Source organism: Lactuca sativa, chromosome 5 (assembly GCF_002870075.4).
Source record: "Lactuca sativa cultivar Salinas chromosome 5, Lsat_Salinas_v11, whole genome shotgun sequence".
Taxonomy (NCBI): Eukaryota; Viridiplantae; Streptophyta; class Magnoliopsida; order Asterales; family Asteraceae; genus Lactuca; species Lactuca sativa.
In genome coordinates this window covers 56218570-56290658 of record NC_056627.2, presented here as the reverse complement: position 1 = coordinate 56290658, position 72089 = coordinate 56218570, and the positions used below count along the sequence as shown (strand labels likewise).

The 72089-nt window shown below is 38.8% G+C and overlaps 4 protein-coding genes across 4 annotated transcripts; 2 read left to right on the top strand and 2 right to left on the bottom strand.

The window, feature by feature from the left end:
* Positions 1-21050: 21050 nt before the first annotated feature.
* Positions 21051-23121, bottom strand: LOC111915640 (uncharacterized). Its single transcript, XM_023911280.3, has 6 exons — positions 22602-23121; positions 22356-22498; positions 22074-22217; positions 21702-21887; positions 21495-21619; positions 21051-21420 (listed from the first exon to the last, which is right to left on the bottom strand). The coding sequence occupies exons 1-6, from the start codon at positions 22804-22806 to the stop codon at positions 21174-21176; spliced, it is 1050 nt and encodes a 349-aa protein (XP_023767048.1). The 5' UTR covers positions 22807-23121; the 3' UTR covers positions 21051-21173.
* A 1923-nt stretch (positions 23122-25044) lies between these two features.
* On the top strand, positions 25045-28903 carry LOC111915639 (serine protease SPPA, chloroplastic). The gene is made up of 13 exons (XM_023911279.3): positions 25045-25620; positions 25927-26110; positions 26204-26341; positions 26435-26605; positions 26685-26788; positions 27058-27125; positions 27222-27388; positions 27471-27540; positions 27622-27776; positions 27867-27972; positions 28105-28192; positions 28346-28489; positions 28567-28903. Exons 1-13 carry the CDS (start codon positions 25216-25218, stop codon positions 28795-28797), a joined length of 2031 nt encoding a protein of 676 aa, XP_023767047.1. The 5' UTR covers positions 25045-25215; the 3' UTR covers positions 28798-28903.
* Positions 28904-31498: 2595 nt separating this feature from the next.
* On the top strand, positions 31499-35935 carry LOC111915637 (pentatricopeptide repeat-containing protein At1g18485). The gene has a single exon (XM_023911277.3). It carries the CDS (start codon positions 31759-31761, stop codon positions 34303-34305), a length of 2547 nt encoding a protein of 848 aa, XP_023767045.1. The 5' UTR covers positions 31499-31758; the 3' UTR covers positions 34306-35935.
* LOC111915638 (uncharacterized) lies at positions 34315-35822 on the bottom strand. Its single transcript, XM_023911278.2, has one exon. The coding sequence runs from the start codon at positions 35820-35822 to the stop codon at positions 34458-34460; it is 1365 nt and encodes a 454-aa protein (XP_023767046.1). The 3' UTR covers positions 34315-34457.
* Positions 35936-72089: the final 36154 nt, after the last annotated feature.

The following is a 72089-nucleotide window of genomic DNA, read 5'->3' as shown; positions in this document are numbered from 1 at the left end:
CCTACTGTAAAAACCTCCTAGCCCTCGCGGATGAACAGAGGGTCAGGCCCTACGAGGCCCTCTCGCCTTTAATAACCCGCTCCCCCCCCCTCCTTGGGGTTCGAACCCGGACCAACTGTCGCTCGCAATCGATCATGGCCCCATTGGCCCCCAGCCAGTCCATCCTAATGATCACCTTCAATCCTCGCAACGGTATGGGAACTAAATCCACGCGAAACCTCCCGCCATGCACATTTAGGACACAACCCTGAAATACCCTCACAGCATTCACAGTGCGATCATTTGCAATCTCCACCTCGAGTGGGGTATCCAGAGTCCCCGACGTGTCTCGGAACTTCTTGCTAAGCGTAAGAGACATGAACGATCGGGTAGCACCCGAATCAAACAAAACATGAGCCGACATACCATTGACCAAAAAGGTCCCTATGCAAAACATAATACATACATATAAGCAATTATCAAACACAAGATAGAGGAGAATAAACACATACCAGCCACGACGTTTGGTGTTGCCCAAGCCTCCTCGGTAGTCAGCTGAAAAGCGCGGCTTTTCACCGTTGGAGCTTTCGCCTTGACAGGGCGGTCGTCAGTAATCCTCATAGTGGTGGGCGTGGGTGCCGCCACTGATCCTCCTCCTCCTCCCTGCAACCTCAGACAATCGTCCTTTTTATGGCCTGTCTGGTTGCAATGGAAACATATCAAGCCCTTTTTGGGGCAATCCTTACTCATGTGGCCCTGCTGGCCACAAGAGTAACATCCTGATATTCGGTTGTCCAACAAGCCCACTATGAAACCTCCCATACTTGGCACACCTGCCCCGTCCTTGCTGGCCTCTACCTGAAGAATCAGAGGTCTTAGGCTTCTTAGCATGAGCCCCTGCTGCCTGTACCTGCTCAGTCTTCCGCTTCGTGCAGGACTCCAACTCCATCTCCCTCTCACAGGCCTTCTCTACCATCTCGTTTAGGGTTTTACACCCTGTAAAGCTCACAAACTCCCGAATATCATCCCTCAACATAGCATGATATCGGGTTCGCCTCATCTCATCATCCGTAGCATACCGAGGAATCAACAAAGCTCGCTCTCGAAACTTGGCGGTGATCTCCGCCACAGTCTCGGTGGTCTGCTACAACCTATGAAACTCCCTCACAAACTGTTGCACCTCAATAGGTGGTGCAAACTCCACATCGAAACGTCGAACAAACTCAGCTCAAGACATCTCAGCCACACCGGCTACTCCCACTTAGCTAGTAACCTCACCCTATCAATCTCGAGCCCTGTCCCTCAGCATACAGGAAGCAAATCCAACCTTTGCCTCATCTGGGCAAGAACTCATGCGCTGGGCATTCTCAATGTCTGCTACCCAGCTTCTGCTCACAATGGGGTCCCTGACCCCGGAGAACTCTAGAGCTCCACATGCCTTGAACTCCCGAAATGAGGGAGCTCGGGCTCCACCTTGACCCGCAGCAACATCAGCCCTGAATGCCCTAAGTCTCTCCTCCATGATCTCTATCATACCCTCCTTGATCATCCCAAAGATGACTGGGGTAGCATCAAGGATTCCCCTCGCAACCTCAGCCGCAATCAACACGCACAGTGTCACACCCCAAAACCGGAACGGCGGAAACGTTCTAGGGTGGATGACGTCATGTCAAGTATCACAACACATGCATTATAGTAATCAAAGTACAACAAAACATTGCATTAACAGTAATAATTCTACATGGTTTACTTTACAAGGTATCAAAGTAATACATGTAAATATAATAAGTACAGCAAGGTACTAAGCTATCTTCATCAACAGCTCCGAGATGTACCTGTCTAATGCTGACCTGAGAATACAAGTTATTTGAAAAGCGAGTATCAACATTTTTACAAATGCCGGTGACTTCATAAGTATTTAGTGACATTTCATTCAAATAACTTTATAATGTAGTAGATTAAGTGTTTACTGTGTATTAGAGTTCTTTCCAGAAAATCCTATATTTTCTTTAATAAAAGCAGTCTTCTACCAAGACTGGTCTGTGTTATGTGGTAGAAAGTAGTTTTCCCTTAATCGCTATCATTATCAAAATACTGAATTTTATTATTAAAGAAAGCAAGAGACAACAGGGAAATAACATATGCCTCAGCAGTGAGGACTGCTGACTAAGGAAAAGGAATCATAGACTCTAGGAGAGTATCGAACGAACGACACACCTGGTTCAGTCTAACAAGTAGAGACTCAGACCCCAGAAGGTACCAAATGAAAGGCACAGCTGGTAAGGTCTAAAACAATGAATTCAGACCGCAGACAGTATCAAATGAAAGATGCGTCTTGCAAGGTCAAAACAGAGAAAAACAGACCCCAGACAGTATCAAATGAAAGATACGTCTTGTAAGGTCAAAACAGAGAAAAACAGACCCCAGACAGTATCAAATGAAAGATACGTCTTGTAAGGTCAAAACAGTGTGACTCTGAAAATGAATTACCAGCATACAGTGTAAACTGCTGGGGAAATACCATTACCTTAAGGCCATGAATTATAAGGTAACCCGGGATACTCGTAACCATACTGACTAGAGTACCAGACGCCCTACAAGCGTCTAAACTATGACATTTGTCACCTGTTGGCTAGGTAGGCCGGGACTGTAGCTAGCAGTCTGGGTGCGGGGGTGTCAATCCCGTATAGATCTATACACACAATGTCCGCTCTCCCTACAGGAGATTCTGGTTACCAACGAGACGACGGAGAAGGCCATGTCCTGAAGATGCATCCCAAATAGTGGGTAGAGACTTCCAAATAGTGGGTAGTGTGTTTCTAATGTAAGTGTTGAACTAGAGGTAGAGACTTCCAAATAGTGGGTAATGTGTTTCTAATGTAAGTGCTGAAATAGAGGTAGAGACTCTTAACTGAACTGACTAGAGCATTCCTGTATGTCCATACTCATATACATAATATATAACTAATGAATCAAACGACCTTCGGACGGCCATCCGATCCCACCAGACCACATCTCAACGAAGAAAAGGAAATAGGGCGAACGAGCCTTCCTAAGTCTTTCAATCATTACTTATATGTACCTATATAAGCACAGACATACGTCTAACTACGACTGAGTGTGTATCAAGTAGAAGTGATTCTTGTGAAGTAGGAGTGTCTAACGAGTGAAGTAAAAGCAATCAACAAGTATAGCATGAGTGTCTAACAAGTGAAGTAAGAGCGTTCAACAAGTGAAGTAGGAGTGTCTAACAAGTGTAAGCGTATCTCGAAGTAGACGCGACTTTGAGTGAAGTAGGAGCGTATTGAGTATAAGTGAAGTAGAAGCGATATCAAGTATAAGTGAAGTAGAAACGTATCACTAAGTAAGAGTGTGAACGAGTATAAGCGTCCATCAGGTATAAGTGTATTACGAAGTGGAAACGTTATCTAAATAGAAATAACGCAGTGGTATCTTAACCAAGTAGAAGTATAAGAACATAGACGTAAACTTTGGAAAAACCTTTATATAAGAAAATCACGATTTGGTATTCCTTTGTGAAAGAAGTTTGATTTAAAAACCTTTAGAAATTCTTTGGAAACCTTTCATAAATCAGTTTTGAAAATGAAACTTTGATAAAGCAGTATAAGTAAGAACTTGACAAGTGAAAACCTTTTAGAAAACCATTCATAGTGTCCTACTTGGTAAAACAGTATATAGTATGGTAAATCATTGTGCATGCGGGTTATCAATCACATGTGATTGATATAATAACTGGCATGTTTAACTTGTATTCCCCCCCTATAAAACATGTAAAAACATTTAAAAGGTTCATTCAGGGGTATGAACTCACCTGGTGTAAGTAGGTCCGACGAGGGTGCCGGTTGGGCGTTCGGTGTCACATAAAGAATCGAACACACTCAATGACCTATTTAACATATGATAACATATGTTCACATACAATTAGTATATTTAATACTATCTAAACACGGATACGCACTCAAAGGAGCGGAAAACACTTTGGTTAAGTGTTTGGGTGTCCCAGGTAGCGTCTAAAGGTGTGTATGGCTTAGGAATGGAGTTTACTATCCGAGAGTAAACCCTTAATATGTTGTTTACGGCCCAGGGACTATTCACCATGAGTTTACGGCCGTAAACTCATGGTGAAGGGTTCTAGTGTGTTTTAAGGCTTCAATCTTGATAGTGGGATTTTTCTAGGTCCAATTCCAAAAGGCATGAGTGGGTTTAAGGTCTTTAAGGGCATCTTAATGGAGTTTACGGCCCAGGGACAACTCCTAAGGGAGTTTACGTCCGTAAACTCTCATTCCTTGAGTTTATTGAAGTTTCAAGCCCCTAATACCTTGCTAGTAATTTATAATGAAGTGTGAGGCCATTTGGGGGGATTAAAACTATCATTTGGGTATGTTTAAGGGTGTTTACGGCCTTGGTACATACCTGGGCCGTAAACTCCTTTTGTCCCTCCATTTTGATGTGTTTAAATGGTTTAAACCCGAAATGATAAGCGCCTAATTTATGTATTAAGTCCAAGGGTGGTCTGGGAGTGTCTTTGAGGCATTTTGACTTGTTTAAGAGGTGTTTACGGCCTTGGCATATGCATGGGCCATAAACTCTCTTTTATGCCTCAAAATGATTGTTTTAATTGATCAAACACTCCTAGGCTAAATGCTCAATTTATTTCCAAGCCTTTAGGGACATTTTGGGGTCAATTTGGCCTCATTTTAGGTGTTTACGGCCTAAGGAGGAGCTTAGGCCATGAACTCCTTTTCAACAGCTTAAATGGTCCAATTCTAAACTATAAACACAAATCATAATGTTTAGAGTCAGCTAGGTAAGTGGACTTACGATTTGGAAGCGTTTGGTTGTGGATTTGGGTCGAAAACGAGTCTAGAGAGAGAGTATAGAGAGAGAGGGTAAAAAGTCTCCAAATGGAGTTTACTCCCCTTTATATATGGGTGGATTTGGAGCTCAGTGGAATTTTACCCAATACTGTCGTTAGACAGAGCTTTTGGTCGCACCCGACTTAGTGGTAATAATAATAAAAACTAACTATTTCCAACTAAATGGAAATGTGTTTTATTTGTTTTTATTCATTTTTATCACGACTTTAACGGCATATTAAATGTAAACAATGAAATGTTTATTTACTTGACGGCCTCTAATTAACGGAACTTTTAGAAACTGGAATATTCCGTTAACGGTAACGGGGAAATGTAACGGAACAACTTGGGTTGTCACATCATCCCTCCGTTAGAGGGAATTTCGTCTCGAAATTCAGGTCTAGGCAAGGAAGTAGGTATGAATGGTCAAGTAGAGGTAAGAGGGTACTTCCTATACGGTTTGTCCTCGCATTCTCAAGTGAACTCTAGTCTGTGTTTGTCATTCCAACAGACCTTCACGTACGGGATGCGGATTCCGTCTCGTGTAGCTAGTGGGTTCCGACTGGTGTATCTACGAGATTGGGGTTCTCAATGGATTCTATCAATATAAGTGAGGCACGAAGAGTGATGTCGGGAGATCACATATCAAGTCTAAGAAGTGGATCGATCGGGTGTGAATCTTGTGGCATATCCGAGGGTAGTAGTGGTCTGGTGAAGGTTGGACCAAATCCCTAAGGACTTTCAGATGGTCCTAAGCTCTCGGAAAGGTAGAGCTTTTCAGCACTTAGAACATAGTGTACTTCTATGGCAGATCGTTACTGGCGCGATCGCCATTCCGAAGTTCCTAACATTCTCTCCCGTACTGGTAGTGTAGTCCTTCAGGTTGGTTCTTAGAAAGCTCGGGTGGTCTTTCGGTTTCGCGTTTCCTGTCAACTGGCTGATAGAGACTTTCTAAGTCATCGGATGGGTTGTGTATCTACGGTTATCTGTCTGCTGTAGAGTGTCTATCTCAAGCTTGTGCAGAATGGACCTGCATTAACGAATCTTGAGACACGGAAACCCTGAGGGTCGGGGGGATAGGGTTTCACCAGACGAGTGTTGGACTATCTCAGGAGGTGGTTCTATTATTTCTGCGTGAGATAGTATCCGTGGAACACCTAATAGTCCAATTAACCTCTAAGACTTTGGTTTATTCTAGTACGGAAAGTGCATGCTCCTGCATAACCCCTCGACTAACACCAAGGCTGGTGGCAAGTCTATAATCTCTTCGGGATCTGGTTCACAAGGCTTAACGCAATTACTTTCGCACTTGATCAAGTATTCTTGGCCGCGAAGGTTATCCTGGGGTTCTCGGTATCCTAGTGTTCACTTCGGAGAATGTAGTCTATCATCTACAAGGCGACGATGACTTCCTCCATGCGAGAGGGTGGAGGATGATACGCACTACCTGTCTATAACAGGGTGGGCAAAGTGCCTGAGTAGTAAGAGCATCTATTGTAACTACTCTTCCGAAGGTTCTGGGTTTCCTCGGTCTAGGTCAACTCTAGTGAGTATAGGGTCTCATCACTCGGAACTTTACTAGCTCAACCCGCAGTGATTCTCTTGACTCTGGCTCCTATGTTATGGAATAGGGTGAAAGGTTTTTCTAAGAGGTCCGTGGTAGAGCTCATGCTTAGTCTAACCACAAATACCGGGTGTATGCAGGCAGTATACAATTGAGGTCGGCAGGATGTTCAGTTGTGCGACTCCACCCCAAACCCACAACCCAAAATAGGAACAGGGAATAGGGAGGAAACACACACCTTAAATATTTTTTATCTCAATTGTATGCCACCTTTACGCATATACCTAGTTATAGTGGTCGGTCTCATGAGTTCTGTCCTCTAGGTTCACGATCCTGATGTGCGAGGTACGAAGGGTCTTTCTGGGGAATCTACGAAGTATGCTTCGGATGGTTGTCGTCTTCTGGAGTATCTGTAGTGTCTTTCGCTTCGATGTCCATCTGACTATGAGGGGTCGGTCAATGGCGCGTGCTACCCTCTCTTGGGTACTTCGGAAGGTTTGAGATAAGAGGGACGATTGACAGATCATATTAGGTTTGATTATTTGTGTTAGGTTTAGGTTCAGGAGAACCTTTGTTTGCCGATATGGCTACGGAGAAAGTTCTTTTTACACAGCACTAAGGATGTACACATGGTTGCACGAAGTCAAACCATGATCAATAGAGTCTTCGAAGTTGGCACACTCCGACATGATATAAAGTGAGGGTCGATAGAGTCATGCGCCGAACAAGCACACAAGTTCTAGGCGTCTTGGGTTTCATCCTGTGTATCATTGTCGCGGATACTTGGACCGATAGAGTTGACGTGGAACTATAGGGTGTTTTAAGTGTTTCTGAGTGGAGTACCTTCTCATGAATGGATTCTCACGAGGCATTTCTATAATCGCGTAACATATACTAGTCATGTATAATTAAGGTAGGGAGGACTGTTGACTGAGCGACTCCGCCCTAAATCCACAACCAAACGAGGAACAGGAAATGAGGCGGCCTTCACTCACTCTAGGTCTTTCCATCTTAACTATACATGGTCGTAACGTATATGTTTAGCCATTATAGTTTTACCTGATAAAATTTTAAATTTTATAACAGTGCTGCGACTTTCGCCTTAATGGGGAAGAAAGTTACATTTGAATTAGCCTTTTAATGTTCTCGGTTAGTTATCTGGGATCGAGAGACGTACCAAAAGTCTATCAGGTTCCTTGATGCTTCTCCCTAAGCGGTAGAGTTAGGCTCCTCCTGTGTCCTTGTCTTTCCCTTCAGTTGGACAGTCCTTCTTGAAGTGTCCCATTTCACCACATAGGTGGCAAACTGTACGGGTTGCCACATTGGTGGTTGATGTAATGAACTCAACCGGGGTTCTACAGATGCGAGCAGTATGCCCCAACATGTGGCACCGAGCACAATAGAGCTCCCGGCAGACACCATGATGATGGTAGATGCACTTGTTGTAGTGGGGAAGGTCTCCTAGGTACGGTCTTCTTGGAGTCGGGAGGGAAGGATTTACAGGAGCATTGGCCGTCTCAGCTCGTTGCCCTTCGGAAGGTCCTTGAGCCGAGGTACTTCCCTCCTCAATCTTGAGTTTTCTCTTTAGTGGGTTCGGTGGAGGTTCTTGGGTGGCTGAGTATGTGTAACGACCCGTCTCCGGTATGATAATTCCTTGGTATTTATTTTTTTAACTTTTATAAGAGGGACTCGACGAGTTCATAGCCTGACTCGCTGAGTAGGGTCGGGTTTTCGAGCACGTGTTAGCTGGAGACTCGGCGAGTCCATATTCTGGACTCAGCGAGTCTGTCCGTCTGGGAGAAACCCTAAATCCCCGGGTTGCCCACTATTTAAGCCACCTTATAGCCCCCAATCTCGCCTCCTTCACCCTCAAAAGCTGTGAGAAAACCCTAATTCATTCTTGAGTGATTCTAAGTGATTTTTGTGTGCTATTGTGAAGGCTTGAAGAAGGAGAAGAAGAAAGGAACAAGGAGAAGGATTGGAGAGCAGAGATTCAAGGGAAAGCAAGAGCTCTTAGAGGTATTTTCGGATTTCCTTCTCTTTTATGCCTTAAACCCCTTTCTAGATCTTGTTAATGCCTTCTTAAAGCCTTATGTTGGTATGGAATCTCTCTTATGCCGAGATAACCTTAGATCTGTTCATTTAGGAGTTGTAGAGCCCAGATATATTGCCTTTATGGAGCTATTTTGCATATTAACCCTAGATCTACCCCTTTTAAGCATCTTTTAGCCTTTATTCCCTTGTTCATGTGTTTGTACACGTAAAGTTGGAAACTTTACGTGGTAAATCAGCTTATTGGACTCAGATCTATCATTTGTATGTATTGGATTCGAGCAGAATCGAGTGTAGAATAGTTGCATGGCGGTGACTCGGCGAGTCGAGTCGCGAGTCCCCGATTTCTTCCTTTTGAGCGGTGTCGAGTGGGCCCAGTGAGTAGTGGAGTGGACTCAGCGAGTTTGAGGGTAGACTCAGTAATGGAGGGACTCGGCGAGTTGTTCATACAACTCGGCGAGTCCAAGGCAATCTTCTTAAGCTCAAGAACAACTCGTCGAGTTGTTCATATGACTCGGCGAGTCGGATGAAGATTGTCTGAGTTCTTGGATCGAATGAGTACTCGTCGAGTCGATGCCATACTCGACAAGTAGCAGCGAGTAGGGTCGAGGAGTGAGAATAGGGACTCGGCGAGTTGGCGGCCCAACTCGGCGAGTCAGGTCAACTGTGAGTTGACTTTGACCGAGAGTTGACTTTGACCGAGAGTTGACTTTGGCCAAGGGTAAAAGAGTCATTTTACCCAGTGCAGTGTTTAGTATTTGATTGAGTGTGTTTATGGACTTGTAGCCGGGGAGATACCGGAGCAGCAGCAGTTAGCCCTCAGAGCTATTCACTCAGCAGCCAGTTCACGAGGTGAGTTCCCTTTCAGTAGGAACGGGTCTAAGGCCACAATGCCGGCCCGTTTAGCTAGCAGTAGTATCCGGATTTTTATCCGATGCAGTAGTTAGCATGTTTGATGCCTTCGTGGCACAGACAGGGTTATGTGTGTTCATGTTAAGTGATACGTTTATGTTATGATCAGTCAGCTTCGGACTTCGGTCCGATGTCAGCTTCGGACTTCGGTTCGATGTAGGGGACAAGGTCCCAGTCAGCTTCGGACTTCGGTCCGATGTCAGCTTCGGACTCCGGTTCGATGTAGGGGACAAGGTCCCAGTCAGCTTCGGACTTCGGTCTGATGTGAGCTTCGGACTCCGGTCCGATGTAGGGGACAAGGTCCCAGTCAGTTAGCTTCGGACTTCGGTCCGATGGAGGGGGCAAGGCCCCAGTATGTGCTTGATATATTATTGTATGGTATGTGGTAATTTGGGGGAGCTCACTAAGCTTCGTGCTTACAGTTTCAGTTTTGGTTTCAGGTACTTCCGCTAGCAGAGGGAAGAGCTCGGGTTGATAGCATCGCACACACCACAGCTTCAGCTTTTATCCTGGGAGTTGATTTAGTTCTTGATTTTTATATGACATGGATATGATACAGTTTTCCGCACAGTGTTTTATTATTATTTTGAGATATAGCATGCATGGTTTTACGATATGACACTCAGATTATGGTTTTTGGGTATGTTGAAAAACGAAATTTTTGGGTTGTATTTTTGGGTCGTTTCAGTATGGAAGTGTTGATTGCTGCTGTCCATTGCCAGGATCGAGAATCCCAACAGGGCCCTTGCTAACATTGGCGGTGTTAGCATTCAGGTGAGCCATGACAGCTGCTACGGCTGCGGAGACTGCAGCTTGAAACGTAGCTTCATCGAATAAGAGAGTAGGTTTCTTGCTTGTGGACTAGTTACGCTTCCTCGGAGGAATGGTTTTTCCTACACGGAAAGGAACACAAGGTAATGAGAGACGATGGCTGACCCTGGACATATCTGTCCTGACTGTATTAGGCATAAACTTTTCTCGTGCCTCGGGTACTGGTTGTCTGAGTGTCGACCTACATCCCTATGATGTAGTCCTGGTAATCGAGGTTGGTGTATGAGTGTCGGAAAAAGGCTATAAGATGCAAGTCGTTCCTACTAAGTTACCTTTATACTAGGGAAAGGTTTCACTCTCCGGCCTGGAGAGATTTGAGAACGGTTCGGAACGAAACTGCGGAAAGAGAGGCTCATGAAAGCTCATGGCTAAACACTCTCAATAAAGGTGCGGGGATCCGCTCTAAACGTGTAACTGGCAACGGGAAACGACGATTTACCTAACACATAGCGTGAGTAGTGTAACCACTAACTCACTAAATTGTATTATTTTAAGGGTGTATTATCGTGACGAACATGAGGAAAAGAAACTTCTCGGGTTCCATGTACTGGCTCCCGCTGTCTGCCTCGTATCCTTGACTGGAATCGGTGTTGGTTTCCTTCAGGTAGTTTACCTAGGGTTCTTTCCTCGTATGGACATATTGAATCTCTACTCCGCCTTGCCTCTGAATCTGACTCTGGGTGTCATCGCTTCGTGACGGATGACTAGAATCTCGGAAACTTAGGCGAATCTCTCACCACTGTCCCTAAAAGATATAGGCACTTGGTGAATTCAATAGTCCCAACCCAGTTCATTTATTTCCGAGCTGGAAATCTTCTCAATGAACTTCTTCGGGGTCGGAATCAACTCTTCTGTCAAGCACTGAAGAGGGTAGGGTTTTCTACAGGGTTCGTGCGAGAATGGAAATGTCTAAAGATTCCTATGAGATCATTAACATTTCACTGGATGATCCATATCGAGTCCTGCTACGATTACACAGGGTATACAATTCATATATAGCTTAGCTCCGATAGGCCTTCGAATATGTGATACTACTCTAGATCCACATCCAAACAAGGAAAAGGAAATAGGGCGAAACCACACATTCTTAGCCTATGGGATCCTTATTATATATAACCTTGGGAGTATACTCTCTGTAATTGTAGGTATATCAATAAGGATCTTTTTAGTTCTTCACACAAGGTTAGTTATGGATTCTAAAATACCCCTATGGTAGTTTAATTCTTGTTTGTTTCCTTATCCTCTGAATATGAATTCTAGGATTAGTGTGAATCTTTTAGCATTCTAAAATACTCCTATAGTATTTTAACTTTATGTTTGGCTCTAGCAATCCTAGTTGGTAAGTTCCAGACCTGTTGTACACCACTATCACTCCCAAGCACATGTTCATCGCATCTCGATAAATGTAGTTGATCAAGTTACATTTATCCCAGCTTACGATTACATAACTGCCCAGGTTTGACGGTAGTGCTCAACATCCGAAGACTTTTATTCTTGTTGTTCTAGTGATACTTGTGTTCGAATGTTTAGATTCTGGATGTTCCTATACTTTGGTAAAATATGGTTATATTTTAAAGTATAATTCTTGGTCAGAGTGTTTTATCCCTTTGTGTTTATAGGTTGTATATCTTTTATGAATTGATATACTTAGCTCACTATAAACAATGCTCTGATACCAATCTGTCACACCCCAAAACCGAAACGGCGAAAACGTTCTGGGGTGGATGACGTCATGTCAAGTATCACAACACATGCATTATAGTAATCAAAGTACAACAAAACATTGCATTAATAGTAACAATTTTACATGGTTTACATTACAAGGTATCAAAGTAAAACAGGTAAATATAATAAGTACAGCAAGGTACTAAGCTATCTTCATCAACAGCTCCGGGATGTACCTATCTAATGCTGATCTGAGAATACAAGTTATTTGAAAAGCGAGTATCAGCATTTTTACAAATGCTGGTGAGTTCATAAGTAATTAGTGACATTTCATTCAAATAACTTTATAATGTAGTAGATTAAGTGTTTACTGTGTATTAGAGTTCTTTCCAGAAAATCCTATATTTTCTTTAATAAAGGCAGTCTTCTACCAAGACTAGTCAGTGTTATGTGGTAGAAAGTAGTTTTCCCTTAATCTCTATCATTATCAAAATACTGAATTTTATTATTAAAGAAAGCAAGAGACAACAGGGAAATAACATATGCCTCAGCAGTGAGGACTGCTGACTAAGGCAAAGGAATCATAGACTCCAGGAGAGTATCGAACGAACGACACACCTGGTTCAGTCTAACAAGTAGAGACTCAGACCCCAGAAGATACCAAATGAAAGGCACAGCTGGTAAGGTCTAAAACAATGAATACAGACCGCAGACAGTATCAAATGAAAGATGCGTCTTGCAAGGTCAAAACAGAGAAAAACAGACCCCAGACAGTAACAAATTAAAGATACGTCTTGTAAGGTCAAAACAGAGAAAAACAAACCCCAGACAGTATCAAATGAAAGATACGTCTTGTAAGGTCAAAACAGTGTGACTCTGAAAATGAATTACCAGCATACAGTGTAAACTGCTGGTGAAATACCGTTACCTTAAGGCCATGAATTATAAGGTAACCCGGGATACTCGTAACCATACTGACTAGAGTACCAGACGCCCTACAAGCGTCTAAACTATGACATTTGTCACCCGTTGGCTTGGTAGGCTGGGACTGTAGCTAGCAGTCTGGGTGCGGGGGTGTCAATCCCGTATAGATCTATACACACAATGTCCGCTCTCCCTACAGGAGATTCTGGTTACCAACTAGACGACGGAGAAGGCCGTGTCCTGAAGATGCATCCCAAATAGTGGGTAGAGACTTCCAAATAGTGGGTAGTGTGTTTCTAATGTAAGTGTTGAACTAGAGGTAGAGACTTCCAAATAGTGGGTAATGTGTTTCTAATGTAAGTGCTGAAATAGAGGTAGAGACTCTTAACTGAACTGACTAGAGCATTCCTGTATGTCCATACTCATATACATAATATATAACTAATGAATCAAACGACCTTCGGACGGCCATCCGATCCCACCAGACCACATCTCAACGAAGAAAAGGAAATAGGGCGGACGAGCCTTCCTAAGTCTTTCAATCATTACTTATATGTACCTATATAAGCACAAACATACGTCTAACTACGACTGAGTGTGTATCAAGTAGAAGTGATTCTTGTGAAGTAGGAGTGTCTAACGAGTGAAGTAAAAGCAATCAACAAGTGTAGCATGAGTGTCTAACAAGTGAAGTAAGAGCATTTAACAAGTGAAGTAGGAGTGTCTAACAAGTGTAAGCGTATCTCGAAGTAGACGCGACATCGAGTGAAGTAGGAGCGTATCGAGTATAAGTGAAGTAGAAGCGATATCAAGTATAAGTGAAGTAGAAACGTATCACTAAGTAAGAGTGTGAACGAGTATAAGTGTCCATCAGGTATAAGTGTATTACGAAGTGGAAACGTTATCTAAATAGAAATAACGCAGTGGTATCTTAACCAAGTAGAAGTATAAGAACATAGACGTAAACTTTGGAAAAACCTTTATATAAGAAAATCATGATTTGGTATTCCTTTCTTAAAGAAGTTTGATTTAAAAACCTTTAGAAATTCTTTGGAAACCTTTCATAAATCAGTTTTGAAAATGGAACTTTGATAAAGCAGTATAAGTAAGAACTTGACAAGTGAAAACCTTTTAGAAAACCATTCATAGTGTCCTACTTGGTAAAACAGTATATAGTGTGGTAAATCATTGTGCATGCGGGTTATCAATCACATGTGATTGATATGATAACTGGCATGTTTAACTTGTATTCCCCCCTATAAAACATGTAAAAACATTTAAAAGGTTCATTCAGGGGTATGAACTCACTTGGTGTAAGTAGGTCCGACGAGGGTGTCGGTTGGGCGTTCGGTGTCACGTAAAGACTCGAACACACTCAATGACCTATTTAACATATGATAACATATGTTCACATACAATTAGTATATTTAATACTAATTAAACACGGATACGCACTCAAAGGAGCAAAAAACACTTTGGTTAAGTGTTTGGGTGTCCCGGGTAGCGTCTAAAGGTGTGTATGGCTTAGGAATGGAGTTTACTATCCGAGAGTAAGCCCTTAATATGTTGTTTACAGCCCAGAGACTATTCACCATGAGTTTACGGCCGTAAACTCATGGTGAAGGGTTCTAGTGTGTTTTAAGGCTTCAATCTTGATAGTGGGATTTTTCTAGGTCCAATTCCAAAAAGCATGAGTGGGTTTAAGGTCTTTAAGGGAATCTTAATGGATTTTACGGCCCAGGGACAACTCCTAAGGGAGTTTACGGCCGTAAACTCTCATTCCTTGAGTTTATTGAAGTTTCAAGCCCCTAATACCTTGCTAGTAATTTATAATGAAGTGTGAGGCCATTTGGGGGGATTAAAACTATCATTTGGGTATGTTTAGGGGTGTTTACGGCCTTGGTACATACCTGGGTCGTAAACTCCTTTTGTCCCTCCATTTTGATGTGTTTAAATGGTTTAAACCCGAAATGATAAGCCCCTAATTTATGTATTAAGTCCAAGGGTGGTTTGGGAGTGTCTTTGAGGCATTTTGACATGTTTAAGAGGTGTTTGGCCTTGGCATATGCCTGGGCCATAAACTCTCTTTTATGCCTCAAAATGATTGTTTTAATTGATCAAACACTCCTAGGCTAAATCCTCAATTTATTTCCAAGCCTTTAGGGACATTTTGGGGTCAATTTGGCCTCATTTTAGGTGTTTACGGCCTAAGGAGGAGCTTAGGATAATGAACTCCTTTTCAACAGCTTAAATGGTCCAATTCTAAACTATAAACACGAATCATAATATTTAGAGTAAGCTAGGTAAGTGGACTTACGATTTGGAAGCGTTTGGTTGCGGATTTGGGTCGAAAACGAGTCTAGAGAGAGAGAGAGTATAGAGAGAGAGAGAGGGTAAAAAGTCTCCAAATGGAGTTTACTCCCCTTTATATATGGGTGGGAGTTGGAGCTCAGTGGAATTTTACCCAATACTGTCGTTAGACAGAGCTTTTGGTCGCACCCGATTTAGTGGTAATAATAATAAAAACTAACTATTTCCAACTAAATGGAAATGTGTTTTATATGTTTTTATTCCCTTTTATCACGACTTTAACGGCATATTAAATGTAAACAATGAAATGTTTATTTACTTGACGGCCTCTAATTAACGAAACTTTTAGAAACTGGAATATTCCGTTAACGGTAACGGGGAAATGTAACGAAACAACTTTGGTTGTCACACGCAGCCTCCCATCAATACAATCAGTAGTGCTGCCTGACCCAGCCCCGGATCCAGATCCCGATCTTGATCCCCCTGCTCCCAACCGTGTCATCACCATGCTGAACTGAAATATCATAAATTAAAATGATCAAGATTTCTATATAAGGGATCTCCCCATACTGGTCCTCCTCGAGGTCGTCATATCTAGCAATGCTTCGGGTACATGTCTTGTGCTTCCAGTAGTACGGGCCCAATACTACCTTCCACACCTACTTGTACCTTTCCCCACTGCTCTACCAGATAACTTAAATTCATCCCACGACCCAACCATACCCCACAATTACCGAATACATCAGCCTCAGGATGTCCTAAGACTCGCTCTATTCATATCAACCAAACCAATCATGACAGACTGCTTTTATGCATGCAAATTATACATAGAAAGGATCAAATAGACTTTCGAATAATAGATTCTACCCTAAGACTATATCTAAACGAGGAAAAGAAAATAAAGCCAAATCAATCATTATGAGGCTATATGCTCCTAACCGTATACAATTCTAAAAACATACACTTAGCAAGTTTCATATAATCAACAAAGCTCAATATCAGTATCACATGGTTTTTCAAATTGGGAAACTACTTACTTGGATCGGCTGATCATGTGCGTCGCACTCTCATCTTTTAGGTTTCTTTTAAATTCCTTTTAGGTTACTTTTGAAAACATTTTATCACCTCCTTAGTTTGAGTCCTGACACACTCGAGAATGTATCAAAATCCCTCAAACCAAGGCTCTGATACGAACTTGTAACGACCCAATTTTACCGGATAAATTTTTCATTTTTGAGTTAATCAAAACCAATCTCATAAACCATAGATTCCCAAACATATGTTTTCAAAATAACATTCACTACATCATTGTTTTCCTTTTTAAAACATCAGAGGGTCCCAAATACATTAAAAAGAGAGATATAGTGCACACCACGTCATCACGCCTTGCCCTTGCCCTTGGGCTCAGAAATACTTGAAACAAATCAACAACCTGTAAGTGAAATGCTTAGTAAGTTTCCCAGAGCATACCACAAACATTCACATATACATATCTTGTTAGCTAATAAAGCTATAAACATGCCACAGAAACCATGCAATACGATTCAACAAGAATGTCATGGGCTACCCCACATGGTCTTTACCTAGGACTGCCATGGGCTACCCCACATGGCCTTACATCCAATGTCATGGGCTAACCCACATGGTCTTTACCTAGGAATGCCATAGGCTACCCCACAAGGTCTTATATCCAATGCCACGGGCTCCCCCTGGGGTCTTCCGTACCAACATAATATCACATAACTTATCAATTCATAAATGAATAGCACACACATAACATGATCACATAATGGGCGGGCCTTGGTGTCGTAGACCCATAGGTATGGTGAGAAGACTCACCTCCGTCCGATGAATACGAATATTGTCCTCCTAATAATCCGCAACCTCCCGAGCTGAATAATAACAATAATAATATAATCAATGATAAGACCTTAAATTATTCCAGGAAAGTCCCAACCTTCCAATTCTACCCCCAAGGCCCAATTACCCTTTCCTTGCAAATGGGCCCCAAATTCCAAGTCCAACATCCTTAATGGGCCCCTTGGCCCAATAAGGCCCAACCGATAAATCCACGGCCCAAACGGATGAAAAGGCCTCTAACTCACAGAATCCAATCAAGCTCAATCAACCAAACGGGGCCCAAAGGCCCAAAATAGCTTAGGGCCCAACTGAGTTGCGTACGCCCAGCGTACCACCCTGGTATGTGCAACGTAATGAAGGCTTAGGGACTACGCGCTGCGTATAGCCAGTTACGCCCAACGTACAACCATTTTAAGAACTTTTTCCACTAAGTGCTTAATGCTCGAGTCTTTCACATCCAAAAGCTAGATCTAAGTTAACAAGATGTCCTAAGGCATAAAGTTGGCAACTTTATGCCCTTGCATGTCTCATACACACCCAACTACTCCATTAAGACCTTTCCAAGGTCTTTTACCCATTCATGAATTCAAATCTCTCATCAAGCTTCCATTTTTATACTTTTAAATGACTAGGAGACCTCAGATCTGCCTCTCATATCGAAAAGGGAGGCTTAGCTCAACAACAGAGGTCCAAAGTTCACAAAAGGGACAAACCACCAAAACCCTAGCTAGATCTAAAGATTAGAAAGGAAAGATGCAAGCTTTTTACCTCCAGAAGCTTTGCAAGATGATTTTGGTGCAGGATCTTGAAGCACACACTTGATCCAAGCTTGCTTGACCACCCCTTCTTCTTGAAATACACACTAAAAAGGCCACAAATGCACTCTTTAAGGCTTAAGAATGATCTCACAAGGTTTCCAGGAGTATATGAACATTCTATAGCTGGGGAGGCTCTCTAAGGTTTAGTCCAATGGACTTAAAGAAGTTTAAATAGGCCTCAAGTTCGGAATTTAGGGTTTTGCGTCCTTGGCGCGTACGCCCCGCGTAACTCAAAGTACGCCCAGCGGACCCTGATTCCTCCGCGGCCACAACCATGAATTGCGCTAAGCGTACACTTAAGTACGCCCAGTGTACTTAAGGGACCAATTATGCAAAAATTATCATTCCTTAGGGTTTCAAGACATACCAAAATTTTGGATGTTACAGATATAGGCATTAAATCATCGATACCAAGCCCTAGGGGTTTGTTTGAGACCATAGAGAGCTTTTCTGAGACAACATACATGATCAGGATATTTGAGGTGAATATAACATAGGGATTGTTTCATGTAGACTTCCTTAATGAGGTCACCATGCAAGAAACCTTTTCTGACAGCAAGTTGATGGATAAGCCAATTTCTAGAGACAACAATGTTGAGGACGGTGTAGATGGATGCCGTTTTGGCTTTCAGGCTGAAAGTATCATTGAAGTCAAGACCAGGATATTATGAAAAGTCTTGGTAAAAAAGGTTGGCAGATAGAGTAAACATATCCTTATCTTGCTTTAGTGAGAATCATACAGAGCCTAAGTAATAGACCTAAGAATAAGATATACATATACATAATATATATATATATATATATATATATATATATATATATATATATATATATATATATATATATATATATATATATATATATGATATTATAGAGAGATTTAGAAATTTAAAAGGGTTTAAGTTACCACTTCGTGATCAGGTGGTCATAGAGTGACCTCCCATGAAGACCGTAAAGATAGTGATTGTGGGAATGGAAGCTTCCTCGATGATGTCTAGGAAGGGGGTGGGGGGCTCGGTTTGGACCAACGAAGGGGGAAGGAGCACCTACATGGGTAGATGTGGAAGATGAGCTCATGAGAGATGAGTTACATAAGCGCAGAATGATGGAGGGTGTTGTTGATTCATCAACAAATGAATCATAAAAAGAAAGATTAGGAGACGTGTGAAATTGAGGAAATAGGAAGTGTTTCTTATAAAAAAAACGACATGTCTTGATATAATAACCTTTTGTGTGTTAAGGTCAAGACAATGAGAGACACGATGATATTGAGAGGGGACAAGATAGACACATGCATAAGATTGTGGCTTAAGTTTGTGAAGAGTGGTTGAAACAGTGTTGGAAAATGACCCGAAGATGAATAGATGATCATAGGTGGGAAACATACCAAAGAGGATCTCGAATTGGGTTTTAAAGGATAAGGTGGTGGTGTGAAGAAGATTCAAGGTGTGAATTGTTGTAAGAAGAGCTTCCACCCAGAACTTCAAAGGGAGAGAGGCTTTAAACAAGAAGGTGCTTATGATATGTTATTGTGTGTATGGTACCTTCAACTTTCTCATTTTGTTATATGACGTGTATAGACAAGAAAAACAAACGTTTATATCGTGTTGTTGAAAGAAAGTGAGTAAAGGTTGATTGTTGAACTCGTGGCCATTGTCATATTGGAAAAGTTGAATATCTACTTTAAATTGGTTGAAAACTTAGGCACGGAAATTATGGAAAACATGAAACACATCAGATTTGGCGCGTAAGGGAAAAAACCCACAAAAAAAAAAAGAATAATCATCTAAAAAAGAACATAATATTTATGACCACTTAGACTAGTAACATGAGAAGTCCATGTGTCAGAATAAAATACTTCAAAAACACTAGATGTTTTAGTAGTTAACCTAAACGACGTTTTAGTAGTTGACTTAAACGACGGTGTTTTCCAACTTGAAAAGCATGACAATTTGGAAATTTGTTGTAGAACTAATAAAAACGACATGAATGTAAAAAAACTAAGGACGGAGGAGCCAAGATAACCAAGTCGTCAATGCCAAGTAGGAAGAGACACATCAGCCAGGGCAGTGACATGGAAAGAAGCAGGCATTAGATGGGAAGTAGATGGGAGAACTGGATGTAGGACATCAATACTGTCACAACGCTACAAAATTGTACATGTTTCAAGATCCTTAGCAAAAAAAAATAGAATGATCAAATTCAATGAAAACGGAATTATCAAGTAGTAAACCTAAGAACCGACACTAAAATTTTGACCATTTTATTGGAAACGATGACATTTCTAAGAAGAAATCGGTTGTTTGAGTGGAGAAAAAAGTCAGGGACAACAAAGCTAACTAGTAGTAAAGCACCATTTCCAACCATAATGGATTTTAAGTTATTACATTTTGCTAATGAAAGCATGTTATCTTGATTGAAAGTCATGTGAGAGCTTGCACCTAAATCCATGTAATAGTTATTGTGATGCAAGTTGGCCCGACTATTGTAGTGGCATATCGGGCTGATGGTAGGGCCTGGTTGAAGTGGAAAAACATCCACAGTTGTTCCATATAATGGTTGCCTAAAGTTATTTGTTATGAGTAGTATGCCTGGTTGTTTCCAAGGATTCCCTCTTGTTGATTTGATCCGGATTGATTATTGCCTGAAAATGATTAGCAAATGTGGAAGCACTTTCGTTATTGTTTTAATTTTTATTTCATTTATTTTTCGATATCCCAGAGCTATTGGAAGATGAAAAAATAGTGGAATTGGAAGACAAAAACAGATCGACAGGAGTATATATGAGTTCTTCATGAGATCCATGAAGTTTTAGCATGTTTTCGGCTTCAAGAAATTCCGAGAAAGGCTTTGCATTTGTGATGACATCAACAATACTATGATATAAAGTAGGTATTTGACGTAAAATTTGCATAACTAATTTGATTTCAATAATTGTAGAATCAACACCGAATAATGTATCAACAAGGCTTTGAAGTCTGAAAAAATTCAGTGATTGACACGGAACCTTATTTGGTGTTGCGAAACTGGTCTTGTAATTCAAACATACATTCATTCAAGTCAACCAAACATGAGAATGAAAGGTGTTACAACTAAAAAAAGTCAAGACCATAGTTGAAGGGTCAAAACAGGAACATAAAGATTCATATTTTCAATGAACAGTGGATAAAATTGTTTCTCCAGCCAATTTGAATAAAAATGGACCAAAAGGGCTGCCAAAGAAAAAAAAAAAGGAAAATGATACAGAACGAGGGTCACTTAGAAAGAAACCTCATATCATTTATTTATGTCCATAACAATCACAAACTTAATCATTCATGTTCTAACAACCAATAACAATATATGGCAACTCCAAAAACTAAAAATCCAAGTATAAAAAGTCTAAATAGAGTAGTTAGAGATTAACTTGTCGACATGAATGATGATGTCATCTATCAATGGTCGAACAGTGGGTTGAGGCTGTAGCATCCATGATACAAACTGATGAAGAGCATCTGGATATGGTGGTTTTGGAACTCCCCCTCCTCCTCCTGTTACACTCGGCCACTTTATCTGTCCATTCATAATAGCCAATTGCAAGCTCCCTCCTGATTCCCCTAACGCATACTCAAATGGAGACACGCCATACCTGTTTTAAACATATCATTCATTTATCTTTATACAGACAGACAACACTTTATACAGACAGACAACACGACTTACATTATGGCAAACAAAGTGCAACCGAGTGACCATATATCAGTTCGTTCATCGATGTCTGTTTGACTTGGGCAATCCCATAGCTCTGGAGCTCGGAAGGGTGCTGAAACATGCTCTGATGCCCATTCCTAAACATTATTCAAACAATCTTTTTAATTATCTGCCATTGGCATTGGATGGATGGAGGTAAGACTGTCTACATCTATCTACCTGCAACTGCAGTGCCTCTGAGCGAGACCGGATTTGCCTTTTAGCAGGACGCGCGCTTCCAAAATCCATCAATACAGCGAGAGGTGGTTGACCTTTACGATGTGTTAAAAGGACATTTCCTGGTTTCACATCGTTATGCGCGTATGGAGGGTCAAGAGAATGCAAATGCTTCAGTCCTGCACACAACTGCAACCCAAATCCTACAATTAGACCCCTTAGACCCTGACAGGACAGAACAGGTTGTACTGACAGGATAGGACAGGACAGAACAGATTGTACTGTATTTGCATTGCAATGGACAAAAATTACAGTTTTTTATATTTACAAAAAACAGAGAGTGAGAATTCTAGATGCATAACGGTTGCTGGTTACCTGTCGGAAAATATGAAGAACATCAGATGTAGAAAAAAATTGTTTTTTAGATTTCATTGTTGTTGAATTGTCCAACAAAGTCCCATCCAGATGAACTGGAAACAACAGGTATGCTTCATGTGTCCAAGGTTGTTCCGGTGTGGCCTGTCCAACAAAACAGAATCATGTTAATGGATAACATTTTATTTGTTCGATCACACTCAACAGATTTTCATAAAGTGAATGAAAAAAGTCGATGATTTTATATGATCATAGATCTGATTGCGTATAGAAGTAAGCTACCTTTACTGGAATAATGGCATGATCCAACAATGGCAGCAGATTTGGGTGGCTAAACAAGGCGGATACACGGATCTCTTCCTTCACCAACTCCAGCTGATCATTATTCTGAATCAAAACTTTCTTCATCGCATACGTTCCATCCTCTGGGGATCAAATTAATTCGTAACTATAACGAAATCAACGAATGCAATGCGGATACTTTGAAACCCTAGAAATGGAATCTCAGATTGTGGGATTTGTATTTACCGGCGATGTGAGAGGGGTCTTTGAACTTCTTAGAGACGCCACCGCCGGAAGCGTCGGTGAAGGCCTCCCTAACAAGGAAGACGTAGGCAAAACCACCCTCGCCGAGCTGGCGGACGATCTTGAAGCGGTTGTCGTTGATCCAAACATCAGCGCCTCCGTTAACGGCGTCGTATAGGGCGTTTAATCCTGAAAAAGAACACCCCATTTCCTAGCTCAGTTATTGGTAAATGGCGATGCTCTCCCGTAAAGAGCAAACCCCTCTCCCTCTGTCTGTACTCCCCGAAAAGATTGCCGGAAGGAATGAATCTTCGATATTAAGGAGTTCGTGGGTTTCTGTGTGTTGACATAAGAACAGATCATGGGATATCTGGAGCTGATTGTAAATCGAGTAGAATTCACACAATCATGGCGATTGATCAATTCTTGTTGAATGGGAAGGGTTAACTAGGTGAAAAACTAAAAAAGAAAATTGATGTGAAAAACTAATAAAGATGATTAGGGTGTTCTTTCAGATTATCACAAATATTCGACAAGATTTTTCACCTAATAAAATAATTGGATTAGGGTGTTTTTTAGATAATCTTTTTCACGTTATTTAAGTTTAAAGGTTGTTTTAGATTATTTTTTTTATCAAAATATGTTATTGATTTATTAGATTTTTAAAAAGTCCAATTATAGCTCGACATGCTCTTAAATGCTTTTTAAATGACATTTTAACATACTTGAAGATAGAGGTTTTTAATCTTATCTTTTTTAATGAATTTGGCTTTTTAAATTGAAAATGATAATATTACTGTAATGAACACTCTAACCTTATCTTTTCCTTCTCTCTATTCTTTCCATGAATTTTTTAGTCATTTTACAATTAAAATGTTTTTGCAATCATAAAAACTAATTTAAACATTAAAAAAAAAAAACTAATTTTATCAAAACCATAATGTCAATAAATATTTATTTTCCAAAATCATTTTTAGACTTCAAAATGCAATCTCAAACACCCCCTAAATGTTTTTACCATTATTTAGATAAATGAACAGTGATGGTTACCGGTTAGTTGTGGCGGATTTATTCATTCTATATGTATGTTTTAAAACTTTCACCGAATACAAAAAAACTGAAAAACTAAAAACTTCCAGCTTTGATATCTCGACTTTGGAGGACTGTAAGTCAATGAATATAAAACTAAAAATGAAAAATTTATAGTCTAGAATCATGTACAAACTCTAAACTACATGTTAGAAAAAACCGTATGTCAATTGAAGTTGAAACGAATAAAATATGCATTTTTTAAACGTTTCATAAAAACCGGTTTCGGCCCTAAAAGTGGTTCCGGTTCCAAAAACCGGTTCCGATTTCTAGACCCGGTTTACCCGGACCCGATGGACCCAAACCCGGATTACCCGGAACCCGGATAAAACTAATTTTTAAACCCGGAACCGGACCCGATTCTATATATTCCGGTTCTAACGGTTCCGATTCCGGTCCGGTTTTCCGGTTCTAAATCTCATCCCTAGTGGTGACTCATATCATATTTTCATTGTCATTGCTGATGAGGAGGTAAACCCGTAGGATTTTTTTTTTTTTACTAGCATTGTACATTATTTTTTTGGAAAATCTACCAAAATATATTATTTCTGCATAAATTTAGAGTTGGTTACTAAGTTGGATTAGTGTAAAAGCCATCCTTTTAATTGTTATTGTCTTGATGGTCTATTTGTGATGTTTATGTTGAATTTTAGTTTTATGAAATCATTCTATTGTGATCATAGTATATGTTTACTACTTTAGTTGTTTAGTTGAAAAAAAAATCCAGAATCTCATGTTACACAAATTAGACCACAATAAATTAAAGATCAAAGCATACACAAAAAAATTCATGTTAATGTCATCTTTAGTGGTTTAGTTGTTTAAATCCAAAATGAAAGATTATCATCATAACATGTTTAAGATCAAAAACTATAGAGAACTGGTCGTTAACTTGAAAGTGTATCTTGGTTACTCTCAACATGTGGCAAAAACAAAATTGATCCCTACATAAAACCGCAACAAAGAAACCAGCTTATCAGTAAATACAAATATGGTTCAAAATCGTTTATTGGAACAATGGAACGAAGTGTCCAACCCGGTTTGAATCGGCCCTTAGATCCAGTGATTAGAGGAGAGAAATAGTCAAAGCAGAGAATAACAATGTATTTACATCTCTTTATCAAAAGGTGAAGCACATTAATAGTCACACAAAAAAAAAACACTATCCGTCCCACGCAACGTACAAAAAAAACCTCTAGTTAAAATAAATATCGGTAAAACATGTGCATGCAACACATATTAATGGTATTTTTTGTTTAAAAAAAATACCAAATTCTCAAATATTTACCCTTACAAGTTATTTCCCAAAAATTAGTATAGATATTTTCGAAGGATACGAGACTCAAATCTCAGTCCTAGTAAAGGTCGTGGTCGACATTGTAAATTTGTAATCGAAGAACGTATGAGCGAGTTTTAGGAATAAATTTGACGACGTGGTGGATTTCCAATCCATGCTTCCTCCGTCGGCTCCCCACTGTCTTCTATCTATTCTCTCGGCCTCTGTTTCCGTCTCTGAGAACGCCACCTGATGTCTAGGCTTCTCACCACCACCGTCCACATTTCCGCTGTTATCCTCACCAAATCCCGGCCGCCGCGTTACCTTTCCCCTTCTCAGTTCTCCCTTCCACATGTCACTTCAACTCGCTATTATCTGAAACCTCATCGGAGCGTCTCCATTCGAGCTATCAATTCCTCATCTGACACCAAAAGTGAAGATGTTTCCTCAGAGAATCAGGAGGATAAAATCGAGATCAAGTCTGAGTTGGATAATAATGGCAGTTTAAGAGGCGATGATGCGTATCCTACTGGAGAATTTGAGTTTGAAAGTCCAGGTGCGTGGAAGAGCTTCGTGGTGAAGCTACGCATGCTAATTGCTTATCCATGGCAACGTGTTCGCAAGGGCAGTGTTTTGAATTTGAAATTGCGTGGCCAGGTCCGTTGTTTTCATCTACTTTTTCACATATCAAATCCTGGTTGTGCATCTATATTTTAGTTATTCGATTGGTGATTCTTACATCGAAGACCGCTTTTCTAGTTCATTACTTCATTTGTTTGTATATAATATATATTGTTCATTTTCTATATGGATCAGTCAAAATATCAAATTCAGTATATTTCTATAGATTCCTCCTAAAGAAATTCTCTTGAGTTGTTATATAACAGCAAATGATGAAACTGTTTCGGCTCATTTTGATCTACATGGAAGAACAATAAACTCTACTACTGTTGCCAATTTCAGATATCTGATCAGGTGAAGACTCGTTTCTCTTCAGGGTTATCCCTGCCTCAAATATGTGAAAACCTAATTAAGGCAGCATATGATCCTCGCATATCCGGTGTTTATCTCCACATTGAAACCCTAAATTGTGGATGGGGTAAAATTGAAGAAATTCGAAGGCACATATTGGATTTTAGGAAGTCAGGTTGTTCTATGATCACTATCTTATACAGAATCTGATTAAAGTTTCAACTACCATAAATCTGATAAGTCTACTAACATTGACAATGTAATTCAGGAAAGTTCATTGTTGCTTATGCACCTGCATGGGGTGAAAAAGAGTATTACCTTGGCTGTGCTTGTGAAGAGCTGTATGCCCCTCCAAGTGCTTATTTTTCCTTGTATGGTTTATCTGCTCAAGCATCATTTCTTGGAGGTAGGTTTACATTTTCCATTGATCAAAAGCTCCAGATTAAACCCTTAAACCCTGAACTTAACCAAAATGATGTATGTAAATGTATATATATAGGTGTACTTGAGAAAATAGGTGTGGAACCACAAGTTCAGAGGATTGGTAAATATAAAAGTGCTGGTGATCAACTAATTCGCAAGAATATATCTGAAGAAAATCGCGAGGTGCTTACAACATTAGTAGATAATATCTATGGGAATTGGGTTGATAAGATTTCTCAAGCCAAAGGTGAAGTTACTTTGTGGTTTGACTGGTTTCCCTAATCTTGATGTATTAAATTAAACAAGTTGGATTGTTTGTGTTACAGGAAAGAAAAAGGAAGACATTGAAAGTTTTATAAATGAAGGAGTTTACCAAATAAAGAAGTTGAAAGAAGATGGATGGATAACAGATATAAAATATGATGATGAGGTATACACACAAGAAGAACACATAGGAATAAAACATATTTCTTCAAGAAATTACTTCCTAACTTTTGTCATTTATTAGATTTTGGAGTTCAAAAATGTTAAAAAGCTTGATTATTGATGATTTTGGTTTGCACTTTCATCTACTACAAAGGTAGTTCTAGTGCAACATAGACCTCACTATTGTTTTTTCCTTTATACTATTAATTATTTACAAATATACCATTTCAGTTTTCAGATATTTTGTGGTAATATAATGTGTAACCTTTTCAGGTTACATCGATGCTAAAAACAAAATTGGGCATTGCAGAAGAGAAAAAACTCCCGCTTGTTGATTACAAGTAAGATCCCTCACATTCAACATATTTTTTCACATGTTACACTTTCTACCCTTACTTAACATTTCTATTTCAATTTGGTTATTTCACTTGCTACAGGAAATACTCAAGAGTTAGGAAATGGACTTTGGGGTTATCAGGTGGAAAAGATCAAATAGCAGTAATTAGAGCTTCCGGAAGCATCAGCCGTGTACGTGGGCCCTTTAGTTCACCCAATTCTGGCATCATTGCTGAGCAATTCATTGAGAAGATTCGCACTGTTAGAGGTATTATGCAAAATGTTATATAGTTTAATTTTTATTTTCCAAATGCATAACAAAATAAAATAAGTATATATTTTTTTTTCAGAGTCGAAAAGGTATAAAGCTGTTATAATCCGAATCGATAGCCCTGGAGGTGATGCTCTGGCTTCTGACTTGTAAGTGCTTTGAAAAGTATAAATCTTTTTAACCTTTAATTTATATATGCACTCATTTAAAAATTTACAAATTTTTATTAGAATGTGGAGGGAAATCAGATTATTGGCTGAATCTAAGCCTGTGGTTGCATCAATGGTTGATGTGGCAGCTAGTGGAGGATATTACATGGCCATGGCTGCGCAAACTATACTCTCGGAGAACCTTACTTTGACCGGGTCAATTGGTGTTGTCACAGGTCGATTATTATTATTATTTTTTTTTTATTAAATATTTTTGTGGATGTCTTTTTTTTTTATTTTATTAACCATATTAATTTTGGTTGTAGGTAAGTTCAATTTGGGGAAATTATATGAAAGAATCGGTTTCAACAAGGAAGTAATATCAAAGGGACGATTTTCTGAGTTGACTGCTGCTGACCAGCGACCATTCAGGTGAGAAGATTTATTGTCTTCTATAAAATATTAAAATTACATTTTGTTGTTTGATAATTGATGCTTATTTTTATATTATGATTATTAATTGATTATAAATTATAAATGCTTTGCACACGTATGTATGTTCAGACCAGATGAAGAGAAACTGTTTGCAGAGTCTGCTCAGAATGCTTATCAACAATTTCGTAACAAGGCAGCATTTTCAAGATCAATGAGTGTATGTAGGAGAAATTTATGAAATTTTAGAATATTTAAGCTAATCATTTATTAATTGGTTACATAATTTAATAACAAGTAATTGATGATTATATATATATATATATATATATATATATATATATATATATATATATATATATATTGATTACAGGTGGATAAGATGGAGGAGATTGCTCAAGGGAGAGTGTGGAGTGGAAATGATGCTGCTTCACGGGGTTTAGTTGATGCAATTGGAGGCTTTTCACGTGCTGTTGCTATTGCTAAACACAAGGCCAACATACCTCACGATAAACAAGTTGGTTTTTTTACAAATTTGCCCTTGTTTTGTTTTTTCTTACGGATTTTTTTTTAAACATGATTAATTGTGTCCAGGTTAGTTTGGTTGAGCTGTCAAAGTCATCACCATCTTTACCAGAAATCCTAAGTGGAATAGGGAGCAGTGTAATTGGAATGGACATGGCATTAAAGCAACTGATGGATGGGTTGACATTTAGTGATGGAGTGCAAGCGCGTATGGATGGAATCATGTTTGAGAGATCCGAAGGATCTCCATTTGCAAATCCTATTTTCAATTTGCTCAAAGACTACTTGAGTTCTCTTTAATTTATATCCACATTCACAAGTCATCGAATGAGTTAAGTAGATCATATTGGATGTAATATTGTTGTACATTTCATGAACGAAAGGTTATCCAAGAGATTCAAACCAACCAATCTCATTAAAACTATAAATGTAGTGTTGTTTTATTGTTAAAAGAGATGTAAAGATAAAAAACGAAAAATGTTAAAAGAAAAAATAAAATGTAAGGAAAAAAAACATAAATGTAATATTGTTTGATGGAATTTGCATGTAGTATTATTATGTATATAGTAATAATATGAAAAGAAACCTTATCTTTATCAATATACCAGGCAAAAGAACAATCATTTACATTGTGTGATGACAATTATAAGTGACGATCACTCGTAAGGTCATACCGTATGTAACATTTTTCTTATAAATAGACGTCTTCTTCAATTTCTTTTTCATAGTATCCAATTTTGAAAAACAATTTGTTTAATTAACAAATTGAGTTGTCCATAATATTTGTTATGGTTTGATGAATTAAATGATAATGTATGTTTATTTATTACTATTAAGATATTTATGTTTATATAAATGACAAATTCATATTTATATGTATTGATTAGACCTCAAGATGCCGATAATAAATGTAGTTACTTCACTAGTGAGTAGTGACGCATCAAAATTTGAAACCGACATGCTAAAAACTTTAGGTTATTTAGTATGGTTAAATTTATTAGTTTCTGATTAAAAAAATGCATTTTTAGGTATTCAATTTTTGTCATCAATTAATAGACTTGGTTCAAAAGATAGGTTGCAGACTTGTTTATGTTATTGTAATAAAAAGATATACTACTAACATAAATATTTTTCCAATGTGATCATGGTGGTATTTACAAAAGTAAAAAAATATCCACAAAAAATATTGGTAGCAAAAGAATAAATTTTTCATTCAAATTGAAATGAAAGTATGTAGATGTTTGTTGGTCCTTAAAATCATGTATAATGATTGAGTGAATGCATAGATTTCACTAAATGGACTACACAATAAGTTTAATAAGGAACCATTGAGACATCTGATGATACGTTTCCGGATACGGTAAAACTTTTTAAGAGAGTACAACGGATCATGCATAGTAATGTCATATCATGTAGATATATATGTGTAGTCTTCAAATGACTTGGCTTTACCACACAAAAAGACTTAGCGCCACAGCTTGTTGCTCGTTTGTCATCTCACTCGTTGTATAATTATAACTAAATTTTATTGAGGTCTAATGATTAATATAAATAAATTTATGTAGGGGCATTAACATTTTACAACTTATTTTCGATCTTCAACATTTCTATTTTTAAAAAGTTAATTTTACATCATGACATATGTAATTTAGATAAGCTTCTTGTTTAATTATTTTTGTGTATTTGCAAGAACCTTCGACAAAAGTTTTGTGTTTTTCATATGGGTTGATCCACCACTGTGAAATAAATAAATTGAAGATGCCAAATTTGAGTCACGTATGTACTTAAAGAACAATAGTGAATGCCAAGAGCAAATTGACTCAAGAAGAAGAAAATGGTCAATTTATTAATGTTTATTGTTGTTTTGCTCATAGCTATTGTATTGATCCGGAATGTAGTGGTAATTAAATTATATTAGATAATGTCATGTAATGGTAATTAAGTTGTCTTAGGTAATGGCCTTTGTAGTTTTGGAGAGGACCTGGTTACTAACCTCCAGTCCTCTACTTCCTTATAAACATTACCATCCTTATTTTTGTTAACACCCTCATTTATATCTTCATCACCTCCAATGCTTCGACCTCCATTTCCTCATCATTGTTAGCACCTTCATGAACATCATCCATACTTATACCTTCATAAGAATTTACACCATCATCAACATTTAGTCATTTATCATCATGGACATCATGTATAAATTATAATGTCTATCCATTGGCACCAACTACCTCAAATTTCCCACCTCCTTTCACATAAATTTTCCTTCAACCAATTAGTTGCATTTTCTAGTTTTTCCATCATGATTGACAATAACTTGAACCTTACATTCTTTTCAAAAAAAAAAACTTGAACCTTACATGTACTACCATGGTTTGATCTAAGCATTTCATGGGCATAGTTCCACACTTTGGCGTGGTGATGGCTTAATTTACCTTTTATGGTTTTCCTACCTATTTTTTTAGCCATATGACATTGACTTCTAGACACTTCATAGTTGACCTTATGCTTGATGTTATCTATCATCTCCTTTAAGGTAACTTTGGACCCACTAATAAACATTTTCTAGCTATATAGCATTGACCTCTAGACACTTCGTAGTTGACCTTATGCTTGATGTTAGCCATCATCTCCTTTAAGGTAACTTTAGACCCAATAACAAGCCGTCTTATGTAACATTTATCTATCAAAGTTGGTGTAACAAGAGAATCGAATAAGAAGTTTCTTGCAGTTGATGAGTTTCATTCAAACATTTTATTTGCTTCTTTAACCATTCTCTGCTTCTTAAACCCTTTTCTTGTAATGATGAGTTTTCTTTAACCATAAAAATGATGTTTTAGAATGCACTAACAAACATATCACCCCCGCGTCATTACGGGTAACCGACTCTTGGACTTAACACGCTTTGAAGGCAAAAATAAAAAGTTTTGGACAGATTGTCAATTAATAAGAAAAGAAAAAGGCAACAAAAAATAATAAATTTAAACGTTTTCTTATAAATAACTCTAAAAGTATACATCGTTTTAAAAGAAGAAAAAAAACTCTTAAAAGTATCCAATATCCAATAAACGATTTTATTGTATTTTTATTGAACACTGTAAATTGATTATTATAAGTTATTTGCAAGAATTTGAGAAATTATTTATTTTCATTAATATATGCAAAATTTTATTGTTTTTATTAAAAAAGGCCTATTTTTTAATTGAGGAAATATCGTCAACTAGAAAGAGCAGGAAAAAAAAAAAAAGAGGCGAGCCTTTCACCATGGCTATGATGTCATCGTCACCACCACTACACGTCGGAGACCGCCATCCACCTCCGCCTCTACTTCACTCGACCAGCACCAACGTTCAACTCGTCGCAAATTGTGAGCTTCCTCGCCGACAACACTCCAACCGTTTGTCTCAAAAGATCGATCGTCTCTGCCAATTGAAAAACCTCACCGGAGCTCTGACTTTGCTCCACGACTCGCCTTCTGAACTTACAGAAACCGCCAAAGCAACCGGTATTCTACTGCAGGCATGCGGTGGCGACAAAGACATCGAAACCGGCCGGAAAGTCCACCAACTGGTTTGGTCATCGCCGCACTTGAGAAACAACTCAATCCTCAACACTCAAATTATCACGATGTACTCCGTTTGTGGATCTCCCTCCGATTTACGAATCGTTTTCGAACAACTAGAGAACAAGAACTTATATCAATGGAACGCAATCATCAACGGATACTCTAGAAACGATCTCTGTGATGATGCGATTCTTGTCTTTTCCCAGTTTTTGCAAACAGAGCATATACCTGATAATTTCACCTTGCCTTGCGTGATTAAAGCTTGTGTCGGAGCTCCGAATTTGATATGTGGTCAGGTGGTTCACGGTATGGCCGTGAAGACAGGTTTGATCTCAGATGTCTTTGTGGGTAATGCGTTGGTTGCAATGTATGACAAGTTTGGATTTGTAGATGATGCAGTCAAGGTGTTCGACTTTATGCCTGAAAGAAACTTGGTCACATGGAATTCATTGATTTCAGTGTTCTCAAATAACGGATTTTCTCAAAAAAGTATCCATCTGTTCATGGAGTTTCTGGTTGCCGGAGAAAGTTTGACACCTGACGTTGCTACATTAGTAACTTTGCTACCAGTTTGTGCTTCTGAAAGAGACATCTTGTTAGGAAAAACCATCCACTCTTTGGCTGTGAAATTGGGCTTGTATCATGATTTGATGATTCAAAATGCATTGATGGACATGTATTTGAAAAACGGATACATGTTAGAAGCCCATATCATTCTTGATAAAATAAAAAACAAGAATGTGGTTTCTTGGAATTCGATTATTTGGGGTTGTTCAAAAGAAGGTGAAGTTGGACATACATTTGAACTTCTTCGCAAGATGCAAATGGAAAAAATAAAACCCGATCAGGTAACCATTCTAAACGTCTTAAAAGTTTGCTTACATCATTCACATCTCTTAAAGGTAAAGGAACTTCATGGATATTCAATTCGACATGGCATTGAATCTAACGAATTGGTGGCAAATGCTTTCATTACAGCTTACACAAAACATAGGTCATCATATTGTTTGGGTGAAAATACTTTTAACCTCATGAAAAACACAACAGTAAGTTCTTGGAATACACTTATCAGTGGCTCTGTGCGAAATGGTGATCCTTTAAAAGCGATAGATTTATATGTTAAAATGACATCTTTTGGGATTCAGCCTGATTTGCACAACATCAGTAGCTTGCTTTTAGCTTTTCAAGACCTCAAGTTGCTTAACTATGGTAAACAAACTCATGGGTTTGTGGTTAGAAAGGGGTTAGAAACCGATTCACATATCGGTAATTCATTAATTTCTTTTTACATTCAATGTGAGAAACCAATGTCTGCAAGGTTCGTGTTTGATAGATTGGTGAATAAAAATTTGGTGTCATGGAATTCAATTATCACTGGTTACTCACAGAATAAACAACCAAACGAAGCATTAAATATCTTCCGAAAAATGGTGTTTAGTGGGACCCAACCGTATGAGATTGCAACCACAGGTGTGTTAAGCGCTTGTTCACAGTTGTCAGCTCTAAAGCTAGGAAAATCGATCCATTCTTTTGCTTTAAAGAAAAACCTCACGAGGGACGTTTTCGTAATATCTTCAATCATAGACATGTATGCGAAAACGGGCAGCATAAAAGCTGCCCGGAATGTTTTCAACCGGTCAGATAAAAACCATGTTGGGCTCTGGACAGTTCTGATTGCAGGCTATGCGATTCACGGGCAGGGAAACGAATCCATAAAGCTGTTCATAGAAATGAAAAGGTTTGGAATGAAACCTGATCATTTCACCTTCATTGCCATTTTAATGGCATGTAACCATGGTGGATTAGTCAAAGAAGGTCTTGAATTCTACAATGAGATGGATACTGTTCATGGAGTCGAGCCAAAAATCGAGCATTATGCATGTTTAATCGACATGCTTGGTCGTGCAGGACGTTTTGATGATGCTATGATTGTTATTGCTAAAATGCCTGAAGAACCTGATGCTAGAATTTGGAGTTCATTGCTTAGTTCATGTAGAATTCATGGTAATATGGAGTTGGGAAAAGAAGTTTCTGAAAAGTTGTTAAAACTTGAGCCAAGTAAACCAGAAAACTATGTGTTGTCATCGAACCTTTTTGCAAGTTTAGAGAAGTGGGATGATGTTAGAATGATTAGGGAAAAGATGAAGAAGATTGGGGTGAAGAAAGAAGTTGGTTGTAGTTGGATTGAAGTTGAAGGGAAAGTATATAACTTCCTTGCTGGAGATAATGGAGCTGAAGAAATGTAAACTCAAAAGTAACAAACTTTTCATATTTTATTGGAGAAAAGAAATCATATATAGATAGATTTAAACATTGAGGAATCACTTAAATCATCATCCTAAATGTATCGATGCTAAAACTTCAAAACCATACTAACCTTGTCATGTTTCAGAGTTAACTAACTAGCAACCCTTTCTGCTTTCCTGCTTTCATAATCAGGATCATCAGTTGGCAACTCATGGCGACAAACTGGACATGTATTTCGTATACATAACCAAGGAATGATGCAATCTTCATGGTAATGATGAATACAAGGAAGCTGTTTTGCCTTTTCCCCAACACCAATTTCATCCTTGCAAACAGCACAAAGTGTGTTGTTTTTTTCAACATGTTCAAGAGTCATAACCACAGATGGAAGATTCTCAACTGCCTTTTTGGAAGCAGGTGGTTGAACTAAACCTGAGTCACCGTTATCTGCAAACTGCCCGAATAACATCTCGTGTTCTGCATCATTGTAGTCTTCAAACTGACCTTCTAGATCTGGATTTGCTTCAAGATTGTGAACATTCAAGAAAACCTCCCACTCATTGTAGTTATTGGCCTCTGTGGTAGTGGGATTTGCTTCGTGATTATGAGAATTCAGGAATAATTCCCACTCGAGATCATCTACTGTGGTGTTGTTGTCAGCCTCTGCGTCCAGAAACATGGTCAACACTTCCCTTTCGTTGACTCCACCGTCTACTTCCTCCCACTCAAAATGTTGTTGTGCAGGTATGTCCCATCTTGAATGATCATCGTCTTCTAGCTGAAAAGCATCCCAACATAGCCTAAGACTTGCTTCATCATCACCGAAATCATCGTCCACACCAATAATCTCGTTTACATGATCCTCATCGGAATCAGTCACGCTTAATCCACTCATGAAATATGTTGGATCTCTCGATTCAGATCGAGCACCACTGCTGCTGGTCCTCCTCGACACGAAGAACTCATCACCACAATCAGCAACCATAAATCCAGAATTGTCATCACCTTCGTCGTTACAATTACGAACTTCTACCGGAAACCCTAACCCTAATCCTGACTCAAAATCCATCTCCAAATTGTGTGAATTGATATCCTCGTTCCAATCACTAACTCTAACAATACGATCAGAATCACCCAAATCGGTGTCTAACATTACACGCGACGAAGAATGCGATCGCTCAACTCGATGATGGAACATATCGATTACGAAGTTTACCTCGTTTTCGAGATCGAATGGAGTAGAAGCATTGTTTCCGTTTAAAACGCGGATCGGATTCCGATCGGAGCGGCGCCTTTGTCGGCAAATGAAATATTCCGAGGAAGGAAAGTCGAGATCTGAAGGCGAAACGTCGAAGCCGTCGAGATCTTGAGACCAGTCATGGCTGCGAGGAGAAAGGGAGTTTAGAAGGTCGTCATTTTCGTTATCTTCATCATCTTCATGGAGATGAAGGTTGGAAATCTCCGCCATCATTGAAAAAGGGGTGTGGTTTTTGTTTAACGGTGAAGGCTTCTGCATTGTGTGTGAGCGTAGGATATTCACTATTCAGGTAAGCAAAAAAAGTTTTTCTCCGGCCCCTTTAAAAAGAAATCCGTTTCAATAATTTTTCTTTCAGAGACTGGTTTTTGATATGGAACTTGTGTCTTAAAAAGAAATTTTAAAGAATACAGGAACAATCAAATAATGATTTTTTTTTCCGTAGAGATGTTTCATAATTCTTCAAATGCCACATCACGAAATATATTCACGTTAAAACGGTAAATACAATGTATGAATTAGGTTGACTAGAAAGATTTTGTGTAAATATTTCTTTAAAAAAATAGTTATATAAATATTATTGAAAATTATATCATAATATAATAATACAAGTTGCTGAATAAAACAAACTTAAAAGTTTGAGCCGCTAAAAAGTGGTCCAGTCCAAATTAATCTATAATCAATATATACACTATCGAAATTTCCAACCCGTCGACTTAAATTTAAAGGATCGGCTAAAGTAGGGAAGAGCGTGGGACGGAACCGATACCGACCCGTCTCGTTCCTGATTTTCCGAATACCGAATTTGATCGAAAGTTAATCCCGAGTACCAAACCGAATTAACATCACCGGTACTCGGTACTAGTACCGGTACCGGCGGTACCGATTCCCGAATTTCATGTATTTGAAGTACCAAGTATTGTCCCGTATTTTTAAATTCGGTACGGTTCGGTACCGATTCTGGTACGGTATCGGTACGGGATCAGGATCGGGATCGGGATTTGGGACAAACTGCTCATCCTTAGGCTAAAGGACATTTCATTTGGCTATTTAAAAAAACTCTTATTAATTAGACAATCCAATAATCTCTAATTATATATAAGTTTAATTTTGACTTCCCTTTGTGAACAGGACTCTGTTATTATTGGTGGATATTTTTTTTTATTTTTTTTCTTTGCTTTTTGATAATTATATATTTTATCTGTATATTATAGTGGATAGTGGATTACACGCACAACATCTTTCTTTATTGTCTACGAGGATACGTGGTGTCTGTTCTGTGTTTTTCGAGGCAGTGGGACTGACAAGGGTTTTCACCGCCACCGCTTCATCTATTTATTCTTATACTCTAGATTGATCTTCTCACTTCTTCTAAGCCGGTTTTTTAGTTGAACCGGTATGGCCATCGGCTTCCGGTTCAACCAGTTGAACCGGTTCGACCGCCGGGTCAACCGGTTTCTATAATTTTCATTTTTTTTCTTATTTTTCTACACATACATACATACATAAGTCATGAATTTGACGTCTACAAGTTCAAACATTAAAAATACACATAAAAATAAGTTGTAGATCAATATAAATACATTAAAACAACACATAACTGTAAGTTTTGTATCAATTCACATATGTCCAAAAGAAAATAAAGTATAATCCGAACACAATATAATTTTAAATGAACATAAATGCATCAAAAAATATCATAACATTTACCATATGTTTTTATTTAGAGAAATCTAAATAAATATGAAAAAATCTACCTTTATTATTGAAAATATTTTTTCCATGTATTTTTATTTAGTTTAACTGATTCAACCGGTTTTTTTCTAAAAAACGGCCGGTTCAATCGGGTTCAGAAATTGGTGTAAAACCGGAGATAGTTGAACCGCTCTCTTCTCCGGTTCCCGGTCCAACCGGTTCGACCGGCCGGTTTAAACCGGTTTTTAAAACACTAGGTCACCGCCTTTTTCTCACTTCCTCTCGGTTATACTTGGTGTTGGCTCTATGTTTCACACTCAACACTCAAGCCTTTCTTCCCTCCCTCCACCGCCAACTTTCTCTCAACCGTCGTCTTCCAGGCCAACAATATTTGCCCCTCCGACTCTCTCGACGTATCGCATCGGTTCATTGTCTCCACTGCTGCTGCATCTTCATTCCATACCCGGGGTATGTGGAACCAATTTTATAGGGTATGTGGAACCAATTTTATAGGGTATGTCGAACCCTCCACCGCCATTCACCTCTTCCGTTCGAAGAAGTTTCTAAACGGATTGGAGGTCGTACCAGGAATCCAAAGTATTATTGTTTTTTTTTATCTAATTCATGCCCTAATCCTCTTCACTCCCATCTTTGTCTGTAATCGATTTTGGCTCCACCCAGTTGGCCCATAATTACAAATTTCTTTGGAGGCATCGATTGTACCACAAAGGCTCAAAATCAAGTCTAATTAGACGAAATAGGAGGACGACCACAGTAGAGAAGTAGTACTCACATCATCTGTGTGTCTCTACTATAAATTGAAGTCATTGTCTGCTATTGTCGCATGTAGCCTTTCCATACTCCAATTTTCCTCATTCAAGTGTGTCTTATGTTTCGTCTTTTTGTGTTATTATTGCGATTCAAAGCAAGAAAACGAGACTGATGACATTTGGCTGAAAGAAGTCGAAAGATTGAGGGCATAAATCGAAAGCACAGGGTCAATTCATTATCCAGACAGCCAACCAAGTCATCCTTGGTTCCCTGATCGAAAACAAGTAAGTAATTCACTTTATTAAAGATTTTCATAAATGGATTTGGTACGAATTAATTTTTTTTAGATTTGGTAGGTTATGTATCCTATGTTACTTACTCCAGATAAGAAGCAAATGGCAAGTGAAGTCTGCGTTGCATTAATACAAAGGGGTACAATTCTTATATATATATATATATATATATATATATATATATATATATATATATATATATATATATATATATATATATATATATATATATATACTAGGTGTGAGACCCGTGTATTACACGGGTTGATTAAAAAAGTTAAATATAATGTATAGACATTAAGTATTTTCTAAATTAAAATTTTGAAATAAATATAAATAAAATGATGAATAAGTAATTCAATCTATAATAATAAAAAATCATTATCATGTTTTAAATAATCATGTTGAATATGAATGTGTAAAAATTAAGTATTTTTTAAAGTAAACTACAAGGACCATTTATATATTTCGTCTTAATTAATCTAAACTAATAAAACTAATTAATATAAATTCATAAATGGAATTTATTGATATATTAATAGAAATAAGAATTCACAAATGGAAGGTTTACTATATATATATTAATTCACATTAATTAGTATGAGGTGACATTTAATAGGTGGAAATTAAATAAAAATAAAAAAATATAAAAATGACAAGTGGAAAATAAATAATTCAAAAACTCTTAGAAAATGACATGTGTCAATTTCAGTGAGAACATGACATTTGTCAAAATTATCTTTATTTATTAGGGTATATATATATATATATATATATATATATATATATATATATATATATATATATATATATATAGTAGCCGTTACCCGCGCAATGCGGCGGGCGCCCATATGGGTGGGGGGGGGGGGGGTTGTATAGTTCGTTTTTTTTGGAAAATAATTTATTTTTAGTGAAGGAATCCGCAAATATCTTTACAATTAAGGCGGACACACATTGTTATATAAATGGTGAATGTGAATACTTTTTTCAATAAACATTTTATATTCCATGTTAGATAATAAAAAATACAGATTTGACCACAAATTGAGGATTTTATTGTCGGAAACCTTTAGTGAATTTTAATTGCAAAGATGTTTTGACATGTATTTGTGCTTATGGTTAAAGGTTTGGGGTTTAAAGTTTGAGATTTAGAGTTTGGAGTTAGAAAATTTTAGGTTTTGGATTTTGATTTTGATTTTAGTAAGATCATTCACATACAAAGCATTACATTGTCTCCACTGCTGCTGCATCTTCATTCCATACTCGGGGTATGTGGAACCAATTTTATAGGGTATGTGGAACCAATTTTATAGGGTATGTCGAACCCTCCACCGCCATTCACCTCTTCCGTTCGAAGAAGTTTCTAAACGGATTGGAGGTCGTACCAGGAATCCAAAGTATTATTGTTTTTTTTATCTAATTCATGCCCTAATCCTCTTCACTCCCATCTTTGTCTGTAATCGATTTTGGCTCCACCCAGTTGGCCCATAATTACAAATTTCTTTGGAGGCATCGATTGTACCACAAAGGCTCAAAATCAGGTCTAATTAGACGAAATAGGAGGACGACCACAGTAGAGAAGTAGTACTCACATCATCTGTGTGTCTCTACTATAAATTGAAGTCATTGTCTGCTATTGTCGCATGTAGCCTTTCCATACTCCAATTTTCCTCATTCAAGTGTGTCTTATGTTTCGTCTTTTTGTGTTATTATTGCGATTCAAAGCAAGAAAACGAGACTGATGACATTTGGCTGAAAGAAGTCGAAAGATTGAGGGCATAAATCGAAAGCACAGGGTTAATTCATTATCCAGACAGCCAACCAAGTCATCCTTGGTTCCCTGATCGAAAACAAGTAATTCACTTTATTAAAGATTTTCATAAATGGATTTGGTACGAATTAATTTTTTTTAGATTTGGTAGGTTATGTATCCTATGTTACTTACTCCAGATAAGAAGCAAATGGCAAGTGAAGTCTGCGTTGCATTAATACAAAGGGGTACAATTCTTATATATATATATATATATATATATATATATATATATATATATACATACTAGGTGTGAGACCCGTGTATTACACGGGTTGATTAAAAAAGTTAAATATAATGTATAGACATTAAGTATTTTCTAAATTAAAATTTTGAAATAAATATAAATAAAATGATGAATAAGTAATTCAATCTATAATAATAAAAAATCATTATCATGTTTTAAATAATCATGTTGAATATGAATGTGTAAAAATTAAGTATTTTTTAAAGTAAACTACAAGGACCATTTATATATTTCGTCTTAATTAATCTAAACTAATAAAACTAATTAATATAAATTCATAAATGGAATTTATTGATATATTAATAGAAATAAGAATTCACAAATGGAAGGTTTACTATATATATATTAATTCACATTAATTAGTATGAGGTGACATTTAATAGGTGGAAATTAAATAAAAATAAAAAAATATAAAAATGACAAGTGGAAAATAAATAATTCAAAAACTCTTAGAAAATGACATGTGTCAATTTCAGTGAGAACATGACATTTGTCAAAATTATCTTTATTTATTAGGGTATATATATATATATATATATATATATATATATATATATATATATATATATATATATATATATATATAGTAGCCGTTACCCGCGCAATGCGGCGGGCACCCATATGGGTGGGGGGGGGGGGGGGTTGTATAGTTCGTTTTTTTTGGAAAATAAATTATTTTTAGTGAAGGAATCCGCAAATATCTTTACAATTAAGGCGGACACACATTGTTATATAAATGGTGAATGTGAATACTTTCTTCAATAAACATTTTATATTCCATGTTAGATAATAAAAAATACAGATTTGACCACAAATTGAGGATTTTATTGTCGGAAACCTTTAGTGAATTTTAATTGCAAAGATGTTTTGACATGTATTTGTGCTTATGGTTAAAGGTTTGGGGTTTAAAGTTTGAGATTTAGAGTTTGGAGTTAGAAAATTTTAGGTTTTGGATTTTGATTTTGATTTTAGTAAGATCATTCACATACAAAGCATTACATTTGTTGAATGTAAGGTACAAAATATATTTATTCTTTTAAATTTATTTAAAATGATTTTTCCAATCTATATAATCAAAACTCATATCACCTATTTGCTTTTGTTTATATATATGATAAAACAAAACTAATGTCTTATATATAATGGAATTTTTAATAAATTTTATAATACTATTCATACCATAATTTCAAATTTAAATAATCTAACTATAAACAATAAATAGTTTAACATTTTTTGCTAACTGCATCCTTCAAACAAGGATGAAGTTTCAAATACGGTAAACTTATATAAAGAGCACACATATGTAAAATGAGAAACATAATGCACTAATGGTACCTTATAATACCCTATATGATTTGTTGTCCCCTGGCTTTCATAATTCCCTTTGAAATAAAATAAGTGTGAAAGCCAATAATTTGAATTAGGCCTGTCGAAAAAACCCAAAACCCGTTCTACCCACCCGACCTGTTTCGAATTTGGGTAGAATGGGTCGGGTAGAACGGGTAATGGGTATGAACGTTTGGGTAATAGGTTAACCCGATAATAATATAGGTCGGGTTTTAGGTATTAATATTTATTTTCGGGTATACCCGAATACCCGAATTCGTTTTTTAAATAATACCAAATATATAATGCAGTCACGTATGCACGCTTGAAATAAAACAAAACCCTTCGTTTCCTTCTTATGAACGACGACACGACAGTCGACGCAAACTTGCAAAGGGAATACGACGTTGAAGCTGAAGTCTTGAACCGTCATCACAATTCTCAGTTTCTCACTATCGCACGGAATGGAATTAAAAAAGTACATAACATATTATAATGATTTGTATTATTATTATATATGTACTTGTTAATTGTATGAAGTATTTTTCTACCTGATTCTTTATTAAACCAACCAACATGTAAAAAAAAAATTATCAATAAGTGTCATTTAAGATTTGGAAATATCCCAAACAACAACAAATAATAACAAAGTTATCAAAAATGTCCACTTCATCTTCAACACACAATATTTTTTCTCTAAAATGACAAAAACACCCTCAATTTCAAAGGCACCATAACTATGTCCACTTATCTTTCTCCACCTGAATTTTACCTCCATAGTGATTGCATTTAAAACTTGTCCTCTTTGAAACTTGAAGTATCCAATGCTTTGTCTAGATTGATATTGCTTCTAGCACTCCAAGCTATCCCTGAAGATTACATCCATAGTGACTGCACTAAAAAAATCTAATATTGTATATTCATTAAAAAATAATCAAATTAACATCCAAATCTATTAAGGAGTACACATAAGTACCTTTTGTTATGTGTGAAGATTGCTTCATGTGCCTCTTTCTCCATCTCCTTAAGTTATGTTTATGAATTTTTTAGCACCAAATGTTCTTCATGATTTGACAAACTCTTCCTCCTAGATCCCAAGCCTATAGTACCATACACAAACACCACAAATTGCTAATTTGAGATTTGGAAATATTTAACAAACTTCAAATCCTTTTCAAACAAATATGAGATTTACCTTAATTCTGACATATTTGATATAACGTTGGCACAAAGAGGGACATCCCCTTCTTATCATTTCTCATAAGTGACATTAATTTCTTTATTGTTGCAGCCCCACTTTTTTCACTATTTGTGAATTTTGCACCAGATGAGCTTCATGCTATGATATCACAAACCATAGATTTCAACAAAATCCCAATCATACCTGCAATTGAAGTTATCACAATACCAAAACTTCCATTTATTAGAACACATTTTCATGGACCTAACATGTGAGAATCTGTGACCTGCAACATTGCAAGTTCATTAACAACATATCCTAAAGCCAATGTGAAATGTTACATGATTCTTTTTATGTCTTTGTATTTATTTCCAAACAGGAACAAAAAATAGGGTTACCAAGTAAACTGCAACCTAAAGTGGAACTAAATTAATATTTGGGTATACTCTTATCCGGATATCTAAAGCTAAAAAAAAAAAGATAACATCGCAACTATGAAGTGAGAAACAGTTTTAGCTTGAAACATTGCAAAAAAAATTGTTTGAATCATGTCCTATGCAGTGCAAATAAGCCTAAAAGTCACCTTCATTGAACCATAGATATATGCATGTTACTTTCAATTGACTACCAAAAAAGAGCCATTATGCTGCAAAAGACAAAAAAAAAAGTTTACAATGTTGAGTTAAAGTTCTAGGCTTTATGTATTCTGAACAAGGAGTCGAGTTCCATACAATGCAAAAGATCCACAAATTGATATTTGAGAAATCCTTGTTCATGATTCCAATAACATTGTTACTTAAAACACCATGTATTGATGTCTATACAGATTGATCATTGAACGTCAGAAACTATCCCTGATTGTTAAATATCACACACATTGCAACTTACCATGAAGCGAGCCATGCTGTTGTGGGTTGGTTTTTGGAACACGCAGAGCCTCTGTTGAAGTGACATGAGAGAGAGAGAGAGAGAGATCTTAGGATTTCTTTTTCTGGAAACAGATGTCAGAGTGACTTCAATTCACGTTCACATATACAAAGTGAATACCACCTAATTTCAATTAATAAGTGTAAAGAAGATGAAAAAAAATATGTTGTCTTAAAGCAGATATCAGTGCAAGAAAACGAAGCGAGAAACTCTTGATTACTCTTGATGGTAGCAGGGGACCATTTGAAGAAGACACATCTAATGGCGATAAAACCAAACATACCCCATAATTCATCATGAGTGATTACGCATTAGTCATTGAAGCTTGGATTTCTTGAAACCTTCATTAAACCTGTAACCAAACCAATGGAATTAGGGTTTTTTTGAGAGAAGATGAGAGAAATCATTTTCAAAATTTGAATGTTTATCAGAAAGATTTAAGGGAAGAATAGGATTCAAAATTTGAATAGGGGATCCTACAGAAATTTAAGAGAAGAAGAGGATTCAAATTCTGAAAACTGAATCAACATGAGGAATTGAACCGAGATTCAGTTTGGTGCATGTGGAATTGGGGAGTTTTGGTGGTAGCGATGATCATCAAAGGTGAAGGGTTTGTTGGTCTTCTTCCAAATACGTAGCTTGAAACTCGAAGATGTTGAGGCGGAGCAGCAAACGGCGATGTAGTATGAGGCCAACGACTCGGGGTTTTTAAAGATGATGTGCTGAGGTTTCTTGAGAGGTCGATGATAGATTAATGTGCTGATGGGGAATGAGTCTTCCGGTTTATACGAACCGAGAATGCCCGGATACAAGGGAAATAACAGATAAGGGAAGGAACTGTTCAAAATAATAACCAAGTGAACTAATAAGCGATAAACAGTGGCAATAATAGGAAAGATAACAGATCGAAAGATAAGATTCAACTATTGGAGTATATAATTTATTGTGTATTAAATATTTGTACAATTTGCATTATCATTTGAATCACTTATATTATAATATTATTATATTAATGATTTGTTGTACATTCAGCTTAAAGGTTTGGACGTCTTAAATCTATTTTTAGAAATAGTAAGGTTTGTATAATAAGATAGTAAGATATATATATATATATATATATATATATATATATATATATATATATATATATATATATATATATATATATATATATATATATATCTTTATACCTTAAAAAGCATTTACAAGATTTTGCTGAATTTTAAGAGGTACAAGCTTTTAAGCATCATATACAATAATTTTATGCATCGGAGAATAATAAATCTTATCTGGTCAAAGACAGATTTTGAATAGGTCTTCTTTGAATGGGTTAAATATGAAAAAGTCAAATAACATGATGTTGATAAGATTTTGAATGGGTCAAAGTTTGACCAAGTGTTCCTCATATCCAATTGAATCGGTAAATACTAAATCTTATCCGATCAACATTTATGAAAAAGTCAAATAAGATGATGATGATAAGATTTTGAATAGGTCAAAGTTTGACCAAGTGTTCCTCATATCCAATTGAATCGGTAAATACTAAATCTTATCCGGTCAACATTTGTGAAAAAGTCAAATAAGATGATGACGATAAGATTTTGAATGGGTCAAACTTTGACCAAGTGTTCCTCATATCCAATTGAATCGCTAAATACTGAATCTGTCAATAATAATGAAAAAGTCAAATAAGATGATGATAAGATTTTGAATTAGTCAAAGTTTGACCAAGTGTTCTTCATATCCATTTGAATCGGTCTAATACGATGTACACGTTATAAAACATTTCATATAAACTGGAAGAGGCGCATTGATCTAGCATTCGTCTATCATGAATGTCTTGCCATTGACCGCAAAACCTTGGTTCTCTCTCATGCTCGCTACATCCTCCTTTGTTTTTCTTTCTATTAAAATCAAATAAGCCCAAAAATGTCTTACGTTTAATCCTAGCCAAGGTATAAGAAATTTCTATCTGTTCGTCATTTTGTTTAACAAATTTTTTTATGTCATTTTGTTGATCCGCACCCGTCGCTTTGCGCGGGTAAACGGCTAGTGTGTGTGTGTGTGTATATATATATATATATATATATATATATATATATATATATATATATATATATATATATATATATATACTAATAGAATACCCGCGCGATGTAGCGGCGCCAAATAGTTCCTTTCGATAAATAGTTTTCATGCAACAATTAGTTTCATTTTCATGTCAGATAGTTCGTTTTATCCTTTTGGCAAATTGTTTTGTGTCGAATTGTTCTTTTTGACGAAGAGTTTGAAGTTAAATATATAGAAGCAGGGGCGGAATAGTTTCTTTTCCGAGGTTATCAATTGCTTCAGTTTTATTTGATGATGTGGTGACGGAAAATATATATATTTTTGACAATTAGTTTCATTTCAACTATTAGGGACATTGAGTTTTGGAAGTGGTGGTGCAATAATGTTTTTTTTGCTAAATTTCATGAAATATGTTAATGTTTTCGGTTAAATAAAAAAATAAGTTATTATAAAGGATTGAAACACAAATTAATTTTTTGGGTTGAAAATAATTAAAAATGAGTTTTTATTTATACGTAACATTAAGAAACAAATATTCAATCAAAACTCAACAACCATTATGCGTTTATGACAGTCATAATTTTTTACTATTTTTGTAATTTTTAGGATAAAATTTGTGGATGTAATCATACTTCTATATATTATTATAAATCTACACATGCTCTTTTAAAGTTGCTACGAATTCTCTTTATATTCATGTATCATATTATATCGAATATCAATTTGTTGTTATAGAGATATTATATTTGATTCCAACCATTTCCTAAAATGTTTAAATAGTAAATCAAATTCCAATTTACTAAAAACTCATAGGATATCCTTTTAACATGCTTTATGTGTCATTTTCCAAAGGTAAAAACCCACATGAAGCTCTCTACCCATGTCTACAAAGGTGGTATATATTTGGATATTCCATAGAAAAAAACAGATGATACAATTTAAATATTATTCAGATGAAAGTAAACCATCAAAAATAAGTAAAACAATGTAAATGAATAGCACCACCGTCTTGTAGGAAATTTGAATACTACAAAATCATTATAAAACCAATTAAATTTGAAAATGGCCTTAGAAGAAACAATAATCATATTTGTTGAATCATCTAGAGCTCACCACATGACAGCTACTGTTAAGACCAAACTCAAACTTGCTCTTCTACAATTTGAAATTCCTATTTACCTTCAAAACCAAATGAAAACTTATACAGGCCATGGATTATAGAAAAAGTCGAATTTAACCTTGAAATATTTACCTAAACACTTTATTCACTGTTTTTGATCAACATCAAAACTTCTTTAACTTCCAAATTTGATACCAAATTTTAAATAAATTTTCAGAACTTGAACAGGTTACAAAATGTCAAACTCATCGTACCCATCTAACAAAAAATTGATATTCTTGTGAAAAAGCTCATTCATTTTAGAAAAGCAATGCACTTGTCAACCAAAAATCGTAGATTGCAACTTGGTCATGCCATTTGTATAAGGCATCCACCATTTTGGAAAAATTATAAATTAAAAACGTAAATGTGACATACCCTTAAACCTTATTAATAAAATGTAGTAAAACCATTTCTTCACATGAATAGGCAAGAGAAATTGATGAACTACAACATTAAACAATCAAATTAGCTTCAACATAGACTAATTATTTCAAACAATGAATCGTTCACAATCTGCCACTACAAAATTATACAAAATGCAATCAGTTCTAAAAATATTCCATTCACATATCTTGTAACTGAGTGACAATACACACGTATGCAAAACATGTTTCAGTACCAACAAATATTTGGAAAATAAACTTAAATAAAAATAAATAAAAATCGATGGAGAGTGTGCAATGATCAAATATGTTCTTACCGGGATATGAAACTACCCACTCTAATTATCTGGTACATATATTTTGGTTTTTTTGCACCATCAGCTTCTTCATCAAATCCTGAAATGCAAGAAAAAATAAGTATTGACAATTAAAAAATGCCTTAATTTACGTAAGAGAGGACTAAAATCATAAACAAAAACATAGTGAACAAGGTGTAATTAGATTATCAATACAAATCTATGTTTGTGTTTATGTCAACAAAAAGATAAACCAGAGAAGAAGAAGAAGAAGAAGAAGAAGAAGAAGAAGAAGAAAGAACAAAGATCTGCTTCCCCTCTTCTTTTTCGTATTTCGAGTCCATTACCTCTCCTCTAGATCATGTTGGTGCATCTCGATGTGCTTATATCTATCTTCCTAACCTCCATCCAGATCCAAAGTCTACCGAATGACCTAAATCGTTTATATGAAAAAAAAACCAAAATACCAAGAAATCAGAATACAAAGAAATTTGAGATAAAATTACAAATGAAATTATGGATACACAGATATAACAAAATTTCATACAGACCCAAGACCTCCCATCGTAACATCCATCCAAGCCATTACTAACGACAAACAATATAGTAGATCTTACCAGGTCGTCGATGATTTGATGAGTCGGGAGAGAAAGCGATTGAAAGGGGGATTCAAGATTTTACACTACCATCGCTCAATGTTGTTGTCTTCTTCTCTTCGTCTTCTCCTCTTCATCTTCTTCTTGAAATGATTTTATAAGGGGGTTATGATATCTTACACCACCATCACTTATAATTTCATTTGTTCACGAAATTGCAATGATCATGGCAAAGTCAGATAAGCGGAGTGAATGTTGTATAAACTTGTAAAAAAAGCTACCTGTAACTATGAAACGAAATTGTTAGATCTACAAAAAAAAGAAAAAGAAAAAAAATCGAATACTTACTTGAGATAATGGCTAGATCTATTAGAAAAAATATCTATTTTGACTGAGGGAATGGTAAACCCAATACCTGAAACCAAGAATAATCGTGAAGAATAGTAAGGTGCGATGGAATAGGTGATGGCTTCAGGATCCCGATAGAGACGATTAAACAAATACTTGAGTGGGTGATGGAGGACATTGATGGAGAAGACGAAGGTGGGGGAGGCGGCATCAATTATGCTGAAGATTTGAGTGGTCTTAGGGTTTCTTTACTGGAGGAAGAAAACTCGCTTAGTAGAAAGAGAAATGGGATGATTTCTGCGACGGAGAATGACGGATATAGGGGCGGGGGCCAGGAAATGAAAGATTTTTGCCGAGATCTTAGGTTTCTTCACGACTATCATGAGGACTAAAGAACTTGGTCAAACCTCCTAATTACGGATATGCAGTGGTTAACTGTACTTCATTCTTTATGTTTTGTACGACTTAAAAAATATTATTATTTTATTGATGATTATTTGTACTATCAGCTTAATGGTTTGGACGTCTTAAAAAACTAATATTATTATATTCAATCTATTTTTGGAAATAGTAAGATTTCTTTTATAAGGTAGTAAGATATATATATATATATATATATATATATATATATATATATATATATATATATATATATATATTAAGTCTCCAGCCACAACCCAAAAAATACATATAAGTTGTAAAAAAAGTCAGAATTTTGCCTCCTGTTATCATACGTAGGGACTATTTCTTTTGTTTCCCATTAAGTTATGGTCAAATGAATTGGTTAGTAGTCTAAACATGAGTAAGTGACCAGTTTACCCTTCTATGCTTATTGAAAATTTTCACCTGATTTTAAAAAGTGGTAGATTATCTTGATTGAACTATAATTCTTATTGCAGGCTTTTGAGGCTAGGTTGTTTAGATTTAACAATGGACATGGTGGAGGGGGTGCTTTCATCTGATGAGGAGGTGGTTGATTTATGGAATAATTTTTTTGTTGGTTGATTTCGTTTGTATTGTGTTGTTACACAACAGGAGCTTGGATGAGCGTATGTAAAAAGTAAACACAATACATGGGAGCATTTGTATGTATATAGGTAAAAAGAGTAAAGTAGTTATTTCTTGCAATTCATCCATTTTAATAACAACATTGGCTCAGCAAGGCATCTCAATTCCAGGACGATTTCATCATCGCAAGATTTTGTCCTTGCATTGGAATACTCAACAATGGCTGCGACAGATCAGGTAGACATGCTTATAATATTTTTCCTTACAGAAGTGGAAAACGGAGCTGCCTAAGGTAAGATGTCAATTAAGCTTTTTTAAATGGTTAAATGACGGAAATAACCCCTTTAAAAGACGATAAATGGATGTTTATGCTTAGAAAATTTAACCCGCTGGTTAGCCTTTGATTTTTTTTTTTTGCGAAATATGGCAAATTCTAATTATACATTTATTTTATTTATCTTTCACAAAGCATATTTAATAAGTGTCATGTGAAAATGTGAAGGGCTATTTGGTATTTTCCATTTGAAAAACCTAAAAACTATGTTTCATATTTTGTATTTGTGTTTTTGTTTTAGCTTTCCGAGTATGATTTACTCCTTTTTTCACTTATTAATTTTGTAGGGTAACTTGCCCGAACTGTAACAACGTAAATTTTCAAAACAAATTTTCATTTTTAAAACACGCATTTACTCATAAAATATTGTCAAACATATTGTATCAATTGTTATCATCACAAAGCGTCTCCCCAGAATCTCAACATAAACTCCATAAGTGTGTACGAATCATGTCGGCACCTTCCCGCGCTCATCACTAGTACCTGAAACACATAACACAACAACTGTAAGCATAAATGCTTAGTGAGTTCCCCAAAATACCGCATACAACATATACGCCACTCGAGGCTATAATACGACCCTCCGATCGACGTGTCTCAGTGGGACCCTCCAGTCCTGTAGCTCGTTGGACCCTCTGGTCCGGTCATAGCTTGTTGGACCCTCCGACATAACTCATACATAACACATAAGACCATCTGGTCAACACATTATACCACTCTAGGTAACGTATAGTGAGAAGACTCACATCGACGTCTCGTTAAGTATCTGACTCGGTAGAAATGTGATCTAGCCTCTGCCTAATCACATAAAGTAAATACTCTCATAAATACAATTGTACTCAACCCTAAAAGTCAACAAGGTCAATCGGTCAAACTTTGACCCGACTCGTCGAGTGCACTAGGGCGACTCGGCGAGTCCACACGTGTCCACTGACTCTCTTAGACCCTCTCTTGGCACGTCGAGTACTTCCCCTGACTTGACGAGTTCCACCTAGCATGAATCGCGGGGCCACCCCGACTCAACTCGCCGAGTCTCAAGAACAACTCGGCGAGTTCCAACCTGAATTCAGACTCCCCTGACTCTCCCTGGCTCACCGAGTTATTCCCCAACTCGGAAAGTCCACTCGCTGAGTGATTAACGGGCAACCTTCATACTGATGGGTTTTGGTCATAAGACATCCTATGTGCTCATACAAACCCTAATGCTTGGATCTAGGTTTCTCTATTGTACATGCTTTGAATCCAAGACTATAAACCCTAGTTCTAGCATATGGAAATCAATATTAACATATAATTAGGTTTAAGATATTACCTTGATTGTTATGTAGAAATAACAATCCCAATTCCTCCTTGAATTGACTTTGGAAGGCTTAGAGTCACAAGTGTCACTCCTCTAATGGCTTACAAACACCAAGAGCAAATGGAGAAGGTATAAAGAGAGAGGAGAGGTGTTAGAATTCGTCCCTAGGACTTCTTGGGAAGGGTTAGACGAATTCATGAGCCTTAGGGGGTTTATATAGGTGTAAAGATTAGGGTTTTAGTCCTTATCCTTATCTAGTTGCTTGCCCACCAAGCAACCATAAGATAAGTCTTAGAAACCCTTATCCTAGTCGAATTCTAAGGCATTATCACCTTAAATTCATTCACCCTATATATAAGATAATCCTTACCTTATTTTATACCTATCACATAATTACAATTCAGCCCCTCTAGTTTAAGTAATTACACTTGATCACAAAATTAATTCTTAATTAATTATTGACCAATATTAATTAAACAAATATGATTTCTCCTTTAATATATTATTCTTATAACATATTAATAAATCATAATAGCCTCTCTCTCTATTTATTTCTCCAATCAAGTTGCTTTGGTGAAGGCAACCCAAAAGGACCATGCACCATCGGGTCAAGTACATACCAAAATAGTTATGGACTTAGACACTAATCCAACAGTCTCCCACTTGGATAAGTCTAACAACTATTCTGCGTATGACTTCGGATCCCGATCTGCAATCGTAGCTTTCCAAAGCCGCTGTCAACTCTGATCATATCAGATACGTGTGTCCTTAGATAAGGGATCATATATTCCTCCATTCTAGATATCATATGAGATATGATTTCAAATCATTCTCTTTGTACTACTTCTTGATTTCTGATTTATGACGATTGACTAATTGAACAAATCAAATTAGCCCTTGCCCGGCCGAGCATTTACGTTTGTCATCACTAAATCATCGAGGGGCCGAAAAGATATCGTTTTTATCCTACCTTGGATAAAAGGAACGGATAAACTTTGATACAATGCTTGCTTGCACTCACTAACCAAATCACACACAACAATATGTTTTATAACACCAAGTTACTAGTGCGTTTACATATTATCAATGTGCAACCGATTCGCAAGATACAACTCACACATCTCGGTTTCAAGAATATAAGATGTTATCGTCTCACCAATCACTCGTGATACAATTCATGGAGTGATCCAAGTGAGCGTGGGTTTGATCCAATGCTCAAATCATATTTATAAGCACTCATGAACGTTGCAGCAAACATTTGCTTATGTCTAATGCTCTTTAGACAATCCACACACCAATTCACGACAGTCTTCTTTCATATCTACTTCCAACATATGAACGACTGTGGCCCGTTTGAATAATTCGATTATTCTTAATAAACTCAATTATTCTGGAAGTCAAAACATGCAAATGTGAAACACAAGAATAATACTAATCCCATATGGCCTCAACCGTTTGAGCATAAATAAAACACCTTTTATTTATCACCATATTGATTACTCATTATTTGGCGTTTCGGGTAATCAACTTCTTTCTTGAATTACAACACTTGTCCCATGCTCCTAGCATGCACACAATGTTTACCTATGGTTCTTACTTTGTGAAATAGATCACATTTAACACATTTCCAATCATTCTCATTTCACAACTCCAAATCCTTTTCCATAAGTTAAAGAATATCAAATTCTTGCTACTTATAGAATATGCTAGATTCTAACATTCTATGCAACTTATCCTTTCGTAATGTCACTGCACCAAAGTCACAAAGACTATTGCCAATGATATTACAAAGTCCTCTATCGGAGATTGTTCAAGACAATTCCATAGACGTGATGTCTCTCACTCAAAGTACATTCTTTGAACATCCTTTTGCATAGAAGTTTCTAATCTAGTCATAGATTTCTCAATATTCAATTCCCAATATGGATACATTTCCATATTTTCCATATCAAAACTCATTCTTAATAGTCTCATCTATTCGTAATGATGTCGATATGGTCTATCCAATATGGACACATTTCCATATTTTCCATATGACAACTCATTCTTAATAGAATCTTTTCTATTCATAATAATGTCGATATGGTCCATCCAATACCATGCTTCCAACTACTCACAAGCGACCAATCCTCGTCGAACTTTGGATTGTCCTTTGATAGTTGTTTAATTATTTTAGTCAAAACCGATTCTAGTCCTTTTTCCCTCTAAATGCGCTAGACATTTGGAAAAATTTAGAATGGTTAAACATTAAAGCATTTGCAATCGATCCTATACCCGAAGCGTATGGGACACGACACATAATGTTTTATTTGCTATGTTCTCAAAATTCGAATTGTAAAGAGGAATGCCGTAATCATAATCGAAATTCTAAGAACACACTATATACCCTTGACTAAATTTATTAACATGTCTCAACCTAAACCTTTAGATTTGGAATGAAGTATAATATTCTCTCCCTTAATTATAGCAAAACAACCTTTCAACTCTTACAACTTTGCAAAGTATGACTCTTGTTTTCTATAATTAATATTGCCAACTTGCAATACGTGCCGTAATAATCATACAATCATAACATTTATGCTCCCACTATCATGATGATTATTATAAAACATAACACTTATGCTCCCACTAGCTTCGACATGTATTCATAAACATCTTAACTTCCAGAAAAACAATATCTATTGAATTTCTTAAGTCCATGTTTCTAATACTTAGTGCTTTGATAATCTTTTATCAAGGCTTCTTGAACTTATACACCTTTGCCTTCGATAGTTCATATGTGTGTGTAAACAATTGCCAAACCTCACAATTCAAATTATGGAAAGGGATGTCGTAACCATAATCGAATTTTAGAATGCAATTTTACAATCACTATCTTCTTAAAATCTTTCTTAGTGAAAGCATTTCCTCACAATCATTTTCATGAAGGAGGAAATCTAATGACACTTAGGTTTAAACGGTGTATTTGTTCCTATCCATGTGAATTTGTCAAAACCAAAGTTTACTACGAATTCAAACTCATATGGATCGAACTTTCTTAATCTTGATTTCTTGCTTTATGGTAGCACAACTGCCCACCACGTCTTCCAAGTAGTTAAGCAGCTCACCTTTTCCTATCAATATACTTTCCATTGAACAAGGTCCTTGCCTTTTATGCATTCAAATGAGAACTCATAGGACTCACATGCATAATTAACTTGATCGGATTGGCACAGAAACAAAATAATGTCTTCACGATAGGTTGTAAACCTCAACTCGTGTGCTAGTGATGATCGATGAGGTTTATTTGATTTGTTCTTGAAACCTTTCAAGACCATTAAGACTCCCACTGACTCCTTGACATATAAGATTCTCTTGTCAATAACCATTTCTTGACAAACAAATATTCAAGAGTTAGTGTAGCTTTTATCAAAACACTTCATAAATTGGTCCTAGTTGGTCTTTGTCTTTTCCAAGACATCACAAGTTACCACATTTAATGAATGTTATAAACCTTCTTGATACTTTTTCACTCAATGTCACAATCTTAACTTTAAGACTTGTTATTGGAATGAAGTATGATTGACTTCTTGATTTTACCATTTCTTCAATCTTTGATTCCTCTTCTTGGACATACAATTGTACCAATACTCACTTAGAGGATCAATTGAGATATGGTTCTTAATCATTAAGACCTATCATAAAGCATAAAAGGTACTCTCCCTTCTTCTTAGAATGGAGAAACTTTTATCTCTCTGCCTACTTGATTCTTATTATTCGTTCTACTATTGATTTAAACTTTTTCAATCAATTCAGAATTACACTTAATCTTATAAGTATAATCATATTTATTAAACCTTTAGTAAATCATGACGAATATCTCGTTATCCTTATGGTGGACTTTGATCAACACACAACTTTATGTACTCGATCTCCTAGTCCTTCAGTTGACACTTTGTCAATGAGTTAGTCTAATTATCAAATATGAAATTTCTCATTCATCGTGCAACCAAGATGCATGATTCCAAGTTTCTGTCCAATTGAAACTTGGGCAATGAGAAACTCTCCCTATTTGGTAAATTCTCGATATACAATGCATCAATACAATTGAAACCAAGCTAGGCTCTGATACCACTGATGGGTTTTGGTCATAAGACATCCTATGTGCTCATACAAACCCTAATGCTTGGATCTAGGTTTCTCTATTGTACATGCTTTGAATCCAAGACTATAAACCCTAGTTCTAGCATATGGAAATCAATATTAACATATAATTAGGTTTAAGATATTACCTTGATTGTTATGTAGCAATAACAATCCCAATTCCTCCTTGAATTGACTTTGGAAGGCTTAGAGTCACAAGTGTCACTCCTCTAATGGCTTACAAACACCAAGAGCAAATGGAGAAGGTATAAAGAGAGAGGAGAGGTGTTAGAATTCGTCCCTAGGACTTCTTGGGAAGGGTTAGACGAATTCATGAGCCTTAGGGGGTTTATATAGGTGTAAAGATTAGGGTTTTAGTCCTTATCCTTATCTAGTTGCTTGCCCACCAAGCAACCATAAGATAAGTCTTAGAAACCCTTATCCTAGTCGAATTCTAAGGCATTATCACATTAAATTCGTTCACCCTATATATAAGATAATCCTTACCTTATTTTGTAACTATCAAATAATTACAATTCAGCCCCTCTAGTTTAATTAATTACACTTGATCACAAAATTAATTCTTAATTAATTATTGACCAATATTAATTAAACAAATATGATTTCTCCTTTAATATATTATTCTTATAACATATTAATAAATCATAATAGCCTCTCTCTCTATTTATTTCTCCAATCAAGTTGTTTTGGTGAAGGCAACCCAAAAGGACCATGCACCATCGGGTCAAGTACATACCAAAATAGTTATGGACTTAGACACTAATCCAACACATACTACTCGCCGAGTCTGTTCTTCGGACTCGGTGAGTTTATGCCATGCACAAATGCTATACAACTCCTGAGGTCAGATCTATTCCATACAATCATAGATCTAGCCTCCCCAAGCATGATAATCACGTAAAGTTCGGGCCTTGGCACTCGTATAACATCTAAATGGTCCAAAATGGTGATTTAGCCCCAAAAATGACATTCCTAGTCCATGGTTCCCAAAAGGACTCATAAAGCTCCATGGGTTAAGGCCTCTGGACCTCTTTGGGTCCAGATCCAGAACACAAACTCGAGAAGGGACCAAATGCTCCACTTAATCAACCTCTAAAAGGGTTAGAAAACCCTAACACTAAGAATCAACACCAAAAACTGAAAAAGGTTCGAGAATAATACCTTAATACAATCTCTATGAGCTCAAAACCACCAAAATCGCACCTCCTTCAGCCTCCTCTTGCCTTGAACACTTCCTTCTTACAAAAACACCCACAAAAGGTTCAAGAATGGCCTCTCCTTCCTCACAAACGCTTTAGATCTCTTAGGGTTTCTCTCTGGGGGTTGGTGGCCGCAAATGACGACCCTAAGAACCTTTAAATAGGTCTCAAACCCTAGAAATTAGGGTTTCATTAAACAGCGTGGACTCGCCGAGTCCACTCATGAACTCGCCGAGTCCAGCTGTGAACTCGCATATGAATCCGCGACCATACTCGGCGAGTCTGGACGCCAACTCGCCGAGTCTCCCCTCAACACCCAAAATAAAAAAGCAAAATATAATACCTGGGAAACCGGATGTTACAATTCTCCCCCACTAGAATCAGACTTCACCCTCGAAGTCTCACTCTGCAAACAACTCCGGATGCTGTTCCCGCATCTCACGCTCTGGTTCCCAAGTCAACTCTGACCTTTTCCGATGTTGCCACTGGACCTAAACCAGAGGCACTTCTTTGTTTCTCAAAACCTTGATATTCCGATCCCTGATCGCCACCGGTCTCTCAGCATAATTTAGGCTCGCATCCACCTGAATATCTTCTAATGGCACCACTGCCGACTCATCGGCTATACACTTTCGCAACTGCGACACATGGAAAGTGTCATGAATCTGCCCCAACTCTGCTGGCAGCTCCAAACGATAGGCTACCCTGCCTACTCTCGCGATCACCCTGAAAGGACCAATATTTCGGGGCCCCAACTTGCCCCTCTTCCTGAATCGGATCACTCCTTTCCAAGGAGAGACCTTCAGGAGCACGAAGTCGCCGACCTGAAACTCGAGCTCGGACCGGCATCTGTCCGCATAACTCTTCTGACGACTCTAAGCGGTCAACAACCTCTGTCTGACCTGTTGGATTTGCTCTGTCGTCTGAAGGACAATCTTGGTGCTGCCCATCACACGCTGCCATACTTCTCCCCAGCAAATAGGGGTTCGACACCTCCTCCCATACAACAGCTCAAAGGGCGGCATGCCAATGCTCAAATGATGGCTGTTGTTATAAGAAAACTTCGCCAAGGGAATATACGTGTCCCAACTCCCACCGAAATCCAACACACATGCCCGGAGCATGTCCTCGAGCGTCTGAATAGTGCGCTCACTCTGCTCATCAGTCTGTGGGTGGTATGCGGTACTAAAATGCAGTTTCGTACCCAATTCCTAATGAAACTTCTTCCAGAATCTGGAAGTGAAACGTACATCTCGATCTGAGACAATCGAGATCGGCACTCCATGCTGCGATACCACCTCTCTCACGTACATCTCTGCCAACTTCTCTGCGGACGAGCTCTCACTGATGGCCAGGAAGTGAGCACTCTTCGTCAACCTGTCCACAATCACCCAAATTGCATCGACACCCCTCGCGGTCCTTGGCAATTTGGTGATGAAATCCATGGTAATCTGTTCCCATTTCCACTCGGGAATCTTTAATGGCTGCAGCTTACCATGTGGACGCTGGTGCTCGGCCTTCACCCTATGACAGGTCAAGCACCTCTCTACAAACCATGTAACATCCCTCTTCATACAGGGCCACCAATAATCCTTTTTCAGGTCCAAATACATCTTATTGGCCCCAGGATGGATCGAAAATTTCGATCGATGAGCCTCTTCCTTCAAAATGGTACGCGTTCCGCCCAAAGACGGTACCCGTATCCGACCCTGAAATGTCATAAGCCCCAGGCTATCGGTAACTAATTCCGATACCAGCTCGACAACTTGCTCTCTCTTCTGGCTTTCTGGTTTCACAACCTCAGCCTGGGCCCCACGAATAGCATCCAACACCGGGGTCATCACTGTCAATCTCAAACAGACATCTCACATCGGGGCGCCCTCCGCCCTACAGCTCAGTGCATCGGCTACAACATTAGCCTTGCCCGGGTGGTATAGGATCTCACAATCATAATCCTTGACCACATCCAACCACCTCCTCTGGCGCATATTCAGGTTGGCTGATCCATCAAATACTTCAAGCTCTTGTGGTCCGTGTATATCGTACACCGAACCCCATACAGATAACGTCGCCAGATCTTGAGGGCGAACACTACCGCTCCCAATTCCAGATCATGAGTGGGATACCTTGACTCATGAGGCTTAAGCTGCCTCGATGCATATGCTATCACATGCCCCCTCTGCATAAGCACCGCTCCCAACCCGGATATCGATGCATCACAATATACCACAAAATCCTCCATCCCTTCCGGAAGGGCCAATACTGGGGCTTCGCATAATTTCTGGCGAAGTGTCTCGAACGAGGTCTGCTGCTCCGGACCCTAAGAAAAAGCAGCACCCTTCTGGGTCAACTTGGTGAGTGGCACGACGATCTTGGAGAAATCCTTAATAAATCTCTGATAATAGCCGGCCAAACCCAGAAAGCTCCTATCCGGACCGCTCGCCGAGCCTTCGGCCTGACTATATTCCATCCCGGGTATGCAGTCTATCCGGTCCGCCATGGGTATCTTGGTCTACAGCACAAAGCAGGACTTGCCTCAACCCAATCCCCTAAACCAACAAACATATGCATATATATATATATATATATATATATATATATATATATATATATATATATATATATATATATATATAAACAAATAGTCATGCAAGTCTAACAGATCACTAATCATGATAGCCATCATATAACCAGGATACCAATTTAACCGATCACTAACATAGCAACCATCTTATAACCAGGATACTGATCTAACCGATCTCTAACATAACAACCATCATATAATCGGGATACCGATCTAACCGATTTCTAACATATCAACCATCCTATAACCATGATACATATCATAAAGCATAACATGTTATAAACTCATATACAAATCTAAAAATGGCCGACATTGGTTCCCTTGACCCTGTTAGTATAGTGAGGACAACTCACCTCGCAAGTACTGCTGAAATGAACTAAAAGTCTCTGATCGATGTCTCACCGAAAATCCCGAACAATACAAATAATAAATACTAGGTGAATACATGGGATATCAATCTTGACTAAGGGTCCACATAATTTGTTTTGTCTTTTCTCTCTATTGTTCCAAGGCCCAAATGTCAAATCCATGATCTTAAAAGTCCATATATCCAAGGCCCATTAATGGCCCAATTTTCCCAATTGGAGCCAATTTCCTAATTAGGCCTTATTATAGGATCTATTATCAAAACTGGCCCAGACTCGATTATTCAAAGAGTCCAGCAAGGCCCAAGTCCAATTAGTCCAAAGGTGGCCCAACTCCGAAGCCCAATTCGTTAAAAGTCCAACAGAGGGGGTAAACGGGGTATACTCCTCTGGTACGCTGGGCGTACTTCTGTTTTGTGTTGACCACCATCAAGGTGGTTGACTCAGTACGTTGGGAATATAGAAACTACGCAGGGCGTACGCATGTTTTTTCAAAACCCTAGTAAGTGCTTCATGGCTTAAGCACTTAAGCCCAAACTTCAGATCCATTGACCAAATATGCCTAAGAATCATAAAGTCTCGAACTTTAACACTTTGGACATACATAAAGTTCTTAATACATGGCCTTAATCCATTAAGACCTTCCTACTCCATGCATGAGACACATTTAGCTATTGGGACATCATTTTTATCACTTAGGACCTCTTCAAGGGTCTGAAAGGACAGTTTTGCTTGTCCAAATCGTATCATGCACCAACTTGGGACTTTTTGGGACAAGAAATAGTTCCATAAAGCTAGCATAGCAAGGTCTATATCATACAAACATAATGTTTGAAGCTTTTTACCTTTTGGAGCTTCTAGGGCACAAAGAAACTTCAGATCTACAAGCTTGTCCTCCTTCTCCAACTTCTTGATGCAACACCTTCTTCTCCAACTACTCAAGGCACACTCTATTAGCCCACACTCTCAATAAATAGATTAGGGTTTGGGGAAAATGGCTCAAAACTATGGAGGCTGAGGTAAGGGAGGGTTATGAGCTCATAAGGACATTTATATAACACTCAAACCCTAAATATTAGGGTTTGCATCTGACGCGAGTCGCTTAGCGTACACAATTGTAAGCCCAATGTACTAGGGTGCGCCTAGTACGCTTAGCGTACCTTATGTACGCTTAGCGTACTAGTCTTGTTCTCAAAGTTGCAACTTTATCCCTTAGGCTTCTCATGGGTCGACTATTTTAACCCCATGGACTACAAATGAACACCGCCGGTGCGTTGGTGAGTCCGAAAGGCATCACCACGAAATCGTAATGCCCATAACGAGTCTGGAATGTTGTCTTTTGGACGTCCTCATCTCGCACCCTCACCTGATGATACCCAGACCTCAAATCGATCTTGGAGAACCAAGATGCTCCCTGCAACTGATCAAACAAATCGTCGATCCTCAGCAACGGGTAACGGTTCTTGACCGTTAGCTTGTTCAACTCCCGGTAATCAATGCACATCCGGTGTGAACCATCCTTCTTCTTGACAAAAAGGATAGGCGCCCCCATGGAGAACTGTTCGGCCGAATAAACCCCTTCCCCAGCAGCTCCTGGAGCTGCGAGGATAACTCCTGCATCTCTGGAGGCGCAAGGCGATAAGGCGCAGCTCCCGGAACCAAATCGATACTAAACTCTATCTGGAAACACATCCGGAAACTTGCGCACTATCAGGACCTCATCAACTGACTTCGGTCTCTCTGAATCGACCATCGCATCCATCACATATGCCACAAATCCCCTATAGCCCTGCTGTAGACTCTGTCTCGCTCTGGCGGCCGAACAAAATGCTGACCCCGAGTGTGTACCCTCGCCGTACACCGTAAGAACCCCCCACTAAGGTCTCGAATCGTCACCAATTGACGCTCGTAATCTATCACAGCTCCATATCGGCTCAACCAATCCATACCCACTATAACACACACGTCCCCCATCGCGATCGGAACCAGATCTATTGGAAACTCCACACCGAAGATCTCAAGGACACATCCTCGAATCACATCCGAAGCATACACTACTCGCTCATCAGCTATGGAAACTCACAGAGGCCGATCCAACGCCTCTCTATGGGTACTAATATGCTGACTAAATGCTACAGAAACAAACGACCGACTCGCACCCGAGTCAAATAATACCAACGCAGGCACAAAACTCACAAGAAAAGTACCTACGCATACCATCATATAAGCATAAAAACTCAACTCAAATAAAAGATGGAAAGAGAATACATACCAGCCACAACGTTGGGCATCGCGCGAACCTCCTCCGTGGTCAACTGAAATGCTCTCCCACGAGCCTTCGGGGCCTTGACCTTCACCGGCCGAACCTCGGTAGTCCTAGCAGCAGGTGCAGATCCCTGAAAAAGTTGCGGGCACTCGGCCTTCCGATGGCCAGTCTGGTTGCAATGAAATCAAATCGAAAATCCCTTGGGGCAATCCCTCGCGATATGCCCCTCCTTTCCACACTTGTAGCATACCCCAGTCTTGCACGACCCCTCGTGACTATTACCGCACTTCCCACAAGTGCGGCCCATCGCGCCCCCAGATCTCGAATCAGCGGGTCTAGCCCGCTTGGCTGTCGGCTGAGACTGAGCCGGCCGCCAATCCACCCTCTGTGACTCGGCCTCCTCCCTGGCCTGAGTCTCCAACTCAATCTCCCTCTTCCGGGCATTTTCCTGGAGCTCAGCAAATGTCCGATAAGTCAAGTTCGCCACGAACTCCCGAATATCTCTCCTCAGAACGCTCAGATAACGGCTCATACGAGCCTGCTCAGATGACACCTACTCAGGGCAAAACATCGCCCTCTCATGAAACTTCCTGGTGATCACTGCCACAAAATCAGTACCCTGCTTGAGGGTCAAGAACTCCTGAATCAACCGTTCCCTCTCCACCGGGGGAACATACTCCTCTCTGAACATAGCGGTGAACCTCTCCCAGGTCACCTCGGAAATATCAGTCAAAGTGAAAGTTCGCCATCACGAACTTCCACCAATCCTTCGCTCCCAGGCGGAGCTGGTTCAAGGCGAACCGAACCCTCAAGTGCTCCAGACAAGAGCACGTATAGAAACATCACTCGATTTAAAAGATCCACCTCATAGCGGCAATCAGGTCCTGCGTCCCGTCGAACTCTGGTGGCTTCGTGTTGCTGAACTCCCGGAACAACAACGAGTCACCTCCCTGAGGTCTGGCGGCAGCAACAACAGTAGTAGCTGTAGCTGCAGCAGCCTCAGTCAGCGCGGCGTACCGCTCATCAAAAGTCTCAATCAACGTGGTCTTGATGTCCCCAAACATCTCAGGAATCTCAGCCCGGATGGCAGCAGCCACCTCCTCATGAATCAATCGACGGATCTCCTCGTCGCTAACACCACTGCTCTCAGGTGTGTGTCGAGTCCCAACCATGATGCCTCTGAAATACAACAAAAATTATCAGAGACTCGATCAAGCATACACAAACTCGATGACGCAACCCTACTTGTCCTCCGTTGTCCAAAAGATTCTTACTTGGAATGCCCACTGATCCAGTGTCTTCAGTAGTACGGACCCAATACTACTGACCACACCGCATCAGTATTCACTCCAAGTCCTCCTCCTTGGATCTTGGATTACAAGTACTCTTTTCTCATGAGCTCCTAACTGCTATCTACTCGTTCTTAAAGCATCTCAGCAACAGAAATCTCCTAGGCTAAGGCATCACAAATCAGGCCACTCTAGTCCTAATATGTACACCTAGCCTACTCTAGCATGCATAATGTAACATAACATATCTCATACATAATGTAAGGGTACTTTTTGGGGATTCACCATCCGTGCGCTGGCTGATCGTACACATGACTCTGCTCTATTTGTCTCAAAACTCTTTTTATTCTTTTCAAAAATTTTACTTCATTATCAAAATTTTCCTCAAATCCTCAGTTTGAGTTCAGATACGCCCGAAGATGCATCTAAATCCCTCAAACCAAGGCTCTGATACCAACTTGTAACAACGTAAATTTTCAGAACAATTTTTCATTTTTAAAACACACATTTACTCATAAAATATTGTCAAACATATTGTATCAATTGTTATCATCACAAAACGTCTCCCCAGAATCTCAACATAAACTCCATAAGTGTGTACGAATCATGCCGGCGCCTTCCCATGCCCATCACTAGTACCTGAAACACATAACACAACAACTGTAAGCATAAATGCTTAGTGAGTTCCCCAAAATACCGCATACAACATATACGCCACTCAAGGCTATAATACGACCCTCTGGTCAACGTGTCTCAGCGGGACCCTCCAGTCCCGTAGCTCGTTGGACCTTCTGGTCCGGTCATAGCTCATTGGACCCTCCGGTCCGGTCTATAACATCATACGCATACATATATCACATAGCACATAACTCATACACAACACATAAGACCATCTGGTCAACACATAATACCACTCTAGGTAACTTATAGTGAGAAGACTCACCTCGACGTCTCGGTAAGTATCTGACTCGGTAGAAATGTGATCTAGCCTCCGCCTAATCACATAAAGTAAATACGCTCATAAATACAACTGTACTCAACCCTAAAAGTCAACAAGGTCAACCGGTCAAACTTTGACCCGACTCGTCGAGTGCACTAGGGCGACTCGGTGAGTCCACACGTGTCCACTGACTCTTTTAGACCCTCTCTTGGCACGTCGAGTACTTCCCCTGGCTCGACGAGTTCCACCTGGCATGAATCGTGGGGCCACCCCGACTCAACTCGCCGAGTCTCAAGAACAACTCAGCGAGTTCCAACCTGAACTCAAACTCCCCCGACTCACCGATTTATTCCCCAACTCGGCAAGTCCACTTGCTGAGTGATTAAAGGGCGACCTTCATACTACTCGCCGATTGTGTTCTTCGGACTCGGCGAGTTTATGCCATGCACAAACTCTATACGACTCCTGAGGTCAGATCTATTCCATACAATCATAGATCTGGCCTCCCCAAGCATGATAATCATGTAAAGTTCGGACCTTGGCACTCGTATAACATCTAAATGGTCCAAAATGGTGATTTAGCCCCAAAAATGACACTCCTAGCCCATGGTTCCCAAAAGGACTCATAAAGCTCCATGTGTTAAGGCTTCTGGACCTCTTTGGGTCCAGATCCAGAACAAAAACTCGAGAAGGGACCAAATGCTCCACTTAATCAACCTCTAAAAGGGTTAGAAAACCCTAACACTAAGAATCAACACCAAAAACTGAAGAAGGTTCGAGAATAATACCTCAATACAATCTCTATGAGCTCAAAACCACCAAAATCGCTCCTCCTTCAGCCTCCTCTTGCCTTGAACACTTCCTTCTTGCAAAAACACCCACAAAAGGTTCAAGAATGGCCTCTCCTTCCTCACAAACGCTCTAGATCTCTTAGGTTTTCTCTCTGGGAGTTGGTGGCCGCAAATGACAGCCCTAAGACCCTTTAAATAGGTCTCAAACTCTGGAAATTAGGGTTTCATTAAACAGCATGGACTCGCCGAGTCCAGCTGTGAATTCGCATACGAATCCGCGACCATACTCGGCGAATCTGGATGCCAACTCGCCGAGTCTCCCTTCAACACCCAAAATAAAAGAGCAAAATATAATACCTGGGAAACCGGATGTTACACGAACCTACAATGGGATTTAGTTGTGTTGGGTCATATTAAATGTAACATCTATAAAAATCATGCAGAATTTAAACTTTTTTAAATCATTTTCAAAACCAATGATTATTACAAAACTTGTTTCCAAAATAGTATAATGTCAGAGTATCCGATAATCAATCATAAAAATCATGAAATATGAGGAGTTGTACGACCACACCTTCGCCTTCCCGCGATCATTAGAGGTACCTGAAACAATAATCGATAAATGTAAGCTCGAAGGCTTAGTGAGTTACCCCCAAAATACCAATGTCATAAGACATCAATAACATATAAGCAAACAAGATGCATAATGAGCCATCAGTCTGACTGGACCGCCTGACAGGCCATCAGTCTATCTGGACCGCTCTCCGAGCCTTCGGCATGTTTGGACTGCCTCTCAGGGCCTTCAGGCTATCCGGACCGCTCGCCGGGCCTTCGGCCTGACTATATTCCATCCCGGGTATGCAGTCTATCCGGTCCGCCATGGGTATCTTGGTCTACAGCACAAAGCAGGACTTGCCTCAACCCAATCCCCTAAACCAACAAACATATGCATATATATATATATATATATATATATATATATATATATATATATATATATATATATATATATATATATATATATATATATAAACAAATAGTCATGCAAGTCTAACAGATCACTAATCATGATAGCCATCATATAACCAGGATACCAATTTAACCGATCACTAACATAACAACCATCTTATAACCAGGATACTGATCTAACCGATCTCTAACATAACAACCATCATATAATCGGGATACCGATCTAACCGATTTCTAACATATCAACCATCCTATAACCAGGATACATATCATAAAGCATAACATGTTATAAACTCATATACAAATCTAAAAATGGCCGACATTGGTTCCCTTGACCCTGTTAGTATAGTGAGGACAACTCACCTCGCAAGTACTGCTGAAATGAACTAAAAGTCTCTGATCGATGTCTCACCGAAAATCCCAAACAATACAAATAATAAATACTAGGTGAATACATGGGATATCAATCTTGACTAAGGGTCCACATAATTTGTTTTGTCTTTTCTCTCTATTGTTCCAAGGCCCAAATGTCAAATCCATGATCTTAAAGTCCATATATCCAAGGCCCATTAATGGCCCAATTTTCCCAATTGGAGCCAATTTCCTAATTAGGCCTTATTATAGGATCTATTATCAAAACTGGCCCAGACTCGATTATTCAAAGAGTCCAGCAAGGCCCAAGTCCAATTAGTCCAAAGGTGGCCCAACTCCGAAGCCCAATTCGTTAAAAGTCCAACAGAGGGGGTAAACGGGGTATACTCCTCTGGTACGCTGGGCGTACTTCTGTTTTGTGTTGACCACCATCAAGGTGGTTGACTCAGTACGTTGGGAATATAGAAACTACGCAGGGCGTACGCATGTTTTTTCAAAACCCTAGTAAGTGCTTCATGGCTTAAGCACTTAAGCCCAAACTTCAGATCCATTGACCAAATATGCCTAAGAATCATAAAGTCTCGAACTTTAACACTTTGGACATACATAAAGTTCTTAATACATGGCCTTAATCCATTAAGACCTTCCTACTCCATGCATGAGACACATTTAGCTATTGGGACATCATTTTTATCACTTAGGACCTCTTCAAGGGTCTGAAAGGACAGTTTTGCTTGTCCAAATCGTATCATGCACCAACTTGGGACTTTTTGGGACAAGAAATAGTTCCATAAAGCTAGCATAGCAAGGTCTATATCATACAAACATAATGTTTGAAGCTTTTTACCTTTTGGAGCTTCTAGGGCACAAAGAAACTTCAGATCTACAAGCTTGTCCTCCTTCTCCAACTTCTTGATGCAACACCTTCTTCTCCAACTACTCAAGGCACACTCTATTAGCCCACACTCTCAATAAATAGATTAGGGTTTGGGGAAAATGGCTCAAAACTATGGAGGCTGAGGTAAGGGAGGGTTATGAGCTCATAAGGACATTTATATAACACTCAAACCCTAAATATTAGGGTTTGCATCTGACGCGAGTCGCTTAGCGTACACAATTGTAAGCCCAATGTACTAGGGTGCGCCTAGTACGCTTAGCGTACCTTATGTACGCTTAGCGTACTAGTCTTGTTCTCAAAGTTGCAACTTTATCCCTTAGGCTTCTCATGGGTCGACTATTTTAACCCCATGGACTACAAATGAACACCGCCGGTGCGTTGGTGAGTCCGAAAGGCATCACCACGAAATCGTAATGCCCATAACGAGTCTGGAATGTTGTCTTTTGGACGTCCTCATCTCGCACCCTCACCTGATGATACCCAGACCTCAAATCGATCTTGGAGAACCAAGATGCTCCCTGCAACTGATCAAACAAATCGTCGATCCTCAGCAACGGGTAACGGTTCTTGACCGTTAGCTTGTTCAACTCCCGGTAATCAATGCACATCCGGTGTGAACCATCCTTCTTCTTGACAAAAAGGATAGGCGCCCCCATGGAGAACTGTTCGGCCGAATAAACCCCTTCCCCAGCAGCTCCTGGAGCTGCGAGGATAACTCCTGCATCTCTGGAGGCGCAAGGCGATAAGGCGCAGCTCCCGGAACCAAATCGATACTAAACTCTATCTGGAAACACATCCGGAAACTTGCGCACTATCAGGACCTCATCAACTGACTTCGGTCTCTCTGAATCGACCATCGCATCCATCACATATGCCACAAATCCCCTATAGCCCTGCTGTAGACTCTGTCTCGCTCTGGCGGCCGAACAAAATGCTGACCCCGAGTGTGTACCCTCGCCGTACACCGTAAGAACCCCCCACTAAGGTCTCGAATCGTCACCAATTGACGCTCGTAATCTATCACAGCTCCATATCGGCTCAACCAATCCATACCCACTATAACACACACGTCCCCCATCGCGATCGGAACCAGATCTATTGGAAACTCCACACCGAAGATCTCAAGGACACATCCTCGAATCACATCCGAAGCATACACTACTCGCTCATCAGCTATGGAAACTCACAGAGGCCGATCCAACGCCTCTCTATGGGTACTAATATGCTGACTAAATGCTACAGAAACAAACGACCGACTCGCACCCGAGTCAAATAATACCAACGCAGGCACAAAACTCACAAGAAAAGTACCTACGCATACCATCATATAAGCATAAAAACTCAACTCAAATAAAAGATGGAAAGAGAATACATACCAGCCACAACGTTGGGCATCGCGCGAACCTCCTCCGTGGTCAACTGAAATGCTCTCCCACGAGCCTTCGGGGCCTTGACCTTCACCGGCCGAACCTCGGTAGTCCTAGCAGCAGGTGCAGATCCCTGAAAAAGTTGCGGGCACTCGGCCTTCCGATGGCCAGTCTGGTTGCAATGAAATCAAATCGAAAATCCCTTGGGGCAATCCCTCGCGATATGCCCCTCCTTTCCACACTTGTAGCATACCCCAGTCTTGCACGACCCCTCGTGACTATTACCGCACTTCCCACAAGTGCGGCCCATCGCGCCCCCAGATCTCGAATCAGCGGGTCTAGCCCGCTTGGCTGTCGGCTGAGACTGAGCCGGCCACCAATCCACCCTCTGTGACTCGGCCTCCTCCCTGGCCTGAGTCTCCAACTCAATCTCCCTCTTCCGGGCATTTTCCTGGAGCTCAGCAAATGTCCGATAAGTCAAGTTCGCCACGAACTCCCGAATATCTCTCCTCAGAACGCTCAGATAACGGCTCATACGAGCCTGCTCAGATGACACCTACTCAGGGCAAAACATCGCCCTCTCATGAAACTTCCTGGTGATCACTGCCACAAAATCAGTACCCTGCTTGAGGGTCAAGAACTCCTGAATCAACCGTTCCCTCTCCACCGGGGGAACATACTCCTCTCTGAACATAGCGGTGAACCTCTCCCAGGTCACCTCGGAAATATCAGTCAAAGTGAAAGTTCGCCATCACGAACTTCCACCAATCCTTCGCTCCCAGGCGGAGCTGGTTCAAGGCGAACCGAACCCTCAAGTGCTCCAGACAAGAGCACGTATAGAAACATCACTCGATGTAAAAGATCCACCTCATAGCGGCAATCAGGTCCTGCGTCCCGTCGAACTCTGGTGGCTTCGTGTTGCTGAACTCCCGGAACAACAACGAGTCACCTCCCTGAGGTCTGGCGGCAGCAACAACAGTAGTAGCTGTAGCTGCAGCAGCCTCAGTCAGCGCGGCGTACCGCTCATCAAAAGTCTCAATCAACGTGGTCTTGATGTCCCCAAACATCTCAGGAATCTCAGCCCGGATGGCAGCAGCCACCTCCTCATGAATCAATCGACGGATCTCCTCGTCGCTAACACCACTGCTCTCAGGTGTGTGTCGAGTCCCAACCATGATGCCTCTGAAATACAACAAAAATTATCAGAGACTCGATCAAGCATACACAAACTCGATGACGCAACCCTACTTGTCCTCCGTTGTCCAAAAGATTCTTACTTGGAATGCCCACTGATCCAGTGTCTTCAGTAGTACGGACCCAATACTACTGACCACACCGCATCAGTATTCACTCCAAGTCCTCCTCCTTGGATCTTGGATTACAAGTACTCTTTTCTCATGAGCTCCTAACTGCTATCTACTCGTTCTTAAAGCATCTCAGCAACAGAAATCTCCTAGGCTAAGGCATCACAAATCAGGCCACTCTAGTCCTAATATGTACACCTAGCCTACTCTAGCATGCATAATGTAACATAACATATCTCATACATAATGTAAGGGTACTTTTTGGGGATTCACCATCCGTGCGCTGGCTGATCGTACACATGACTCTGCTCTATTTGTCTCAAAACTCTTTTTATTCTTTTCAAAAATTTTACTTCATTATCAAAATTTTCCTCAAATCCTCAGTTTGAGTTCAGATACGCCCGAAGATGCATCTAAATCCCTCAAACCAAGGCTCTGATACCAACTTGTAACAACGTAAATTTTCAGAACAATTTTTCATTTTTAAAACACACATTTACTCATAAAATATTGTCAAACATATTGTATCAATTGTTATCATCACAAAACGTCTCCCCAGAATCTCAACATAAACTCCATAAGTGTGTACGAATCATGCCGGCGCCTTCCCACGCCCATCACTAGTACCTGAAACACATAACACAACAACTGTAAGCATAAATGCTTAGTGAGTTCCCCAAAATACCGCATACAACATATACGCCACTCAAGGCTATAATACGACCCTCTGGTCAACGTGTCTCAGCGGGACCCTCCAGTCCCGTAGCTCGTTGGACCTTCTGGTCCGGTCATAGCTCATTGGACCCTCCGGTCCGGTCTATAACATCATACGCATACATATATCACATAGCACATAACTCATACACAACACATAAGACCATCTGGTCAACACATAATACCACTCTAGGTAACTTATAGTGAGAAGACTCACCTCGACGTCTCGGTAAGTATCTGACTCGGTAGAAATGTGATCTAGCCTCCGCCTAATCACATAAAGTAAATACGCTCATAAATACAACTGTACTCAACCCTAAAAGTCAACAAGGTCAACCGGTCAAACTTTGACCCGACTCGTCGAGTGCACTAGGGCGACTCGGTGAGTCCACACGTGTCCACTGACTCTTTTAGACCCTCTCTTGGCACGTCGAGTACTTCCCCTGGCTCGACGAGTTCCACCTGGCATGAATCGTGGGGCCACCCCGACTCAACTCGCCGAGTCTCAAGAACAACTCAGCGAGTTCCAACCTGAACTCAAACTCCCCCGACTCACCGATTTATTCCCCAACTCGGCAAGTCCACTTGCTGAGTGATTAAAGGGCGACCTTCATACTACTCGCCGATTGTGTTCTTCGGACTCGGCGAGTTTATGCCATGCACAAACTCTATACGACTCCTGAGGTCAGATCTATTCCATACAATCATAGATCTGGCCTCCCCAAGCATGATAATCATGTAAAGTTCGGACCTTGGCACTCGTATAACATCTAAATGGTCCAAAATGGTGATTTAGCCCCAAAAATGACACTCCTAGCCCATGGTTCCCAAAAGGAATCATAAAGCTCCATGTGTTAAGGCTTCTGGACCTCTTTGGGTCCAGATCCAGAACAAAAACTCGAGAAGGGACCAAATGCTCCACTTAATCAACCTCTAAAAGGGTTAGAAAACCCTAACACTAAGAATCAACACCAAAAACTGAAGAAGGTTCGAGAATAATACCTCAATACAATCTCTATGAGCTCAAAACCACCAAAATCGCTCCTCCTTCAGCCTCCTCTTGCCTTGAACACTTCCTTCTTGCAAAAACACCCACAAAAGGTTCAAGAATGGCCTCTCCTTCCTCACAAACGCTCTAGATCTCTTAGGTTTTCTCTCTGGGAGTTGGTGGCCGCAAATGACAGCCCTAAGACCCTTTAAATAGGTCTCAAACTCTGGAAATTAGGGTTTCATTAAACAGCATGGACTCGCCGAGTCCAGCTGTGAATTCGCATACGAATCCGCGACCATACTCGGCGAATCTGGATGCCAACTCGCCGAGTCTCCCTTCAACACCCAAAATAAAAGAGCAAAATATAATACCTGGGAAACCGGATGTTACACGAACCTACAATGGGATTTAGTTGTGTTGGGTCATATTAAATGTAACATCTATAAAAATCATGCAGAATTTAAACTTTTTTAAATCATTTTCAAAACCAATGATTATTACAAAACTTGTTTCCAAAATAGTATAATGTCAGAGTATCCGATAATCAATCATAAAAATCATGAAATATGAGGAGTTGTACGACCACACCT

Excerpts from the sequence above, each read along its gene's own strand:
- LOC111915640 (XM_023911280.3), bottom strand. The coding sequence starts at position 22,806 with ATGGGGTGTTCTTTTTCAGGATTAAACGCCCTATACGACGCCGTTAAC. Across the intron at positions 22,499-22,601 it reads AGACCCCTCTCACATCGCCG|AGGATGGAACGTATGCGATG; the intron begins GTAAATACAAAT and ends TTTGATCCCCAG. Across the intron at positions 21,888-22,073 it reads TTCTTCATATTTTCCGACAG|TTGTGTGCAGGACTGAAGCA; the intron begins GTAACCAGCAAC and ends TTTGGGTTGCAG.
- LOC111915638 (XM_023911278.2), bottom strand. The coding sequence starts at position 35,822 with ATGCAGAAGCCTTCACCGTTAAACAAAAACCACACCCCTTTTTCAATG.
- LOC111915639 (XM_023911279.3), top strand. The coding sequence starts at position 25,216 with ATGTCTAGGCTTCTCACCACCACCGTCCACATTTCCGCTGTTATCCTC. Across the intron at positions 27,126-27,221 it reads CTCCCGCTTGTTGATTACAA|GAAATACTCAAGAGTTAGGA; the intron begins GTAAGATCCCTC and ends CACTTGCTACAG. Across the intron at positions 28,193-28,345 it reads CATTTTCAAGATCAATGAGT|GTGGATAAGATGGAGGAGAT; the intron begins GTATGTAGGAGA and ends TATTGATTACAG.
- LOC111915637 (XM_023911277.3), top strand. The coding sequence starts at position 31,759 with ATGGCTATGATGTCATCGTCACCACCACTACACGTCGGAGACCGCCAT.